The sequence below is a fragment of the Leuresthes tenuis genome, unplaced genomic scaffold (assembly GCF_036924035.1).
Source record: "Leuresthes tenuis unplaced genomic scaffold, fLeuTen1.0.hap1 SCAF_6, whole genome shotgun sequence".
Taxonomy (NCBI): domain Eukaryota; kingdom Metazoa; phylum Chordata; class Actinopteri; order Atheriniformes; family Atherinopsidae; genus Leuresthes; species Leuresthes tenuis.
In genome coordinates this window covers 2,760,564-2,832,652 of record NW_027325360.1, presented here as the reverse complement: position 1 = coordinate 2,832,652, position 72,089 = coordinate 2,760,564, and the positions used below count along the sequence as shown (strand labels likewise).

The 72,089-nt window shown below is 40.3% G+C and overlaps 1 protein-coding gene across 1 annotated transcript; it reads left to right on the top strand.

Annotated features, from left to right (window-relative positions):
• The first annotated feature begins 11,944 nt into the window (after positions 1-11,944).
• Positions 11,945-39,668, top strand: crb2b (crumbs cell polarity complex component 2b). The gene is made up of 13 exons (XM_072386898.1): positions 11,945-12,014; positions 18,877-19,572; positions 20,950-21,145; positions 21,994-22,133; positions 22,343-22,528; positions 22,616-22,729; positions 26,776-27,729; positions 29,004-29,542; positions 30,458-30,623; positions 32,404-33,265; positions 36,213-36,329; positions 36,432-36,558; positions 39,303-39,668. The coding sequence occupies exons 1-13, from the start codon at positions 11,945-11,947 to the stop codon at positions 39,522-39,524; spliced, it is 4,389 nt and encodes a 1,462-aa protein (XP_072242999.1). The 3' UTR covers positions 39,525-39,668.
• Positions 39,669-72,089: the final 32,421 nt, after the last annotated feature.

Genomic DNA, 72,089 nt, shown 5'->3' with positions numbered 1-72,089 from the left:
GCTTTCAAATTAAATTAGTCTTGATTTATTATTAATTTTATCTTTTTTTTAGATTGGCATCATAAGTCTGCTGCTGTTATCTGACATTATTAAAGTTGTGTGTTTAGTGACAGTAAAATATGAATGATTGAAATGAATTAAATATACTTTATTACTCCCTAAAAGGGAAATTATTTTGTTGTTGCTGTGAAAAAAAATATACACAAATGTGTTGAAGTCAATAGTAATTTAATTGTCTTAATAAGTGGACCTGGCAACTCTGAGGCCGATAACATGCATCGTATAGCAACAATGTGTGCAACAGCAGGGCTGCATGGTGGTGTGGTGTTAGCCCCCTACAGCAAGAGAGTTGCTGGTTTGATTCCCAGCCGGGAGCTTTCTGTGTGGAGTTATCCCACCACCCAAAAACATCCATGTCAGGTAAAGTAGTGACTCTAAATTGTCCCTGAGTGTGAGCATGCATGGTTATTTGTCTCAGTGTGGTCCAGCTCCAGCAGATACAGAGAATGGATGTATATGAGTACAGATACTGTGGCTCAGATTAGGACATTATTTGTGCGAAAAAAATCAACAAACTTTTTCTTTTCATTTCTTTTCCTTTTTAGCTGCATCAAGTGATTTTCTGGTATAATTGCAGGTGATACAATTCCCATTTTGATTTAATTTTGAGGCGCATTGACCACACAAAACTATTCTTTCTTTGTCTGGATCAGTCTACTTATTCACATCTTCAGCACTGGCTCAGAGTGGGAGAGTCAGAGCAGTGGAGACTCAGTCCAGAATAGATATTTCTCTGATTTGCTGAAAGATCATGTTGAGGGAGATTCTGGGGGGGGAGTCACCATCAACAGTATATTTTGTGGGCCTCGGCTCCCTGTTTTGAGCTGGAATATAACGCTGCTGTTTTACCAGCCTGCTGGGATACTTCTGAGATTGGTGAAGAATTTGTGATGTTAGAAATAAGCACCAATGACCTCTGCTCAGTGGAGCAGCTTTCTGGCTTCAAACACTCTCATTTGTATGCTGGTGCTTACCTCAAACCAGCATGAGAAATAGCTTGGCCTCATCACCAAAATCCTCCAGTTTATACACTTAAGCTGCTCTCGGTCTCTATTGTTGTATCCCTTCTTCAGACATTCAGCCCCGTCTTCAACGGTCCCCTCAGATGGAAATTATTTCATAATTCACCAAACCAATATTCTGCTTTCACTTTCATAATCGTGCTTATATCTGATCAGATGAGTGAAAATTATCTTACTTATCATCTTAATTTCTAGGAATGTGGCTAAAATAAGAAAAGGCTTCATCACATGGATAGATTTTGTAGCCACTGAGTCAAAATACATAATGAATGTGAATTTAAATTGAATTTTCAAGCATAATTGGAGATACTTGCATTATTATTATTACATCAAACTGAGTTACAGACTACTGGAACAGGATTGCACTATAAGAGTGAAAAAAAACACAGATTTAACATTAAAAAGGAAAAAGAAGAACAATTTAAGACAAAGACAGGCTGAGAAATTGGACAAAACAATACAAATTATATGCATATGTTCACCTGTCCTTACATGAGCAAACTGCTGAAAAGTAAAGTGCATCTTATAGCCATGCTAGCCTTTCACATGCAGTTCTTACTAATGCAAAAGCTTCTGATCGTTTAACTAAATCACAGAAGAAGTTCCTCAGATCTCGAGTCCATTCGGATCTAAATCCAGTGAATGTGATGAATTAGATCCACAGGAACCTTATCCGTCAGATTCTGCTCAGTTTGGATTGGGATTTAGTCCATCTGACCATTTTAAATGCCAGATTAATCCAATTCAGGCTCGTTGGGGTTCTGGGACCTATCCCAGGGTGAGAGGTGGGGTACAGCCTGGACGGGTTTCAGTCCATCACAGGGGCCCTGTAACACATAGGGCCAGTTTAGAGTGACAAATGAACCTAACATGCATGTTTTTTGGATAGTGGGAGGAAGCCGGAGTCGAGGTGAAAACCCACGGATGCACAGACAGAACATGCTAACATATAAAGGCCACAGCCAGGATTCGAACCAGGACACAACAATTATTCTCTCATACAGTAAAACTGCTGCACCAGAGGAGATAAACATGTCTGTCTAGTCTGAGTGGACCCCCCCCCCCCCCCTGCTGTGAATTCCTGGAAGTAACATAAGAGCTAAGCTGACAGACAGACACAATCTTAAAAGATAAACGGAATGTCATATTTTACTATTATATTTGTCCTCCAAATATTACTGGAGGATGGTTTCTTTGATCTTTCCGAGCTTTCTTCAAATCCCTTTCATTACTCGAGCATTTGAGCAGACATTCTTCAGCCCAGGTTTGTCGAAGGGTTAACGGATAATATTTAGAATGGTTGTGGGCTCCTTCTGGGGGGGTGACAGGGGGCTGCTGCTGAAGACCCTGTCTTTCATGCTTATTAGCCTTTTCATTAAGATTACGGCAGACAAGAGGCCGGGGGACAGGGCAGCAGACAGAGGCCTGACAATCGCCTTAGACCAAAGAGAGAAAATATCATTAAAGCAGGGGTCAGCTGTTTTTTTTACCTCAGAGAAAACAAGGACTTTCATAAACACAGGTAACAAGAAAAGCCTCGGCTGGCCTGTAAATCACTTTACTGCACAAATCAGGTACTGGAGGCAGTCGCAGCAATTAGTGAAGACACAACAGAGACCCACTGTCAGGCAACAACATTCCTCCCTGAGTGAGAAACCTCAGAGATTTAGTCACGTATCTAAGGCCTTTGCCCTTTAAGATTCATTAACAGACCAGAATCCTCTTATAGGATCACCCACTATGCAAACTAATTCCCCGAGGAGGATGCAGGCCATTGCACCGTAGCCACCGCTAAGCTGTTAGCCAGAAATGTCTGATTTCATTGAACTTGTGTTCAACCTGTAACATGTTGCAGCTACATTCATGCATCTGGACTTCCTCGGTAACAATCAAAGTGTCTGATGTGAAAATCTAAACTCTCTGGCAGCTGCCTTCACATTTCTACTGAATATTGCACACATCCTCTTAAAGGCAACTTCCACAGAAGAGGAAACTATTTTAACTGTGACTTTATGCTCCTCTAACGATGTTACCTAATGTTTCTGAAAATATAAGGGTATTTTTCCTGATTACTGTTTGTTGGAATGTATTCATTTCTAATACTTTGATATTAAGAAGGGTGCTACTACAGCAGGGGTCAGAAAGAGCTAATTATGAGGTGGTTTTCTAACTGAAATCGTACTAAATCAAGTTTCTCAAACTCAGATTAACTAAATTGATTAATTAAGTCAGTATTTCAACTCTTTCTAAAAAAAAATTAAGTCAAATCAGGAAAGAAAATTTACTACCATTAACACTTTAGTGCTTTAACTTTTAAATTTTTTGGGCTTTGGTGTCCAAATGTGGCAATTGCTTAAGTTTAATTAGAAAACAACATATTTAAATCAAGTTTCTCAAAGTCAGATTAACTAAGTTGATTTATTAAGTCAGTATTTCAACACTTAAAAAAAAAAATTAAGTCAAATCAGGAAAGAAAATTTACTACCATTAACACTTTGGTGCTTTAAATTTTCAACTTTTTGGCCTTTGGTGTCTAAGTGGGGCAATTGCTTAAGTTTCATTTAAAAAAACATATTTTGCTTAATACAAAGCTGTAGGCATGTAAACATAGATGGGAGTAATGGTGGATGGTTGTTAAATGGAGTCTGAATGCCTCTATTTGAGCTTCAGTCACATTGTTTGTTGGCAGAGCTTAAAAATGAAGAAGCGAGGGGTGAAGTTAAGGGTCACAAGGCAATTTGAGGTCTTTTGAGATGCCATTGTTGTGGAGGGTCAGACTGGAAGGGATGTTGAGATGCAAAAGGGAGGGAAATGTGAGTGTGGGCATGCTGGAGAGAGAGCGAGACCCCCACATACAAACAGTCATACGAAGAGCAAAAGGGAGTGAGGATGAGATGGAAGACCAAAGCAAATCTCCTGTCTGGAGCTTTAAGTAGACTCATGAATTATATGTCCGGCTCTTGCTCTCTCAACAGAAGGTGGAAAATGTTGCCGGGAATTCCCACAAAAACAGAAAACAGGAGGCTAAAAACACTTTTAATTACTCTCTAACAAAAACAAAAACACAAACTCATTATCTGGCTGCTTTAATCTGACTTTGAGGACCTTGATTTCGTATGATTTCAGTCAGAATATCATCTTAAGGCATGTTAAAAGTGTGGATGTACTGCCTGAAATATCACATTTATGCTCCTTTTGTCACTTCAATAGGTTTCCTAGAGTTAAATTTCAGCTTTTTCTTTTGCGTGATAACTGTTTTGAGCAATTATGCCTCGTAACTCCTCAGTTTGCAAAGATGAGCTGTTATAAATCTCTATTACCATTCAATAGCAGAATTAGCATAAGATGGCCATTAGAAGACAGCTGCTCGACCCTTTGCTTGTAAAATGCCACCCACTGTGTCTCCTCCTCAGATGCTCTGCATATCAACAGAAACCCAAAGAGGCAGAGGTACAGATTCTGTGCAGAACGTAATTATTATTCTAAATTTTAAACGCATACGTCTCAATCTTCACTTGAACTTAAACATGATTAATCAGGATGTACGCATCGCACCCTATGGGAGGTTTGCTGAGGGTTTTACGCTGGCCTTAAGAGACGAGGCCAAAGCCATTTGAATAAAAATCTCTGTTTCATTGTGCTCTCTGATCTTTTGAAGGTGTAATTCTTAAAAAACAAGCATTCTGTATCATCATCACTGCACATTTGCTGGGAGCTATTGCAGAAGCATCATTTCATTCATTTATTGTTCTCCCAGCACTTAAAAACATAAACTGATTATAGACATTGGTATTGTTATATAGGGGCAGGGTAACAGGGAATATCCAGTCTTATCCTTTTCAATCCAGTAGAATCTGACTCCACTTGAGACTTGGGGTACAGCTGAATGATCAGGAACATTACCTTGACCTCAAAAACGTACTTAAACTGGAAGGAAAGTGTGGTAAAAAGATAAGTTAATCTGTTTAAAAAGGACTGATTCAGGAATATATGTTATTTCACTCAATGTGTTCTTTGGATCGAGTTATCTCGGGGTCTTAATTCAATCACAAGTAACCCGATCCGATTCGATTTCTTGTCAGATTAAGGTGTCTACATGAACTGAATAACTCAATCTTATTGTAATTTAACCATTAATCCGATCCGAAGGCCAACATGTAACCGCTCTGACTGTGGAGCTAGAAACTGTGGTATAAAAGATCATGTACCTCCCCGAAAGGGTGTTTCAAAGTGTCCTATACTAAAGAATATGATAAAGGAAGCATTAAAACACATCTCCTTAAAGGGTCCATGGCACACTTTTCCATGTTTTATGGTTTTTACGGTTTCATGGAGTGTTACAATAATGTATTATCACTTTAAATGTCATTCAAAGCTAAAAAATAAGGTATTTGCTTGTAGTATTTTAAAAATCGCCAAGAACAAGTTGACTCTTTCAGCTTTCTCAAAGAGCAGTAATCTTGGATCAGTGGATGGGGTTTGACTGCTCCGTCACTAAAAGGGCACGAGTCTGAACTGCAAAAGGTGAGTGAAACAGCTTCATATTTGAGTGTTGTGTTGGCTTTGGATAAATTAAAGGATTTTAGTTCCAACATCACGGTTACACTGTGTAGAAGGCATCTAAGAGGCGTAATGGTGCTTCGTTCTCATACATTTCTACATAAAAATATCCACTTTTTGCTTCTACGACTGCTCAGAAACACTCACAAACCAATGCCCAGTTGCTGGGAGATATTCTGCTCACTTTGATATGTGGTATCCAGTTCTAGTCCAGGCAAAGTAACTCATTTTGGAGCCAAAAATAGAACTAATTGTAAAATAATTTTTTATGGCTTCATGGAGTGTTACAATAATGTATTATCACCTTAAATGTCATTCAAAGCTAAAAAAATAAGATATTTGCTTGTTTTAGTATTTTCATGCAGAAGGAACTTGTTTGATCCAGTAATCGCCAAGAACAAGTTGACTCTTTCAGCTTTCTGAAAGAGCAGTACTCTTAGATAAGTGGATGGGGTTTGACTGCTCCGTCACTAAAAGGGCACAAGTCTGAACTGCAAAAGGTGAGTGAAACAGTTGGTGCTTTGTGCTCATACAGTTCTACATAAAAATATCCACTTATTGCTTCTACGACTGCTCAGAAACACTCACAAACCAGTGCCCAGTTGCTGGGAGATATTCTGCTCACTTTGATATATGGTATCCAGTTCTAGTCCAGGCAAAGTAACTCATTTTGGAGCCAAAAATAGAACTAATTGTAAAATTATTTTTTTCAGCTTAGATAATTTCTGTGAAGTGTCCAGAACAATAAAGTCTTAAGAAATCCTAGTTGAGGAAAAAAAAGTTACTTTTCATGTATACTTTTACCATGTAAAGTTTTATTGTGGAATAAAGGAAAAAATTAAGCCTATTTGGGTGTATTTTGGGCATTTTAGATTAGTGTATAGCTCATTCACGTATTCAAATTCATTTTCAAAGAAACTTGCAATACAAAAAATGTTACTTTTCATGGGTACTTTCATTGTATAAAGTTTCATTTTGATAGGAGTAAAGGAAAAAAATGGCCCCATTGAGGTGTATTGTTGTTTGGCCTTATTGGCTCACATCTCGGATTAATGAGAATTTAACATATTTCCTCAACTAGGATTTCTTAGGACTTTTAGTATGTTGTTCTGGACACCTCATAGAAATGATCTAAGCTGCAAAAAAATAATTTACAATTACTTTGCCTGGACTATTCTGGCTGAACATGAACAGCTGGATCTCATGTGCTGTCATGCTTAGAAATATAACGTTTTTCTTGTTTATGTGTTGTCATGGTTTCTTGGCAGGAAACTGGAATAATGTGAAGTCACCAACAGGAATTTGACCTGTCAGAAAACACTTGAGCCAGATTAGGATGCTTTCCACAAAATAGAAAGCTTTCCCTTGTTCTGGACTTAATAAAAACTATTTGGAATCATGAAGTGTACAAAGATAATCGAGAGGCACCCAGAATGAATTGTTAAATGACTGGAAACGATCACTTCATGTTCGCTTTAGCATTCAAGGAATCTAACAGCTCATATTGTGGTCGTTACCTGGAAACTTCTGTGTCATTTCACTCATCTTATAGAAATAAGAACTCTTTAACTATGATACTTTAAGGCCAAAACCAAAGCAAAAACAAATAGATTAAATGTTCTGACTCCTGTCAGTGTCTTAGTGATGTTTAGTGCCCCTAGTGGCAGGTCTGGGCTTTGCGCCTGAAAAGATCTGACGCTAACACATGCAGAGTGGTTGTTGTTTGATCCATCATTAAATATGGCTGCTGTTAGCTCATTTAAGTTGTTAAAAGTGCAATACAGTTAAAAACCTTTTCTTTTAGTTGGTGAAATAGTGCTTACAGTGCTAATGCTAACAGGTTTGTAGCTAGTAGCATAGGCGGATTCAATTCAGGCCTCATTCGTGTTGCATGTTATGTTAATGAGTGAAACATCATCGCCATTTACTGTGTTTATGCTGTTATTTACCTGGTTTATAACCTGAAAGGAAAGAAGAAAGTGACCAGAGTTGTTGCATATATTTAATTTCAATGGTAACTTTGTGTTGCAGTTTTACCAAATTGTCTCAGAGGATTTCAGTAAATCGCTCTCAACCTGGAATCACACCTGCTACTCTTTCTTGTCAGCGATCTGTCTACAAATACAGCTGCCGTATTATCCAGGGCAGAACATAAAACACCAACATTTGATCCTGCCATTGAAAGCAAAGCCTGTCCCAGTGTAAAATGAAAGTGAGTGAGGTTTGTCTTGCTAACATTTATCAAAAGCTCCTCTGCTAAAATGACACTCTGTGTCATGAATGATATTATCCTGAATATCTTATAAACTTTTGTGGAAAAGAAAATTGGACTTATTCCGCATCTAAAATCTTTAAATCTAGGCTAAAAACATATTTATTTCAGATGGCTTTTAATACCCAGTAGTACGGTGACTCTTTTATATCATCTTATTCAATTTTGCTGTATTTTATTTTATTGCGTTTACTGTTATTTTATTGTTTTGTACTTATTCTTTTCTTTATTTATTATCTGATGTAAAGCACTTTGGTACCGAAATGGATTGTTGTAAAGGGCTGTATAAATAAATTACATTTACATTTACATCTATTTAGCCAAATGACCAAGTAAAGGTGATTTATTTCAGAAGGTGCACCACATGACATATGATTATAAAACATCCATCTTCTGCATTATTCCCTTTAACCTTCTCTGTTAGAATATAAGCAAACTCTCTTCTGAATTTGTTGTCCTGCAGAAATGTGCACAAACAGTGTAAATGAAAGTATGTGTGACAGCAGAAGGTCTGATCTGAGGAAATGACTCCACTTAGTGATTCACCAAACAGCAATCTGCCACGAGAGCAGCTTTACAGCTCTTTCACCGTCGGGATGCAACAGTGCATGTTCCCGGTGTTCACCGTGATGTCATGAATGTGTGAATGCCTGCTGTGAGGTCCTCTGTGTTATCATACAGTGACGGTGTAAAGGAGGAGGGCGCGTTGGAAGCTGTATTGTGCATTGTGAGCTCACAGAGCACTCACTGGCACTTCCAGCAGATGCACTGCACCACACCGTGCTGTACGGACGATAAGCTCCTGAAAGATTGAGTCGTCATCAGTTAATCAGAACGTTTTTTGTTGATATGCACGAGTTTGTCTGTGCCCTTGATGAGTGTGTATTTGTCTGTCCAGCTGCTCTTAAAGGATACAACAAGGACAGAACGCTTGTCTCATTCATACTCACGCTTATCTTATCCCAACTGAACTGAGTCATTCTGGAAATGAACATTTTAATAACAGTCCACAGTTTCTCGACTGTGTTTCTTCATGTAAATCTTCGGTTTTTCTTACAATATAATGTTATAAAGTAACTTATTTCGTATATGTTTAACCTGTTATGCCTGCATCGGCGTTACATGAACAAAACAAGATAAACTCACAGTAGAATTGATGCTTTAGTATCTTATTCTAAGTAACTACATATAATTCTGAATCCTATTTCCTTGCATAATCCTATCTTGATATGCTTGTCTCATACATATATTATCTAACACTGTTGGATCAATGATTGCATGCTGCCTCACTAAGACAGTATTAACAGTTCTGTCACAGTCTGTTTGCTGATAATGCTTCTATTCATCGATTGATACGGCAGATACTTCAACATGTTGCCAGAACAGTTGTTACTAAAGATAAGCAGGGAGCCTTCTGAACTATCCTCATGATGCTGCAAACAAAACATTTTGGTTTCCTCACACTTGCAAACATTATTTTATTATGTCTGATAAGCAGAAGATTGTAAGACTTTCTCATAATGAGTCACAACGTCACGACGATGACATTCAGAAAGTTAATCCTAATAAAAAGAACATTTTTAAAACAGTGAAATTTTATTTCTGTGAGCCACAAAGTCACAATGGTTTCATAATAATAATAGTGAGGGATCATCCAATATTTCAAAGCATGACATATTTTGGCACACTTTGTCTCTATTTGACCCTCTCTCACCCGTTTCCTTCAGCGACTGTTTAGAATATTCTTTGTTAATTGTTTTGGTATTTTTTTACATTTTTTATTTGTCAGAAAGTTGAAAAATCAGTAGGAAATTCTGAGCTAATAATTACATTTAATTTAGAACTATGACAATTATCCATGATTTAATCTCATCATCTCAATTAAATTTAGATTTAAATTCTAACAGCAATTCACTTTTATATATATATAGCTACTTTTAAATATATAGCTATTTCATTAATGTAAGAAAACCCACTTTCAACTAAATTCAATGACACTTAATAATATTAATAATGAATAAAGTAGTGTAAATTGTTATTTATTTATAAATTGTTGAGGAAATATGAAAAAAAGAAAAACAATAATATATATATATACAGTAACGATAAAATAAGTTAAGTTGGGAGTGTTTTCGACTGAGATCTTCACAGATAATCACTTCAGACGCCTGTGGAAACAGCAGAGCAGGTTTCCAGCAGCTCCTATAGAGGTTGTTGTGCTCGCCAGGTGAGAATGGTCAGAAGGTCTGAATGACTCACCATGAAATCAGCATCACTTAAACACATGTATTTATAAAAAACGTCCATTACGACAGATTTTTCTCAGCTTTAACACATAAGTTGAATTATTTGTGGGTTTTATCTCCATTAAAGTGAATTTGTGGATGCATTTGAACACCGGATGACATCACGGGATTGTGAGACTCTCTGCTGGCTGCACTTGTCAGTAATGTGACATCCACCTTCTCTGAGTGTGACTCCTTATGTAAGCCCTTCTTACGGTGAACATTTGTCATATCTTTGCACAGTCATGGAAGAAGGATGGAAAACAGAGTGTCGTGGACGCTTTGTTTCTGGTTCTGTGTTGTGAAGCAGATAAAAAGACAAACGGATCTGCAGTGAATCACTACTTTGTGCTTTTACATTTTGCATGTCGAAGGCACTGGAGTGAGGGGGCCTATCGTCTTTACACCACCCCCCCTTTGCCAAGTGTTTAATTAAAACTTTTGAAGTTGTTGTAAACGCAGCAGGTTGGAGTTAAGCCTGGCGCTGTGCTTGGGGACTGGGGTTGGAGGAGGGGGATGGGGGTGGGTGGTGTATGTGGGAGTGCAGGGGGGTGAGTAAGGCATTCGTCAAGCTGCCAAAGAGGCCTCCGCCAACTAGATAGGTGCTGGATAAGCTCCCTCCCTCAGAGGTGGGGGTGGGCACTGGGGGCAATAGTGAGGGATCATCCATTGATCCCTCGCATAGTCATAATAATCCTGGACTGGACTCCAAGCTTGGCCCACAGCAGAGTTGTCATGATCTAAATTAACAGCATAAATCCTTATTATTAACTTTATTATTGTTCCTTTTATCCAGAAATGTAACGCAAACCATTGTTTAAACTGAAAAACATTACAAGTTCTGAACCTTTTTACATCCAGTGTCATTTTAGCAGGAGGAGCAGCTAGTTTGATGCAGTAGCTGCTATTTATTCTAGCAGTATTATAGTTTCCATCCTATCAACTAGTACAATCACAATGAGATTAAAACGTTGGATTGTAAAGATTGTAAAGGCAAAGGCAGCCTGCAGGCTTCTGTAAAAAGAACTATTTATAAAATACAACATAAAGCGGTGCTTTGTTTTTATTTCCATTCAGTCCGTTTTGTTCTGATCCAATATTTCAAAGCATGACATATTTTGGCACACTTTCTCTCTTTTTGACCCTCTCTCACCCGTTTCCTTCAGCGACTGTTTAGAATATTCTCTGTTAATTGTTTTTTTTACATTTTTTATTTGTCAGAAAGCTGAAAAACAAAGTTGAAAGTTGAAAGCTGAAAAATCCATAGGAAATTCTAAGCTATTTTTAAAAAAATAGAACTTTTAAGATGATTTTAAGACTTGGAGTCAGTGTGGATAAAAGTGCATCCTTGTGGGTTTTGGAGTTTCTAAATAACTCTCCGAGCTGTAACTCAAAGATGTAAATAGTTGTCTGTGAATAAATCTGTTGATGAATGAGTCCGTTCCTCGACTCCATTTCATGTTTTTCATCCTTCACTCTCTGCTGGGGTGATTACTCTGCTTTACTCCGTCCCAGCTTGGTCTCTTCAGAGACTCACACACACACACCCCTACCCACAACCTCCAGAACACACTCTCCCACAGACTCATACCCATGATCTCAGTGGTCCAGCATGGAGGTGCTGGTGCATGCTCTCACCAGCTAACCTGGAGCAGTGGCTAAAACTCTGCAACATGTTGGATGGAGACCCTGTAGACTGACAGCATCACTTCACACTGACTGGAGACATCAGCAGCCTGTTAAACATGGAGTTTGGAAGAGTTTGGTCAAGATATCAGAGGACGGTGCTTATCTCTATGATGATGTTCAAACTGGGTAAGTTCTCACCAGCAGCAGCTCAACCGCTCCATGTATCGTTGTGTCTGAGTGGAGAGCAGGAATGTTGAAACATTCCTGCTGTGAATGTTTATATAGTTTTAATCCACACTTTTAATGACAAACTTTGCCTGTAAGTTTAGTGCTTTTGTGCAGTAATGCTTGGTGATGTGTGTGTGCTCATGCATGACATTGTTTTGATGTGTGCTTGGAGTCACTATCGCAGGAGCGTAAGAGTCAAAAACAGTTGGAACTCAATTTAAAAAGTTAAAAAACATATTATCACTGCATTTACCACCAAATTAGATCCAACATCCTAACGTTTTCACTTCTATGTAGCCCCTTGGTGGGTGTTTAATCTACAGCATGTGCACCCCCTGTCCCAGGGTGTGCCTGGGTGTGCATGGGTGGGGGTGGTCAGTCAACCCCATCAACCCTATGAAGCCCCGCTGACCCATTTTTCCCGCAACCTTCGTTTGTGTGAGGCGTCTGAAGCTCATTTAAGTGGTGGCACACCAGCCATAGCATAATGGCTGTGGATGCCATTGTTAAAGATCACCATGGTAACGAGCCGAGCGTCCGGCTGCACAGTTTTTTTGTCTCCTTTGAATGGAGAGGTCGATGGGTATTAAGCAGCATGGAAAGAGACCTGGCACTCTGCTCTAAAGTTTTAAAGCTACGAATAAGATGAGAACGACTGGCGCTGCAGAAGAAAAGTTTGGTTTCTACATTTCCTGCGTCTGTGAAAAGCAGAGAATGTTTTTTTTAAAAAAAACATCTTGAGGGCTGTAGATGAAGTCCAGCCGAAACAACAACGGCAGCTTTAAAATAGAGGACAGAATCAATAATTGGGCTTCCTGTGGTGCTGTCATCTGCAGATGATGCACACAGGGGAGTCAAGTGCATGTGTCAGAGCCTGTGAGTGAATACAGCCGAATCTGGTCTGCTGGGAGACGGAAACCTGGAGTGAATGCACTGAAAAAGTAAATTATTCTGCTTTTTAAAGTACACGCAAACATTATTTATCATGTTTGATATTCTGAAAACTAACCGGACTTTCATATTGAACATGGCACACATTCTGCCTCCAAACCAGACACAAACCTACGCCTGTGACGGCACACAGAAGACAAAAGGATGTGCGTCACAGACTCTGTAGCTGGGACTGAGTCAGGGGGCATTTGTGCATTTTTTTTGCATTAAGCAAAGCAGCCACCTGCTGTGGAGTCTCTGGAGCACAAAGCTGAACCCTGGCAGAGGTGCTGGTCTCTTGTAGTGATTCAGTAAAATTCCTCTGAGCTCAACTTGTGGGTTCGTAAGGGGCTTCCCTTTCTCTGTGAATTCCAGTGCAGCTCCTCTGCCCTGCAGTGGGACTCTATGTTGACTCTCTGTGTTTCTGTGCTTCCTTCTGCCTTTTACACCTGCTTGACTCCTACATGGATCCCACACTATCTTTACATATTTAATGCATTCCTACATAGCACTAACTTCATTTATATTGTGTAGGTTTTGGACAATGTGTCCTTCCAGAAGTTGAGTTCATATTTGAAATGTTCATATCAATTAATCCAGTGACAGGCCAACAAGATGTATCATTCTTTATCTCAATAGTGTCTTTCTTTCATGCCTCGCCTGTGGGTGTCAGCTTCAAACTAAGTAATTCCATCTGTAATTAGTCAGATGACAGCAAAGTTCTGTGGTTTGAAGAAAATATGTTAAAAAACGGTAAAAAATGTGCTTTTATTGGGGGATATTTAGCTGCTGATTCATACACATTTGGCTCTTTTTTCTATCTTTGGGTCAACATGATTTTTTATTTCTGATGGAACATGTTTATTTAACATTTAGGCTTCATGATATAGGTAAATATATATATATATATTTATATCTAATTTGGACCGTGTGAAGCTTAAAAATCTGGATTAATTTTCAGTGTTTTGCAAAATTATTTTTCCTCAAAAATGTATTTCAGAAGGATCTCTGTGTATGAAAATAATGTGACACATATGTATCATACAAAAATAAATTATGATAAAAGGAGGACTTGAACAGAGCAAACGTGCATCTTTTTTTTAAATCAGAAAGTGTAGATCCATATCCTGTAAATGCTTTTAAAATAAACTTACCATATATAAGCTTCTCTTGTTAAATCATATTGTTAAATAGTGTTTTTAGAATAAATGCTTTAATTGAAAGCCAAACTTTTAAAGCAAAACCATTACATGCGAATCAAATCCCTGGCTTCCATATCAGGAGGTGTGATAATCAAACTCCACTCTTCAGAGATATGCTGAGGTCTCTGGAGAGCCTCAGCAGTTTGTCCTGAGGTCCCTCTACCTGCTAACAGTCGGCGGCTCTGCTCATTGTCAGCGCTGGTACCAGCCAGTGCCAGGGATCAACCCTGTCTGGCCATAACCATGATCTATGAAGTGCTTTGTGACGGGGTAGGTGGGTGTGTGTGGGAGGAGCTGTTATCAGCTCCCTGGAATGTGTGAGGGGTTGATTGGGTTTGGATGAAGGGGTGAAGAGTGAGGAAACCCTTGCTGTCTGTAAGGCCACTTAAACAGGATTCATGAGATTAGAGCTGGAGCAGGAAAAGATGCATGGTTTTAACTGAATTCAGCCTCACGGGGCTCCTGGAAAGGATCCTCTGGGCTTTCTTTGACACGTGGGGAGAAGAGAACAATGACAAAAACAAATAAAGTAAAACTGACCTCAGGATAGGCAATGAGAGATACTGGATAAAAAGATAAAGCAAGACGAAAGGACTGACTGGAAAAGGCATTAGGCTGAGATCAGCAAGTGGGAAGAATGGAAGAACTGTACAAAAACCTTTAAAACGTAAAGTAACTGTCACAATCTATCGGTGTGACTCTGATGCATGCTTACCTTCTTCAAAGGGAAACATTTCCAGCCATCATAATATTACTGCTTTTATTACTACCTTCTTGGACTCTGATGTAGCACAAACAGCAGAGTGCATCTCAGACTTTATCAGCTTTGGAAAAGAAGGAGGAGGAGGAGGAAGGTTTGGTGTTAGATGGAAGTGACAGCAGATGCCCAAGAAAGGAAGCGGAGGTGTTGAGATAGTCACAGAGGGAAATGAGGAATATGGGTGTTATATGGAGGATACTAACACATTGTTACTGGGATGTTGTTGTTAGAAGATGTGACCATTCTCTGCCATGTGATTGGAAGGGTTTTATTCCTCCTGCTGTGACTCCATACATTGCATTTCTGCTTGTGGTAAATGTCAAACACCTCGTTAGGAGACAGGAGAGGAAGGTGTCAGAATTTGCCTGCTTGACATAGACATCTTTTATCTTTCTTAAGGTTCATAAAGAGCACTTTTAAAGCCAGGAAAACATAAAGTAAAATGGTCTTACTCCGTGTATTCAACGGTGGAGAGTTTAAGGCATAAAATATGCTCTTGTTCTACCCTGTAGGCTCAGGTTTAGCTTCTATGGCCATGCTTGGTCTGACCATTAAGCTGTATTGGTTAAAATGTCACACCTTTCTAGGTTAAATAAATGTCCGGCTCATTGGTTTGGTCCAGGTTTTCATCAGTGTGGTCCTCTTTCACCATAAAATCTGGGATTTTTTCATCCTTGACCTCTGCTGGAGCCTGTTTTCTACCTTTTTTCAGCTGTTTTTGAACAGTCCTCAATAACTCTTTTCCCCCTCCTTGAAGGTTTCCTTTTTGATGTTTGGTGCAGCTTTTTCAGGTCACTGGTGATCTGGGCTTTGTTACTGGGGAAGTACCTCACCGTCATTGTGGGAATAACACTGTCCATGAAGAACTTAATGTAATCTGCCACACTTGATATGATATCCACGTGGCTCACAGACAGCATTCAAGCATGTGGACTCAAAGCATCGCCTTCTTCAGCCCTATGAGACCATTTTTTCCAAAGTCTGTACTGGGGCACGTTCTGGCCTAACAATGTGAGGAGAGCTGGAGGTGAGGAGAGCTAGATTGTAGTCTGATTTTGGACATCTTTTACATAAATCAAGCATTTTATTTTTTCTGGCAGAGCAGTTGAAAGGTTAGAATTGTAGCTCCTCCACCAGAAGAACTCAGATGAACTTTCTTGGTAGATAATGGATGTAAACTCCCAGCTGACAGTTCAATGTCCTGCATGCAGAGCCTCTCCTTAACAGTGTCCAGGATTGCACCATCTGTTGCTAACAAGCACTGCGATACCTTCTGTCTCTGCTGGCTCATGTCATCTTAAAGTCAGGTAAAGAGGCGTTGGAGTTGGGTAAATGCTTCTGCTGCCATGTCTCAGTTTCTTGACATTCTTTCTGTGTCCCCCTGAGTGCTCCAAGCTCATCCATTATGTTTTCCAGCACATTCATCATCAGTATCAAGGGGAAACCTGGCCTCTAAGTCTTTGCCTTGCTCCTGAATGACAGCCGCAGCGTTTCATTTTCAAACGGTCCAGGATTTGAAGGCTTTTTCCATAAAGGCTTTAGTTGGCACCGACGCCTCACAGCAGAGGGCTCCAGCTTCGATCCCCACCCCGAGCCTTTCTGTGTGGAGTCTGCATATTCTCCCCGTGTATGCGTGGTTCTCCAGGTTCTCCAGCTTCCTCCCATTGTCCAAAAACATGCCTGTTAGGTTAATTGGTGTCTCTAAAAGTGTCCTTAGGAGTGAGTGTGAGCGTGTGTGGTTGTTTATCTCTGTGAGGCCTGTGATGGACTGGCGACCTGTCCAGGGTGACCGCTGGGATAGGCTCCAGCCCCATCGCGACCCGATGGATTAAGCGGGTATAAAAAATGGATGGATGGCTTTTGTTGACATTTGGAAAGCTCAATTAGTTGCTACTGTTTGTAAAGAACTCTTGCGTTGGAGTTTTACTCATCATAACAGATTTAGTAAAAGTGTCAAAAATACAAGGAGAATCCAATCAAGAAGCACAGCTTGTAGCATACCCAGCTGAATGATGGTCATAGGCCTTGACTGATGGTTCATAGTGTTTTATTTTAGTGAATTCCTTCACTCATGAACTCACCTAAGAACTAGAAAAGGTTTTCAACTTACATTCTGATTTTCAACACACATACCATGAAAGACAACAGAAGGCACATAATTACATTGTTTTTACATTAATGAACACACTTGTAAATTAACTATAGAACGACCAGGAGCTCGGCTAACTTTTCTGTGTGAAAGATGTGTTCTTTAAGGGTTAGGGTTCTTTAAGTCCTACTTTTCTGTGTGGAAGATGTGTTCTTTAAGGGTTAGGGTTCTTTAAGTCCTACTTTTCTGTGTGAAAGACATGTTCTTTAAGGGTTAGGGTTCTTTAAGTCCTACTTTTCTGTGTGAAAGACGTGTTCTTTAAGGGTTAGGGCTCTTTAAGTCCTACTTTTCTGTGTGAAAGACGTGTTCTTTAAGGGTTAGGGTTCTTTAAGTCCTACTTTTCTGTGTGGAAGATGTGTTCTTTAAGGGTTAGGGTTCTCTAAGTCCTACTTTTCTGTGTGAAAGATGTGTTCTTTAAGGGTTAGGGTTCTTTAAGTCCTACTTTTCTGTGTGAAAGATGTGTTCTTTAAGGGTTAGGGTTCTTTAAGTCCTACTTTTCTGTGTGAAAGACGTGTTTTTTAAGGGTTAGGGTTCTTTAAGTCCTACTTTTCTGTGTGAAAGACGTGTTCTTTAAGGGTTAGGGTTCTTTAAGTCCTACTTTTCTGTGTGAAAGACGTGTTTTTTAAGGGTTAGGGTTCTTTAAGTCCTACTTTTCTGTGTGAAATACGTGTTCTTTAAGGGTTCTTTAAGTCCTACTTTTCTGTGCGAAAGACGTGTTCTTTAAGGGTTAGGGTTCTTTAAGTCCTACTTTTCTGTGTGAAAGACGATGGTAGTTATATATAGCATGTGATTGTACTGGAACCCAAACCAAAATCCTGAGCACATTGTTCTTCTAATATTTATTGCAAGTTTGTAATCCAAGCTTAGCTCTTTTAGTGACATTCCTAATATACTTATGCCTCACTAACTATAGTGGGTAAAATCTCCATTAACTAAACTGATCGCTGCTAGCACTGGCAGGTAATAAGTTTACATTTTACAACCTGTGCTTCAACATTAAATCTAAAGAAAAGAGGTGCTTCAGATAGGTTTCTAAGCACTTACAAAGGTCATATGTATAGATGGCCAGCTATAAACCATAGTGCAGCCAAAGCTAAAGGGGGAAGGTTAGTTAGCTATGTGGCTTTGGTAAAATTTCCAATCATGTTTAAATTACCAGGCGATGGAGTGACAGACACTGGTATAATTAACACTGATTCATATTTGCTAATGTGCATATATCTTAGAATTTTGATTATCTTACATTTTTAGGGCATGACAAGCTGTCTCTTTTTAACCATGCATGTCTTATCAGCTGTTTAACAGTCCTAATCAAAAAGGACAAATTTTTTCCTCCATACTTTTGCTTTAAACAGAAGTGTAAAGTGGAGCAGTGGTCCTGGTGATTTATTGATGGGATTGAAATAAAGTTAATAATTGTTTATGCGTTTGGCAGAAGCTTCTATCCAAAGTGACTTATAAATGAGGATAAAAAACTGGAACTTCACATTCTTTTTATCCATTAACTGACTTGATTTCTCTTTTGATCATTCAGTTATATGAGAATCTGTACATATTGCTTGTGGTGATGCATTTGATCTATATCGATGATTTGTAGGGTTGCTGAAGTGTTTCAAAGAATAAGTTACGATAAACACATCTTTGAAATGATAAACCTTTCTTCACAGTATGCTTCTGAGCTTTTTTACAGACACACTGGACATTGAGATTTATATTTCTAATATGGGCGTGTTATTTCCCATATATTGTCTTAACAATTGTTATTTTGTTCCTCTCCAGGCTTCCTATGCACAGCAGCAGCAGACAAGTGTTTATCATCCCCCTGCAGCAATGGTGCAACCTGTGTTGACCACCATGATGACTATGTGTGCCTGTGCCCCACAGCACCCATATCATACACAGGCAAACACTGTGATGAGCTTTTTGATGCCTGTTTGAAGGAATCTTGCGCTAATTGTACCAGCAAACTTGGGACTAATGAATTCACCTGCAGCTGCCCAGAGGGCTTCACAGGACTGCGATGTGACGAGGATGTTGATGAATGTCAGAGCAACCCCTGCAAAGGAGTTAAGTCCTACTGTGTCAATCGAGTCAACGGCTATTCATGCCACTGTCCCACTGGACTGGGAGGGGATTACTGCCAGGTTAATGTGACTACTTGTTCAATGGAAACTTGCCAGAATGGTGGCACCTGTAGGGACATCCTTGATGCTGGGCACCAATGCCAGTGTGCTGCTGGGTACCAGGGGTTGAACTGTGAGGAGAATATTGATGAGTGCCAGTCTGACCCCTGCCAGAATGGAGCCATCTGTAAGGACGGGCACAGCGGCTACCAGTGTTTTTGTGTGCCTGGATTTCAGGGTTACCACTGTGACTTGGACATCAATGAGTGTGCCTCCCGACCCTGTCAAAACAATGGCACATGTCTGGATGAGGTGGATCATTACACGTGTGACTGCGCTCCAGGTTATAAAGGTAATGTACTCTCTGAAGTCAGCCAGTTTCACGACAGGCTGGACTTTTAAAAGGGGAGATTGATGCTGCTGCTACCTAAAAATCTAAAAGACTGTTTTAATTTTCAAGCAACCAAGTTCTCAGACCACAGATGTATCTCTTGGGAAGTAGAACTAGATTTAAAAGCCCTTCCTGTTATCGTAGTTATCGTGCATTCAGAATACGCCTTTAAATTAAATTTAATAAAAACATACATTGTAGGGTAATATATATATAAATTTCATGTTTCAATTTATTAAATATTTTTACCCATAATCTTTATTCTGTTTAAACCACCATACCAAACCCATGCTTATTGATTATTTGCCATAATAATGTTTCCAATCAAATGGGACAGAAGGTCACTACATATGTCAACAAAGACAGGAGCACACTGGTGCTTTGGAGACAACAGTAAGGCCCAAAAAACTTACAAACACCAACATCTGGCTTCTCAAAGCCACTGTAAATGTTTAACCACCATTCAATCTTCCATCAAATGGTTATTATGTGGTAGTTTGGGGAATTTACTGCTCTGGCTCTGATCAACACAGGATCTGTGGGAACCAGAACCTTGCTTGGTAATATACAAGTTGGCCAAAGGCCTCCAAGAAGGCTGGATATCCTTAACTGCTGTTCCGTGCATGAGCATAGGGAGCAGTCAGAACCTTCCCTCCCCTGCTATGTCTAGTTGCCACTGCTGCACACACCAGCTCAGGCTTCTTCCTCACTGGTGGGGTGATGTTCCATGTCCCAAGAGCCAGTTGGTGACATCCTGTGGCTTTTTTGGGGCCAGGCTGAGCTCCAGGGCCACCGGGCACTCGCTGGCAAGCATAAACTATCATTTTAAACTGTTTGAATTTAGTCAGTAAACACAGGAAATATGGACTGTTCATGCCTAATTATACTCCCTGGCTAAAAATCAAAGGTGAGCCCACATCTAATCAATGACTCCAGGGTAATTACTTATTGTTCACATTAGAGAGACCTGAGTTCCAAAAGTTTGAGTCTGTCTGAAGCGTCTGAAACTGAAATATCCTGCTTCAAAGTAATATTTCAGCCCAAAACTGACTTGGTATTCCTTTAGGTCTATAATGAGTTATGACCATAACATTATTCTTATTTAATGATGGCATTAAAGTCCTTAAAATGTGGGAGTAGAAGTATAGTAAACATGGAAAATATACTGGCTCATTTCACACTTGTGTACCAACTAAAGATTAAGATTTCACAGCAGCTTTAGTCTGGCGGCTCCTGTGTTATTGTGTTATTTTGGTACTGTACCTGTGCTAAGATAATTAAGTGTGTTGCAAATCTCACGCTTTGGCCCTCTGCCGTTCTTGCTCTGGCACCTTTCAGGGATTAACTGTGAGGTGGAGATTGATGAATGTGAGGTCCACCCCTGTCAGAACGGCGCAACCTGCCAAGACCACGTTGCCATGTACTTATGTGAGTGTATGGCCGGTTTCCAGGGTCAACACTGCGAGGTCAACATTGATGAATGTATCAGCACGCCCTGTCTGAATGAGGGCAAATGCATAGATGGGGTCAACAGGTAGGATCATACACACCTCCCTTAGTTCATCATTGGAAAATGTGCCTTACATTGATTTCCTAGACTGTCTAATTTACTCTTAACTTTAAGTGTAGCTTTTACCTGAAACTACGTATGAAACTGTATACATTCTGATGAGCTTTTGAATGACAATAAAGGAGGAAGATGAAATAATCATGAAGCATGATCCCAATTACAAACTGACTGGAGTAGTGTGCACTAAAGGTCAATCAAATGTATGATGTCAAACTGAGCTTAATTCAGTTATTAGATACCAAAGAAACAGTTTGAGGGTGAAAACCTTTACAAAAAACTGAAGCTCAGGCAGCATCCTCATACAGATCCAGCTTTGTTGACTGGTTATAGCAGAAAACCTGCTTTAATTATATTAAGGCTTAGATAATACAACGTTTAAGGTAATAACTGCAAAAAAGTCACATTTTGTTTTTATTTTCGTACTTTTAGATGAATTCTACTGCATGCTGAGTCCAGCATAAGGCCTATGTGTCATCCAGCATTGTACTATGTCTGCTTGTGGCTGCATGGCAGACAGTAAAGTTGAACAGGGATAAGAATTAATCCTCAAAGTGATGAGTCATTACATGGCTTGAGGTGCTCGGAATACCTGGTGCAGCAGTAAAACCAATTGGAATAGCTGGAGATACGGATGCCAAGAAAAGCTCACTGTGTAACAGTGTAACTTCACGGTGTATTAACAACTATATTTATATTTACCATATAAATATATAAAAAAACATATATAATATATCTATATCTCTAGTGTATTGTTACTTAATTTGCATGGATAATTGTGAAAATTGGAATTGTGATATGTCTCATTTCTATAGCTACGAGTGTGATTGTGACGGGACGGGCTATGAAGGCGATCTGTGTGAAAAGGATATTCCTGAATGCGCGTCCAACCCTTGCCAGCACGGAGCCGCTTGCTTAGAGGGAACCAACCAGTACGAGTGCCTCTGCTGGGAAGGTACATGTAGTTCAGCACAAAATATTTGTGGATCAAATGCCCTATTTTATCACTAAACTGAAATCAGAGAATCACTTACATGTTCAAATTGACAGAACAAACACACATTAATTCCTAATATTTAATCCTAAATATCATATTAGGATGACAGAATGAAATGTTTTGCGTTTTTAGTGTTTGTGCTCATGTGTTCATGCATATGTATCCAGGTTATGAGGGAAATAACTGCCAGGTGGATATAAATGAGTGTGAGCAGCATCCATGTGACAATAGTGGCAAGTGTTTCCAGCGCTCAGATGTCCTGAACTACGGGGTACTTCCTGAACTCAGCATGGTTAATTTCAGCTATGAAGCGGCAGCTGGCTTCATTTGCCACTGCCTTCCAGGATTTACTGGTAAGCTTTCCATTCAAATGACAAATACCAAAGTTTCTTCATGCACTGTCCCTGTATACGACCAATCCGAGCATGTCCCACTTTTAGGAGAAAACTGCTCCGTTAACGTAGACGACTGCGAGTCTGCTCCTTGTCAGCATGAAGGAAGATGCCAGGACCTGGTCAACTCTTATCAATGTGTTTGTCAAGATGGCTTTACAGGTACGAAAACCCCCTTATCTGCCCTTTTTTCTTCTAATCTCCTAAGAAAAACATTTTTTCTACATTGCTCTTCATCCCCAGACATCAAGAACAGGTGCTATCTTCAGTTTACACGTAAAATTATAGCATGGGCCTGTGCCCCATGAGTCTGTTGGCTGAAGCAGTCATGCAGAAGTATGATTTATGAAATATGACTGCAACAAAACGCATGGATGTCCGGTTTAAAGAAAACATTGCATGCATCTGCCCAGATATAAAGTGTAAAGTGTACTCTGGTGATATTGAGCTAACCTGAACGAGACAATATCTTAGAAAGAGCAATAGCTGTTTGGCTTGACAATGATTCTGATTCATTTGCTCTGCAATCACAAAACAGTGATTATTTCAACACTAAACAGGAACAGTACAGTTTTAAAGAAAGGGTGTTTGAATTTAGAAAGTAAACGCTGTAAAACTCCATGCGATAATTTAATGAAATCAACGTATTTTTTCGTGTTGACAACAGTAAATGTGCCTGCATGTGTAGTTTCATGTTTTCATTTTGAAGCTTGAGACTCATGCATGTCAAAACAGACGGTCCTGTTATTTTATGAACCTGTGATTATTCTTGCCGCATTGATAATTGCGCAAGTGACCACAGCGCCATTACAGTTTTGGTGCTTCGGGCAAAATGGACTCACAACAGTTTTCTGCGTAAACAGCAGTTCCTGCTGAGACTAAAGCGCCCCGACACCATAGGAATAGCTTCAGTACAATACGCTTTAAGAGCATTTAAAAACACAGCAACACACACTAGTTATGCTTCTTTACACCCTCCTTGTAGCGCACAAGGTTACAAAAATCGAGTGGTGCCATAACACAAAGTGATGAATTTGCCGGCTACTGTGACTTTTGGTGCACGAAGTCGTGTAAAAGGGTGAGAACAAGCATTTGATATAAAATGTTGGAATACTATAGTAAGTTTAGGCTCCGAGTAGGTTGTTCTACTGCTTTCATGACATAATATCGCTGATGAATGTATAGATTCAACCTATTAATCATAATCTGGAAACTACGAACATAACCGCAGACAATATTCTGTGTGGTGGAAACACTTCTTATTGGTGCCAGTGGCAACGCTTGACATGTGTCATATGACCGCCCTGACAATACCCCACCAGTGAGTTTTTGGCTTGATTCTCAAATGGCATGAAAGACTGAATTCTTCATGTGGACCAACAGGCCTTTCTGAGCTTCATCACTTGTCCATTCCGCCATATTTTAAGTTTTAAGGTTAAAAACCATGACTTTTACATTTTACTTATGTTTACACGTTTTTTGTTTAATTTCTTTATATCTATTTATCGATCTATTGTAATGGCGGGAACCTTTGAGGAGCTCAAATGTAAAATCAATCAGAATACACTCCTATTCAATGTTGACTCTTATTATAAAACTCTTATTGTGAAGGAGGAGAAGAAGAACATCCTTTAAAAAGAGCTCTATGAAGAATAGGATAAAGTTGAACTATTGAAACATTCCAGCAGCTCAAAAGCACTCATCCTTCCTATGTGGGACTCTAAAGGTCTGAACTGAAATAAGCATCCTCAGTGGAAACTGGTGGAAGCAGATAACCTTGAAGCCAGGTCTCAAAACCGTTGTTGGCCAGGCAATAAAGGGTTAATCCTCCTTATTCTTCATGGCTAGCCAAGGCATTAATTCCTCATTAGAGGAGATTTGTCAGTGCATCACTCAAAACAGGAAGAACTGTACCAAACATTGACCTTAAAACACAAAAATGTGAGGCATTTAGTCAAAAGTTCTCCTCAACAGGATGCAAAGTTCATTTTCCAACACTATTATAGGCATTGGCTGTTGAAGCCACGGCAGAGCAGAGGATAGGAGAGGATGAGTGGGCATATGTTTTGGAGGAGCATAGCAGAAAACAACAAAGCCAATAAAAGGTGCCATATGTCAGGCATCCATCTTGGGCATTAAACAGGGGGTCTCCTAAGAAATTTATCATGGGGAAGCAAGATTAAAGCAAAGCTGCTTAGGAGCCTAACTAAAGTCTCACGAAGAGAAGACAATACAAAACAGGGGTCTCTTTAATTTCTTTGCTAGGTTACAATATAAACATGTCAGACTTGTGCAACAGCAGATGACATAAAGCATTTAACATGAAAATATGGTTTTATTAGCTTTGCAGCTTGTGTGTGTGACATGGTTATGGCTGTTTAAGTGGCTGCGTCTTAATCCAGAAGCACTAACACTATCCTGTTCATTTCACTTTGGTAATGCTGCTAGTGTTGGTTTGACTGAGTTTTTAAGGCTGATGGGCGTCATGTAGAGTTGGAAAAATCAGAAGTAATCAACACGTCTACATGTCTACAGTCAATTTCTGTTAACTGGATAATAACAGTGTAAATTGTAATGTGTTGGTGTCTGATCTGATCTAATTTAAGACCAATAAGGCCCAGATGATCGGCTGATCGGCTCTTTTACATGTCAATATTCACAGATCATGCACACAATAATAATGCATGATGTGCCGTGATTTATATTAAAACTAAAGGACATGTTCCATCATCCATTAAAGCTTGCTTTAGCATGATGAAGTGTGCTTATGTGCTGTATGTCCAGATCTTCTTGCTTGTAATTGTCCTAAATGTGAGGTGTTTACCCTCAAAGTGTTGAGCTATTTTTGTTATACTCACTTTAAGCGTCCTTCCCTTTAACACATCAGATGTTCCCCTCACACCCAGGCTTTGTGGTAGTTGGCAAGTAGACTGCTCTGGGATCTTTGGGTTAAAGGTTGTTGAATCTTGATAACAAATGAAAGAATTGAGGGATATTTTTTGAACATATTACTCAAGCATAACAACCCACACACCCTATTTTCATCACAAATCAAAGAACAGAACACAGAATACTGAGAAAAGTTTATAAAAACATTGGCAGGTTTGTCATACAGAATTTCACTAAAATCAAGATGGACTTGAAGAAAATGCTCCAAGACCAGAGAGAGCCTTAGAATCTACACATATATATATATATATATATATATATATATATATTTATTATGTGGTAATCAAACATAAACCCTGGACAGGTCACCAGTCTACCACAGGGCCACATGGTGCCAAAAGCCCACCTTCAGCCTTGAACCTGTAGCACCTCCTGCTGGTTCTTTCCAACAGTTCCTGCTGCAAGTGGGCATCGACAAACCAGCTCATGGCGGCAGCTGGGGGTGGGGTTGTGGGTGGGTGCATTCCTCTTGTCAACTGACGGGAGCCAGATGGAGGCTTACTGCTCTGCTCGGGCAGCGCTGCAGAGAGTGTGAGGGAGGGAGGGAGGGAGGAACAGTTTCAGGGAGTGACGAAGGAGGGAGGAAAAGAAAAGGTGGGCAGGGCAACCATGTAATCACTTCTGCCTGTGTGCCTGGTACAGAGTGGAGGAAGTCCTGCATAATAAAGTAGAGCGAGGCAGAGAGAGAGGGAGGACCAGGTCTCCTCTGTCATCATCAGTGTGAGGAGTGTGTTGGCAGGTTTTTTTAGTGGATCATGAGGGGAAGGAGGTTGATGCTGCTGCTGTGCTACTGCTGTGGGCCACTGTGCCTGACAGGTAAGGTATGCTTCAGCCATTTTTAGCGTGACAGTTTCATAGGAGAAAGTTGTTTGCCCTTGCTTATAAGGTGAAGTCTTGGCACAGACAGGATGAGCAGCTTTACTGTTCCTTGGGTGTGGAGTACGTTACAGGACTATGTTAATGGAGGTTGACTGCTGTCAAGGATTAATGTTGAATGCCGTTTGATGAGGCAGCTCTGACCACCAATCGGTGAGGATGAGGCTGTATTTAGTGCACATTATGTAGAAGCTTTGCAATACAACAACGTCCAGCTGAAACTTTCACCATGACAGACTTAAATGTTTTTAGGAAGATACAAAGTCTTATGACTTTGCAGACTCCCACTGTAGTTTTCTGCTTGATTAAACCAGCTTTGCTTGTTTTTTGCAGTTGTAAATTGTAGCAATAAACGTCATTAATCATCATTATTTTCTATTAAGGTGTACATTGTGAGGTGGACATCGACGAGTGTGACAGCAATCCCTGCCAGAATGGTGCCACCTGCGAAGACTATGTCAACTCTTACAAGTGTCACTGCCCCAAGCCGGAGCAAGGCTGGGAACCCTGGGGTGGTCAGAACTGCGATGTCACCTTAGTTGGCTGTCGACAGCACCAGTGTCAGCATGATGCAAGCTGTCTCCCTGTCCTGACGAGCAGTAGCGAACACAAATACATCTGCCTGTGTCAGCCTGGCTGGACTGGACAACACTGCAACACCTCTACCACCTTCTCCTTCAACTCAGAGGGTTACGTCCATATTCAGCTCCCAGTTGTTGAGAACAGGACTAAGCGACAGGCCAATGACAAAAGCAAAGGATTCCACATAAAGCTTCGTTTCAGGACCACTCTGCCAGATATGGTGATGTTCTACCGGGGAACCATGAAGCACTTTGTCTCACTTCAGGTTGTAGAGGGCTTCCTGCAGGCCAAGGTGAAGTCAGGGAATGTACTTCAGGTGATTTACCCCGGCCGGGTCAATGATGGAGAATGGCACCAGGTGACTGTTACCATGGATGAGAGGCTGGTTCTGACTGTTAAAGGACCTGGCTGTGAAGAAGGATGTCAAGTAAAGGATGGAGGTTACAACCATCTGATTTTGCTCCATCCCAGCTTCCTCCAAGAGCTTTACCTAGGAGGTGTACCCCAGGAATATTTGGCCCACTTATCCAGTGCAAAGGGATTTCTTGGCTGCATGGAGGACCTTGAAGTTGACCATAAGCTGTTGCTTCCTCAGGACCTCATCAGAGAGGAAAATAAAGGCTTGGAACTTGGATGCTCCAAAAAAGACTGGTGTCAGGACGACCCGTGCATGCAGCATGGACAGTGTGTGGACATGTGGGTTCGTGCCCGCTGCCAGTGTTATCGGCCTTACTACGGAGAGCACTGTGAAAAAGGTACATTTATCCATCCATCCATTTTCCATTTTTACAGTAAAGATACTCTTTATAGACTTCTGAAGACTGCTCAGAGTTTCTGAAACAAGTTAACTCCAGTTGTGGCCTAAAATTAGCCTAAAAAAAGTACAGTAATGCAAAGACAGTGTTTGAGAATATCAGTTTCACTGCTAGCTTGGTTTTTTTAAATCTGCTTGATGAATATTACTTTGGTATAAAGCAACACTGGTTAAATCTTGATAATCAGAAATAGAAGCACTCATAATAGGAAAGATGACCTTGGGGAAGTTTCACTGTCCTAACGTCTTTATATTAAAAAAGTATAAAAGTTAAGATTGCAAGAAGCTACTTTATGGACCTTTGTGTACTTTGCTGAAAGATTCCCAAAATGCACTTTTTTGTCTCTGTTGCAGTGAAATTTTATCCTAATGAAAATAGATTGAACAGTATTGTAGGATTAAGCTAACTTGTTTAGCTTTCATCTTAAATAAACACCTCTGCCTCAGACATCAGTGGGAATTTTTGCTGCACCTTCAGCAGTTTCACAGCTTTGTACTCGTGTTAATTAATCATCTTTTTAATCAAACTTTTATACCACACAAGTCAACTGAGAACTAATTATCATTTACAATGACGACTTGGCAGGAGGCAGCACAAAGACAAGCAAACAACAAAAGACTTACCAACAGTACATTATCATGCCAATTTAAAACGGGTTGTAATATGACAGGCTAATAAAAGTAGCTATAGCTAAAAGCAAATACAACAATCACGGCCTGCTTCCATTACCAGATCTTTAAAAGATGAGGATGATGTAAAAGAACCGAGCTTCAGATGATCTAAAGCAGAAGGTAGTGGGGGTGAGCAGGTTTATGAAGCTACTCGAGCGAGGAGTACGGCTAATGTTATGGAAATTTAGTATTGAGTGAAGATGAATGGTGTTTCAGAAATATTAACACATTATATGTATGTATATTACCCTGAGGTTGGTTTAACTATGTTCAATTCTCCAAATTCGTGTTATATTTTGTGCAAGAAATGTTTGTTTTTATGGTATAAAAATGTGGTGTGATGTGTGGTTTCCATCCTAAGTTAAGCTTCAGTACATATAAAGCTATGTTAAAAGGTTGCTTACATGCCACCACTGCTTTAAAGCTAATAAAATCGGTGTTTCTGTGCCCTGTGAGCCGGTCTTTTCGGTAATATAAGTGTAGCATTTCTCACGGTGTTGGAAAAATATCCTGACAACTTTGTTCTTTCCAACCCCAACTCAGAATACCCATCGTGGACATTTGGCCATGAGACCACCACAAGCTACTCTGCCTTCAACATCTCAGACAACCACGGAGACAACTTCACAATTTCCTTTTTAATGCGCTCCCTCAAACACAATGGCTTGCTTTTCCAGTTCCATAGAGAAGGAAAACCCTACCTTACCATCTATCTGAGGGAAAACACTGTTGCCATCTACAGTCCTCACACCACCCTGCTGTCAGAAGCCAAATCAGTCACTGATGGGAACACTCATTTGGTGACCATAAAGGTTCAAAATGGCCATGTGGTCTTTCCTAAAGCCGGGCACAATCGTGCCTTAGGAAACGTTAGCATAGAGGCAGGAGATGTGGCATTTGTTGGAGGGCTCCCTGCAGGCAAGAACATGAATGCCTGGGGTGGGAACTTTAAAGGTTGCCTGCAGGACATTCGAATGGACCACAAGCAACTAATACCTGGAGATCATTCGGAAGGGTTGGAGGTGTACCAGGCAACCAGTGACAACGTGCTGCAAGGGTGCCACAGTGACAACACTTGCCAGGTAAAGAAGAAGTAATGTGTTTAATCTGTCATAGGAGCTCAACTTCAGCCACATTAACATAAATCCCTCTGGTCTGATACCAGTTTACAACGAAGCTGACACTTCCAATTGAAGATATTTCTCATATTCAAAAGCCTTGCTGTTATCTTAGTTGTTCATATGTTGCTTTTTTTTAGTCTGTATGGTCTGTGAGGCACATGCTTTAAGACTGTAAGTAGTGCTACGACAGTTACGGTCATCACAAAATCTATTATTCTCAATGATAATCACCAGTCCTCCTGCCTCAGCTGCACACTTAAGGGATCACCTTAACTTGCAGTTGTGTGACAAAGCTTTGTTAGCATCACTGTAAGGCTAATATAATGTATAATATACATTGTTTATGTACCTAGCAGACTCTTTTATCCAAAGCAACTTACAGGTAGGCAGATAGGGTAAGGGGGTCTTGCCTAAGGACCCCTACTGGAGGCAGTACCTTTCATGCAGGGGATTTGAACCCAGGTCTCCCACATGGAAGGTGGCAATCACACCATTACACTATCCAGCTCCCATTGTAATATAATCTACTGTGATTTGAACTAAATGTATTGAGTTTTTGAGAAATTTTAGTGTAATACAAAGAATTGGACACCTTAAGCAGTAACACTGCCATCACTCGATGGGCTTTCAGGAATGCTTTTGAATGTACTGCTTTTTATCACATATTCAGTTCAATGAAAAGCCCCAAATAAGCAGTTTTGCATTTTGCCATTTCTTGACCTGTCTTATTGCCACTCTGTACTGTATTGACGCCACTCTGATCTCATCATGTATGCCTTTGATCTGTGAGATACCACCCAGTCCCAGTCCTCTCTCATCAGGTAGGAGATCCTCCCACTCATCTTTTAATACTTGTGTGTGCTTGTGTATACGCAGAATAAGCCATGTTTCCACGATGGAGAGTGTCAGGTCACTTGGAATGACTTCAGGTGTAACTGCTCCATGAAATACTCAGGCCGGCTGTGTGAGACACGCCTGTGGTGCATCGATGCGCCATGTTCTGACGGCGCTCGCTGTGTGGATCTACCTGATGGTTTTGAATGTGAGTTAGTCCTTCGCAGTAATTATGACTGCTTTTTATTAAGGTAGGGCAAGTAAAGTCAGGGCAAGCCCAGTTTATTTGTTTAGCCCTTTAATTCCTAATCAGGCTTAGGCCCTTTTCAGACACGGGATAGAGAACATTGCTAGCTTTGTCAGTATATGCAATCAGAATCATTCAAGTTTTGTTTTGTGTATCATTTAGACAGAAGTCAATCTTTGATTCATTACAGTAATGAAGAGGGCCAAAGTATGCATGATAATGATATCAAAGAAGACATTAGGTGTTACAAGAAGTAGAGGAGATGCCAGGAGAATAAAGATTATTATTTAAACTGCTGAAACTTAGGCATTATGTTTTAATTAAGGGGAAATGGGAAGCTGCAGAATGTATGTACAGCAATGCCAACATAAGCTATGAGACAGTGATATAACTGTATGATGTTCTGATTTGATTGATTTGAATGCTCTTTTATGACTATATGTAAAATATTGGTTGCTGTTTGTAAACGCAACAGAAGTGGTTTGTTAAAGCTGACCCTACACCAGCCTCAAGACCGAGATGACCCTTATTGACTTGTTGTTCACCAGCACAGCTGCTTCTTTCTATAGGAGCTGGATTGAATATGTATGGCTGAAATCATTTACCAAAAATTCCACGGACACAAACTTCTCTACTTTTTACTCATCGAACCAGTTATTTACAGTTAGTATAGTTTCCCTGTTTTTCTCACTCACAACACTAAGCTGCAGCTTACACACTCAACATCTACCCGTGTTATCCCCACATAATGACCTTTATCGGCCATGTGCTGCTGCGACATCCTGCTACATTGTACAAATGTGCACCCAAAAGGAGGGGAAAGGGTGATGCGTAGCTTTATTTCACTGACACTGCTTGAAACAGATCATAGACTCATGTACCATCCAACAAAACAGTGCTTTAAATGATCTTCTTCAGTTGCGATACCCTTTACTTTGCTGTGACGGTTAAAAGTAAAAATAAGCAGCAGTATAAAGAGTTAGGTCTAGATATTACAAAGTAAAGATAATTATACTTTCTTAGCACTTACAGATTTGTCACATGGAGGCTCCACCACACAAAACAACAATCTGTACTTATGTTGCTATCTCACATGTTTTAACTCCGATTGTCACACTTCTTTGTTTGGGATGTGCACAAATTTACCTTTTATATGATTCCATTGAAAGACTGTCCTCTGTCCAAAAAAAGACCCCAAATCTGGCTTAAATGTTTGTATAAATTTACAAGCAGTGATTGGCAGAATTTTTTGTCATCTTCTGGTATTTTACAAAACTGTTAATGATATTGATCGTCGTTTTCAGAAACATGTTTTTCTTGTTTTTCACCCAATGATCAACAAAATTTGACTTCTTTGTCATTTGTCTTCAAATCACAAACTATTTTTACTTTCTACTGCACTGAACCTGGAACTAGTGTAGTCTTACAAAGATGTTGCTGATAAAGTAGTATGTGTTATTCTTTCAAAGCCACATGAGAAAAATGAAGAGTGGAAGTAAATCGAACTCTCTCAGATAGGCTATTCATCAAGGCATTTTACAGTTTGTACTGTACAGCAGAGACCTCTGAAGAAAGTGATGTCACATATTTAAAGTTGCACTGAGGAAGCTACTAAAGGGAGTCAATCAACATTAATTAAACCCGTCTGAAGTTTACACCAGGATATACGTTTTAATGTAATTCAACACATGCAGTGCACCGGTAGTTCCAGTAACTTTGCTTACATGATCCCCTCCAACAGGTTTAACTGAGGCTACTTTCCAGGACAACTCTCTCCAGTATGCTGCTAACAGCTCCCTGCAGAGCCCAGTAACCAACATCACCTTAGACATACGAACACGGGACGAGAACGGCATCTTGTTACGGGCTGCTGGTAGAACTGAGGTCTTCTGCCTGGGCCTACACAACTCCAGCCTCTTGGTCAAACTGGACAGCGGGGCTGGAGCGGAGTTGCTGGCCTTCACAAGCGACAGGACCATTGCAGACGGCGCATGGCACCGAATCCATATTGGCATGGTTGATCCAACACAGTCAATGTCTCGCTGGCGCCTCACAATAGATGGGCATAGAGCTGGTGGCAGCTTCAGGGATGGCGGCAACCTTAACTTCCTTAATGGTTCCCTAATCAGGCTGGCAGAGAAATACACTGGATGCTTACGGGAGGTGAGAGTGGGCGGCACATACCTGCCACTCGTAAATGTCCCAGACACCCCTCAGCAGAGCCGGTTCTCCAAACTCAGCGGGAATGAGCCGAGTATTGGATGCCACTGTGCACCAGTTTGCGATTCCCAGCCCTGTTTGAACCAGGGAGTGTGTCAAGACCAGTTTAATGACTTTAACTGCAGCTGTACCCCTGGATGGGAGGGGAAGTTGTGTGAGATGGAAATAAATGAGTGCTCATCGGCTCCCTGTGCCCACGGTACATGTAAAGACCTCCTGGCAGACTACCAATGTGACTGTGAGCCTGGATACAAAGGGAAAAACTGTCAGGACGAGGTGGACAACTGCCTTGAGTTCAGCTGTGTAAATGGGGGAGTCTGTGTGAAGATGGTGGACACTCACTCATGTTTATGTCCTCCTGGCTACATTGGCAAGCGCTGTCAGTGAGTATAACGTTTTTTATTTAAGATGTTAAGCTTTTGGCCCCTGTCACACTTCACTTGATCACTATATTGTAGCGTTATAATTGCTGTAAAGTAGGAAAAAGAAACGGTCAAAGGCACACATCAAGTCAAACATTGAAAAGCCTTCATTAAAATAACTTTCATGAAGAAAATCTAAAGACGGGGTTCATGCAGAGCTGGATCACTGTCCAACTAATAAAGGTTGTTTTCAATTCAAGATTCAAGACAGTGCAGAGATAGGACGATACACAACAAAACAGGACAATACACGACAGCACAGGATGATACACGACAGCACAGGACGATACACAACAAAACAGGACGATACACGACAGCACAGGATGATACACGACAGTACAGGACGATACACGACAGTACGGGACGATACACGACAGTACAGGACGATACACGACAGCACAGGACGATACACGACAGTACGGGACGATACACGACAGTACAGGACGATACACGACAAGACAGGACGATACACGACAGTACGGGACGATACACGACAGTACGGGACGATACACGACAGTACGGGACGATACACGACAGTACAGGACGATACACGACAAGACAGGACGATACACGACAGTACGGGACGATACACGACAAGACAGGACGATACACGACAAGACAGGACGATACACGACAGTACGGGACGATACACGACAAGACGGGACGATACACGACAGTACGGGACGATACACGACAAGACAGGACGATACACGACAGTACGGGACGATACACGACAGTACAGGACGATACACGACAGCACAGGGCAATACACGACAGCACAGGACGATACACGACAGTACGGGACGATACACGACAGTACAGGACGATACACGACAGTACAGGACGATACACGACAGTACAGGACGATACACGACAGTACGGGACGATACACGACAGTACAGGACGATACACGACAAGACAGGACGATACACGACAGCACAGGACGATACACGACAGTACGGGACGATACACGACAGTACAGGACGATACACGACAAGACAGGACGATACACGACAGTACGGGACGATACACGACAAGACAGGACAATACACGACAAGACAGGACGATACACGACAGTACGGGACGATACACGACAAGACAGGACGATACACGACAGTACGGGACGATACACGACAAGACAGGACGATACACGACAGTACGGGACGATACACGACAGCACAGGGCAATACACGACAGCACAGGACGATACACGACAGTACGGGACGATACACGACAGTACAGGACGATACACGACAAGACAGGACGATACACGACAGTACAGGACGATACACGACAGTACAGGACGATACACGACAGTACAGGACGATACACGACAAGACAGGACGATACACGACAGTACGGGACGATACACGACAGTACGGGACGATACACGACAAGACAGGACGATACACAACAGTACAGGACGATACACGACAAGACGATACACGACAAGACAGGACGATACACGACAGTACGGGACGATACACGACAAGACAGGACGATACACGACAAGACAGGACGATACACGACAGTACGGGACGATACACGACAAGAAAGGACGATACACGACAAGACAGGACGATACACAACAGTACGGGACGATACACGACAGTACAGGACGATACACGACAGTACGGGACGATACACGACAGTACAGGACGATACACGACAGTACGGGACGATACACGACAGTACAGGACGATACACGACAAGACAGGACGATACACAACAGTACAGGACTATACACGACAAGACAGGACGATACACGACAGTACAGGACGATACACGACAAGACAGGACGATACACAACAGTACGGGACGATACACGACAAGACAGGACGATACACGACAAGACGGGACAATACACGACAAGACAGGATGATACACGACAAGACGGGACTATACACGACAAGACAGGACGATACACGACAAGACGGGACGATACACGACAGTACAGGACGATACACGACAGGACGATACACAACAGCACAGGACGATACACGACAAGACGGGACGATACACGACAGTACAGGACGATACACGACAGTACAGGACGATACACGACAGTACAGGACGATACACGACAGTACAGGACGATACAAGACAGGACAGGACAATACACAACAAGACGGGACGATACACGACAGTACAGGACGATACACGACAGTACAGGGTAATACACGACAAGACGGGACGATACACGACAGCACAGGATGATACACGACAGTACGGGACGATACACGACATGTCAGATACAAGATAATGCGGTGGACATAACACTGAATACAGAATAGTCACGAGACAAAATTGATAAGCAGCACAAATCTCATCATGTTATGCTAAACTGCTGCTTTGTGTGGATGTGTGTGAAGAAGTGCATCTGGTGTTCATTCATATTGTTTTACCTTTTACCCAAGATCCCTTTTGTTACCAACGCTTTACTTTCGGAGCAGAAAAGATTATTTCTCTTTCTTTCTCTCTGATAAATTAAAGTGGATTCAATAATAATGGCAACGTCTCAGGAAGCACGAGGAATCCCTTTGTGCTTAATGTGAAGTACCAAGTGCTTTGTGTAAATGTTCAGACTCTTTCTTTGTTATCACTCCTTAAATTTTAAATATCTTAAATATTTTTGTAATAGTATAAAATAGTACTGGGAAAAGATCCTGTTTGATGGTCCCAGTTTCTCGTGCTTAAGGACCAGTTTCATCTTACAATCTAGACACAAATGTATCTATGAGTATTAAATCTATTTAAGGAAATCCCCCTTAAGGCTCATAAAGAAATTGTTTTATAGACCAGACAACTGTCAGATAAGTAAAAAAAAATAAAATATTACTAGCTACAGCTGGGCTGCAGAGTAATAAATGTTAAATTGTATTAATAAGCATTGTTATGTGTCCTATAGGTGGAGTTTCCCTCCAGTGGCGTGTGATGTAAACAGAGAGTGTTTTAATGGAGGAGTTTGTATAGGAGGTGACTCTGGAGGTAACTGCACCTGCAAGCCTGGATACATAGGTGCCAGGTAAGAGCATCACACAGGAAAATGTGTGTTTGAGGCCAGGAGTGTGCGCTTGCTGCTGCTCTGTCACTCAGTGTTGTGATAAAACCCTCTGATGTGTTTCAGGTGCGAGACAGAAATAGACGAGTGTGAGTCCACTCCTTGTCTAAATGGTGCCACCTGCCTGGACCGACTAAACCATTTCCAGTGTGTGTGTGTTCCAGGCTTTAGTGGCAAATTGTGTGAGAGCAATGTAAGTAACACCCACAGAGGCTGCGAGTCATTTTCACAGCACATGCGCTGTTATGCTTGATGAGTTTCAGGTTTCAAACTTTGTCTCGCTGTCACGAACAAACTGTGCAACACCTTTAAAACTTTACTTTAAAACAATACCTGTTTTATAACAGTATTTCATAGCGATACAATACCTTTAAACCTTTAAAACTTTACTTTAAAACGATACCTGTTTTATAACAGTATTTCATAGCAATACTCATTTTAATACAATACCTTTAAACCTTTAAAACTTTACTTTAAAACAATACCTGTTTTATAACAGTATTTCATAGCAATACTCATTTTAATACAATACCTTTAAAACTTTACTTTAAAACAATACCTGTTTTATAACAGTATTTCATAGCAATACTCATTTTAATACAATACCTTTAAAACTTTACTTTAAAACAATACCTGTTTTATAACAGTATTTCATAGCAATACTCATTTTAATACAATACCTTTAAACTTTTACTTTAAAACAATACCTGTTTTATAACAGTATTTCATAGCAATACTCATTTTAATACAATACCTTTAAAACTTTACTTTAAAACAATACCTGTTTTATAACAGTATTTCATAGCAATACTCATTTTAGTACAATACCTTTTAAACCTTTTAAAACTTTACTTTAAAACAATACCTGTTTTATAACAGTAGTTCATAGTAATACTCATTTTAATACAATACCTTTAAAACTTTACTTTAAAACAATACCTGTTTTATAACAGTATTTCATAGCAATACTCATTTTAATACAATACCTTTAAAACTTTACTTTAAAACAATACCTGTTTTATAACAGTATTTCATAGCAATACTCATTTTAATACAATACCTTTAAACTTTTACTTTAAAACAATACCTGTTTTATAACAGTATTTCATAGCAATACTCATTTTAATACAATACCTTTAAAACTTTACTTTAAAACAATACCTGTTTTATAACAGTATTTCATAGCAATACTCATTTTAGTACAATACCTTTTAAACCTTTTAAAACTTTACTTTAAAACAATACCTGTTTTATAACAGTAGTTCATAGTAATACTCATTTTAATACAATACCTTTAAACCTTTAAAACTTTACTTTAAAACAATACCTGTTTTATAACAGTATTTCATAGTAATACTCATTTTAATACAATACCTTTTAAAACTTTACTTTAAAACAATACCTGTTTTATAACAGTATTTCATAGTAATACTCATTTTAATACAATACCTTTTAAACCTTTTAAAACTTTACTTTAAAACAATACCTGTTTTATAACAGTAGTTCATAGTAATACTCATTTTAATACAATACCTTTTAAAACTTTACTTTAAAACAATACCTGTTTTATGACAGTATTTCATAGCAATACTCATTTTAATACAATACCTTTAAAACTTTACTTTAAAACAATACCTGTTTTATAACAGTATTTCATAGCAATACTCATTTTAATACAATACCTTTAAAACTTTACTTTAAAACAATACCTGTTTTATGACAGTATTTCATAGCAATACTCATTTTAATACAATACCTTTTAAAACTTTACTTTAAAACAATACCTGTTTTATAACAGTATTTCATAGCAATACTTATTTTAATACAATACCTTTAAACTTTTACTTTAAAACAATACCTGTTTTATAACAGTATTTCATAGCAATACTCATTTTAATACAATACCTTTAAACCTTTAAAACTTTAAAACAATACCTGTTTTATAACAGTATTTCAGAGTAATACTCATTTTATTACAATACCTTTTAAACCTCTAAAACGTTTCCTGTTTTAAGGTTACATACATATATAAAGTTAACCTTTTTTTCATAAAATTTCACTTAATTAGCCTGTCAAAGCTGTGAATTGATCATTTATTGTTCTCTGAAATCAGTACTTTGTTAAATAAAATTTGGGGGCACTAAGTTTATCCTATTCTTCCAACATGATCGCCTCAGTCAGACTGAATGAAAAGCATCTGTAAAGTGGGATTTTGTCTGTCCACACAGGTCCTGTCAGAGGCTGGTCATACTCAAAGGTTTTGGAGCATTGGCTCATTTTCCATCCAAAACTTTTAACAAAATGTTCAGAAAATCCGCATACTGAAATAAAAATAAAAGCATGCTTCAATCCACTACTGGATGGGAATTAATAAGCATTTTATCATCAGCATCAACAGCAGTTGGCACCAATTCTCTAGCCAAAACTGCAGATAGGCTAACATGAGAAGCACGGCAGACAAAACGCGGTTAGATACTCCAAACTGCTGACTTAATGACTGGCTGTTGGGTTGGTCGCCTCTTTAGCTTGTGTTTCCTTACCTGAAGCACCAGACGGAACCATAGAAGGTATTCGGAAAAGTGCAGCAACTTTAAAAAACATACTTGGTGGGTGTGTCTGTCAAAATCACTTCAACCAATCAGGTGAACCAAATGGAGCCAGTAAATTGCAGCAGCCATTGTTGATTGTCACATCGAAAGCCCAGTCAAAGCCTGCAATTATTCTAATAATATTATATAATATTCAATTATCGCTCCAAACTTTTTTGTTTTAGCCTTGGACAGAAAGCTTCACGGCTTCTGTGATGATTTCAGACTTCATCTGTGTGCAGTTATGGAAACAATTGTAGAAATGACTATTGATCTAAGCTTTCCTCGACTTTTCAAGTAGATTTTCCACCAGCTAATGTATACATTGCCCCCTGTGTTGTTTCGGCAGAAACAGGAGCATAGGGAGCGAGTCCCCTGGCTGGCAGTGACCATCCCGCTGACCACCCTGTGTGTGCTATTGGCCATCCTGGTGTCATTTTTCCTCGTTATGACGGCACGAAAGAAGCGTCAATCAGAGGGCACATATAGCCCCAGCTCACAGGAGGTGGCTGGTGCCAGGCTGGAAATGGGCAGTGTCCTCAAAGTGCCTCCAGAAGAGAGGCTGATCTGAGGCCCGAGGCCTCGCCTTACAGTCTCACATCCAAAGGATGCATATTAAGGGCAGAGGGAACACGTGTTCTCCAGAGTCAGACTGCTTTTACATGACTTGGAGGACAAATCACTGGCATATCCTCTGCCTGGAATAACTACTGCTGTTAGCCCCTCACAGGAGGATGGGTAAAGATCAGGAGTCTGTCTCCTGATCATGTAGATGAGAGAGCATCCAAGGATTGTTCTGAAAAGTTTACTTTTGTGGGCAGTCTCAGTTGAGTTGTTTGACAGCCTCTAGGGGAAGTGATTTATCATTTATGGCAAAGCAAAGCCTTCATCTGATACTGGCTGTGTTTGGCATGTTCAAACAAAGATGAATGTATATCAGCAACACATGTCACACACTTTGTCAACACAAAACATAGCAGTTTCAAAATAAAGGCTAAAGAAATCTAAACTTATATCTGCTACGTTCAAGGCTTAAAAAACATGTTTTTCTGCGCTTGCATTCTGCATTTTTACTTCTCCTTAGTAAAAAATACTCTTTAACGATTAAAAAAACTCTGCTTCAATGTAGAAAATGAAATCATCCTTAAGTTTGACACTACTGTGTTTTGGACATTTGGACAAAGTTTACATGTGTTTTTGAAAAACTGGGTTCATATTAATCATTTCTTTGTGTTTTCTTGGGAAATGTCTTCTCTTATGGAGAGGCAGACTTTTTTTTTTTTTGATCCTTCAGCAACTCAACTGAATGTTTTAATTCTTTTAAAATGCTGCCTCAAGCTTTGAGGACGAAATTCATGATATTATTGTTCTACTGAGAAAGTTGAGAGCATATCTGAATGATTTTTCCATAACAAAAGACTCCTAAAAGGGGCCTTTTGTGTGAACGAATGGATTCCTGTGTTGGAAACATGACTCCAGATCTAAATGTTTGGATGGACAGTATTTCAGCCTTTCAAAGAGTCAAAAACAAACTGCTGTATTACGCTGTTGGTGTGCACTGTTTGACTCAACAGGCTAATCACACTGTCCGTAACGTGTTACTGTCTGATTGTGCTTGTGTATATTTTTACGTGTTGTTCATGAATGTGTGTCACAGAAGTTCAAGTCACTGTATTTTCTTTTTTTTTTTTTAAAAACACTTTCAGGGAGAGGGATATTTTATTGTAGATATCATCTTGCTGTCACATCAGTTTCTGTGAAAATCAATAACTTCCAGAGTCTGATTAAAGAAGATTTTAATCTAGCTGTAGTTGTAGCTAATATGAAGGAATAATGCCACATCTTTTCAAAATATAGTTGCACACAAAAGGAGAATGTGAGACTGAAACCTGTGGATGAGAATGGGCAGAATGAGAGAAAAGGAAAAACTTTCAAAGAAAAGAATTACCTTAAGAACCATTTTTCATGCAGGTACAAAGCGGCTGAGCTCTGAGATTAATAATCTGAAACTTCATAAAACACGGTTCCAGATCAACACTTCTTGTCTTTTTTGTTAGACACATAAGAAAACTTTCAAAATGTCCTTCAGCTCAAGTGCTCATTTAAGTTGTTTGTTCATACCCATCAAAACCGCTCCTAACCTGTAAAGTATCAAAGCTGATTTCACTCTTAAGTCAGGGTTTAAGACGCCACAAAGTCCTTATGAAGAGAAAGGAGAGGGGCTGCTTTTAACCATGGGCCTGTGTGTGAAATGAGATGAGACCAACCTACGCTGATCAATAACAGACAGCTTTTTACTGTGCAACGATGGCCAAGAACACGTTATTTTTCAATGTCATGGATGCCATTTTATTCATGTCCTCGGTTACATGAAAACACAACATTTTTAGGGTTTTAGGCAGTAACATAACAAATCAAAACCACTTGGGTAGGCTCATAAAATGATGACAGCAAAGTTAAAATGTCCAGTAGCTCTTGAGGATGCTCATTCTTTTCCTTTAATTGTTGGTCGAATCTGTCCTCCTCACCAAAATGTGCACATTTTGGTGAGGAGGACAGTCTTTTTCTTACTTTTTCTACCTTCGGACCATGCCAGGATGTCTTGTCTCCTCTACTCCCAGTCTTTATATTAAAGTACCTCTCAGCCACAGTTATGTACACACACATATATTATTCTTTGAGATTTCTCAGCACCACTTTTTGGGCCCACTCAGACACACCCTGGTTCTGACTAGCGGATGATTCTCGTCTGGCGGCCTTTGATGATGAGAGCCCTTAAAGTCTGATGCCACTGTACTCATCCTCACAGCATTAGGTGCAACCCTTCACATGCCTTTCACCCTGTCTTCAACTCACCAGTGCTACCTTTTTACAAAACCACTTAAACAGGGTGCTTTCACAGTTAACGAAAGGTGCTTATTTTATATGAATTCACTCTTTTCATGCTAATAGATAGAAGTTTGTTAAAGTTACACTAAAGTCACTGCTCAATATAGATAAAAAATCCACTGATCAGTATTGTTGAATGTAGCATTAGATGTCATTTTAAAGGGGAAAAAGTAAGAGTTTGATCACACTGTGTCTAACCGTGGACATATTGGCACATTATTTGACCAAAAGTATGTACCCTTAATTTAATTCTTTACACACTCTTGTACAGATACTTGTCTTTACTTTTTTTCCTGTGGGGTTTTATGAGTTTTTGTTTCCATCACATGATGTTTCTATAAGTAAAAAGAACCATACAATAAAAGAACTGACAACTGAATAATCTGGGCAACTCTGGTACAGTTTTAGTTTGTAGTTTGTGGGCGACAATAGTCATCTTGCGGCAACCCGAGAGATTTTACAACACCCTAGCTATCTGAGGGTATCTCAGATAAATTTAGAAATGTGCAATATTCTGGTGACTGAATGAAACAAGTATTTGCCACTGACTTTTAAAAAAATGTGTTGGAAAATGTGAAAACAGATATGTTTCGAATAAGGATGTGATGTCCTGCATAACCTAATGTTCAGGATTTCCATACCGCTGACTATGAAGCACATGTTTTATATTATTAAATTATATAGAGTATTAGTTTACTCCAGAAATCATGCCCCCAAAATAACGTGTACTTATAGCAGAAGGCATTGGGATTATGTATAAAAGAACCCACATAGCAAAATTGGTCTGACACAGTTCTGGCCCTTTACTGGCCCAGATCCGGTTTGCCAGAGCTGGTCCAGCTGTGGACATTAGAGTCACTATTGCCAGATCTGGGACACATCTGGTTCACTTGCCATGCCAGCAGTAGGCCAGAAGTGCCGGCTTGGTGCCAGATCTGGCCCAGACCCGTCTGCTTTGTGGGAAGGTTCACTGTAATCTGATATTAATTCCAAATTGTTGATTAGTTAACAAGGAGAACAAACAGAGAAAGGCAGCAGTATGTGGAAATGAGTGGGTATTGTCTACTTTTCCACCACATTTAGTATTTGCTGTCCTACTGGCCATTAATAATGTTTCCACGGCTCAGAAATCCCTAACTGTCCCTTTTAAAATGACTACTGGAAATATTCAGATATGATGAGACACTGGAATGTGCCTTCATGTTCACCTGCATCTATGAAACATACGTGTCCTGTGATGTTGTTTTGTTCCTGTACAGATTTATTATAGCCGCTGTGCTCACTGCATAGGACAGAGGTCAGAGGTCAGACCCTGTTAGAAGTATAGCATCATAGCAGCATACAGTGTAACACAGTATTGTGATCTAACAACTCATCATCCACATGACAAACCAAGAACTCTTTGTAGACTGCTACTTTCTACTAGATTTTCCTTGTATTAAAACCGTACTATGTGCAGGACTCTCTATCTAAATATGTGACAAGTTCTACTCCAAAGCATAAAATTGATTTAATTACATATACACTTCAGGAAATAAAACTTCTCTAGAGTTAAAGATCACATTCAATTAGAGGATACTACTAACAGAGCAGAAGGGAACTTTAACTGTAAGTGACTTAGGAACATCATTTATGTAACTTTTATATTAATTTGCTTTGATTTGTTGTCGCTACCACTGGTTTTAAAAGTAATTCTGTACAACTCTTCATTCTACTGAGAACATTTGTCTATGTGAAGATGACATTTGTTTGTGAAGTAAAACGTAAACCAAGCTGATAGTTAACACTGTACATTTTTTTGTAAATAGGGAAATATTGTGTTCAAAAAGTGTGAATCAGTGTTGAAGTGAAATAAAGAAGGAAATGGGCAACGAGGATGAATGCCTTTATTTCATAAAGTAGGGCTCTATTGTAAACTTTTCACAGGAAAATATGAGGACTGTACTGTATCTACCTACCTACCTACCTACCTACCTGCCTAAACTGTCCCTCCAGTTTTTCGTGATTCCGCAATGTAGAAATCTAAATGGACTGTACTGTATCTGCACTAATAACTGTACTAATGAGTAACACATCAGTAGTAGATAAAACGGGCAATTTATTTTTAAACAGAATGATTTTTGTTTGAAGTTCAGTTTGATTAGATTTAATGCAGCGTGATTCCTATCATACGCTTTATTTTATTTAGATATTAATTTTAGTGAGCTGCCTCAGTTTGCTGAGTTATCGACTGCCCAGTTGTCTGTTGGCTGGTAGCATCTGCATTGTTCTAACATACTGTTATGTCCCTATCTAACTGCTGAACTTTATAAACTAGCTAATATAGCTGTTTTGCTAATTCAAATTCAAATGCTAAGTTTCTTATTTGCATTCAAAGAAAGTGCATGTTACAATAGGTTAAAGGTTGTTACAGAAGGTATAATTGCTGGTTCGTATACTGAGATGATTTTGAACTCTACATGAGTAATATATACAGTTCACAAGGAGAGACTAATCTTGGACCAACCCATTAACATCATGGGTGAGGAGTTAAAACAAGTACCTAGGTGTGCACCTGAACAACAGACTGGACCCTACCTACCTACCTACCTACCTACCTACCTACCTACCTACCTACCTACCTACCTACCTACCTACCTACCTGCTTACCTACCTACCTACCTACCTACCTGCTAACCTACCTGCTAACCTACCTGCTAACCTACCTACCAACCTACCTACCAACCTACCTACCTACCTACCTACCTACCTACCTACCTACCTACCTACCTACCTACCTACCTGCTTACCTACCTACCTACCTACCTGCTAACCTACCTACTAACCTACCTACCAACCTACCTACCAACCTACCTACCAACCTACCTACCAACCTACCTACCTACCTACCTACTAACCTACCTACTAACCTACCTACCTACCTACCTTCATACCTACTAACCTACCTACTTACCTACCTACCTACCTACCTACCTTCGTATTTACCTACCTACTAACCTACCTACCTACCTAAACTGTCCCTCCAGTTTTTCGCGATTCCGCAATCACAGAAATTTACGCAAATTCAACAGATCCCAGCATTGTTTCGCACTAATGCATAATTGTGAGTTTATTGCAAATTTTCTGCAAAAATGGTAAAAAATAATTGGGTTTAAGTGACCGCTAACTCCCAGCAGGTGGCAGTATTTCTTACTTGTAGTACACAGCTGCTTCAGCCTCACTTGATGTCAAGTTATAGTCCGGGATCGATATGGTGAGTAACAAAAAGTCCCATTTACTGTCATAAATAAGCGCAAAGGACCGAGCAAAGCAGTATCCCTCTGTTCTCCATGAGAGGGGAAAATTATTTTACACACCTTGCAAAAAGGTATTTGACCACCGAAGGAAGTCTCCAATGGACAACCATTAACAGGGAATCAAACATCAACACGCAGAACAACATTTTAAGAAGAAAGGACGACCACGGCAGGAGCTGCTTAGAAACACATGCTGACGAAGTTTGTTTTCAGTCAGTTTCATTTACTCATTCCTGAGACTTTTTATGTTTTGTTGTGATAATTTTCTCACCAGAATAAGAAGACGTCTTAATTTGAATAGTTGATAGAAGTTAATATATTTACCATAAGCTTCTCAATTATATTTTTCAGAATATCCTGTGTTAATTTGAAAAATTCAAAGCTGTTCAGGACTTGGTTATGTCAGTGTCTGCTGATATCAAGCTGTTTAAGTTCTTTAAAGAATAAAAATGTTTGTGTTTCCAATCTATCTGCTTGGTTTTTGTTTTTTTTCTCATCTTTTTTCTTCTACATGTAGATTTTGGAAGCATTTTAATGACGGAAAAATATTACAAAATTCCTTGCAAATATTTCTAAAGTAGCAGCACAAAATCAGGGATTTTGATTGCAAGATCACAAAAATAATCATTAAATCCTGGAGGGACTGATCTCCCCTTATCAAACAGCATGGCATACATTTCCATTGCTCTGCTGGTGATACTCAGTGATACTAACCCTAACCCCCCAGTAAGCAGGTTATCTCTGGGATAAAAACGTTTCTTGTATGTTCTAAAACTGCCCTAAACTTTGATGGGTTACAGCACAAAGGACTGATCGTCTTTTAAAGAAAACACATACATCAATTCACTGTTGATGTCATTTTTTTAGAACAATCTTTTCATTCAAATGCAGTTTTTAAGGCAATATGTTTATCACAAAATAATAAATGTTACGTTTTGCACGAGGAGATCAGGAAGGAGGCTGGAAGCTTTGACACAACCAGTTTCTCTCTCTGATATCCCTCACTGTGAATGAATTTGTGGTAAAACGAAACAATCCCACCAAACTTTGGTGCATCAAATTTCAAATGCAGCTGTCTGTTTCTGACGGTTTTGCTTTGGAGTATCACCATGACCACAAGTCATCTTAGTTTCATGTCAGCATTCCTGGCTCATTCCCCCCCACACTGCGAGATCAGGGAGGATGAGTGGTTCTGCTTGTCCTGTTTCATTTGCAGTCATTAGTAGAAAAAGCACTGACCAAGTAGGAGCCACCCTGGGTGGGAGTCACTCAGGGACGAAGGAATGCATCATTACAGCTTCAAAGAAAGGCAGAGGGAGGAAGAAGGAGGCAGCGGTGTTTAGGGTGAACTGTGCAAAGTGGGGAAGGAGGTACGGTCTTTTAAAAAGGGAGGAGAGACGTGGAACGGGTCCAATAATTCATTTAATCTATATTTATTCTCATTTGAAAGCATACCTTCAATTTAATATAATGTTTGTAAAGTTACTATCATTGGAAAATTGGACATAATGTTTTTTTTCATTATCCCAATACTTCAGATATTTGATTTTATACAATTATTAACTGGGTTAAAACAGTACCTATAGAAATTAAATATATTTATGTATGAATGAAACATTTTGCATGTTTTTTGGGGTTTTACTGTTCGTCTTTATTGCTTTTAGTGATGCTTTTAAATTGCATAAATGAGGAAAACAAATTAATTTCATTATATATATGATACACAATAACAATAAAGTAAAAGTATTCATTCTGTCATATGAATTAACGACTTGTCACAGTTCAAGAGTGAACAATTAAGATTGTTAGGAGAGAAGTTTACAGTTTACTGTCATCACACTGACATTGTGCTTTACAAATAAAAATGATTACATTCATTACAGTTTCTCTGGCTTTGAGGGAGAATGCACCTTCCCAACCCCCACATCTCATCCTCCGTCTGTCTGCTCCTCGTTCTCCTTTACTGGAAGGTTGGCTGGCAAGTGACAAGGCTGACAGACGAGGCCTGTTCCTGGGTTAGTATCATTTCGGTGGGAAGCGAAGTCTCCCGGCGGTGTCAGCCATCATGGTGCCAGCTCCAGGTCTAATGAGGGAGACTGCCACCTCGGCATTCCCTCCCCAGTGTCAGGAATCGGCCGACAAATCAGCCGCCGTGCATCACGGGCCCACCACAAATGATATGTTGACAAATGCAGATATTTCACTTTTAATTGACACTAAGAGATGGAGATGATCCGGCTGCCAGAGCTTCTTAGGAGACAAGGACAAGACAAGATGGGAGAGCAGGATAGAGAGGTAGAGCAGAGAGGGGATGGGGACAATGTTACAGAAAGGAGGCCTTGGAAGATGTTTAATATTTACGCAGGGTGTCAGTCTTTTTCCGTGTGTTATGGTTGAAGAGGAGAAGAAAGCAGGGGAGGGGAGGGGGTTGAGATTAGAGGTGTGTTTCTGAGACTTGTCAGAGCTGACAGTGGCTGTATTATACAGCCGCCTGACTCCTCTAAACCCTGACAACATTGCCTGTTCATTTAGCCAGGTGGACTTTCTTTAAAAAGTGCCTGGTTCAGCCTGAATTAGATATTGATGTTCCTTTTTTCTTTGTGTTCTGCTTTAATTGTCTTCTTTGGAAATCATTTGTCTATCTTCCATAAGAGCTGCCACAACACTTCAAAGTGCAACAGGCCTCTTTTTACTGTTTATTTAGTAAGAAATCATCTGAAATTACAGAAACGTTATAGAGCCTTTTTTCAGTTAATCTTATCGCTCACAGTGACAAAACAATCTCTTTTATTTTCAAAGCACTTAATGCATTCTACAGCTGCATTAAACAACCCTGACACCATCTGTAATTATAGATTTGCTTTAATGACTCAGAGCCACATCACCTGAAATTTTAGTTTTTTGACAGCAAAAAAAAGACACAAATGGTTGTCTGGTTTTCCTCATTTAATTTTTTTTAAATGATTTTATACACTGTTATTGTATATTTGCATGTGCATTTTTTAAAAATGTAATTTAGTCTAAGACTGAAAGCTGCATAAACATTTAGGGGATGTATTTTTCTGCCATAATAAGAAAAAATAAGAACATAAAACTATGTTTTCGGTGGTGTTTGGAAAATTTTGAAATCATTTTAGTGCCATTTTTGTGCTCAATAGGTACCAAAACACTCTTTATTTTCTAAAAAATATTTATTTTTCATGGCAATTCATTATTGAAATTAAACATTTTTACATTGTTCTTATTTTAAATACTTTTAATGTATATGTTCATATAAAGTCTAAGAATTTAGATCCAGCCAATGAGTGCACGCCGCCATAAGCCTGGCATACGAAACAAAGGAGACTTATGAGGACATCAAAAGGAAATGTTAATGCTCATTGGCAAGAAATAGGCTTTTTAAAGCTTACATTTGCTGGCAAAACACTGAGAGGAACTGAGAAAATCCTGATTTCAGACAGGAATGTTTCTCAGTAGCCACAGCTGGCCAGAGCTCACACCGTTATATAAACTGAGAAGGAAGGTGGTAGTTTCAGAATAAGAGGAGCAGCAACACTGTGCATTTGAGGAGGAAACTCGTGTTGATGTGGATAGTCAGAGTTTTTTAAAGCACGTTTGTCTGCTTTATAAATAGATAAGAAATCCCCCTAAATAGGAGTTAAATTGCATTTTTTTTTTTTATTTGAGACTAAAAACAACATTAGATTGTTTCTCCTTGCACAACATCATCTGAAGATCAGAAATGTAGGACCGGCTGGTTAGAACACAGACATGAATGAACATTCACATGCACTATCCAGTAGGTTGGTCACCTCATTATGCTTATTAGAGGAAGTAGATAATTCAGTGGATGTGACACACAAGTTGAATAAAAACCAAACCAAACCAAACCAAAAACACTGAGATGAACAACGTCCGGACAGCCTTAATTCTACCTGTTGAAGATGGAAAATGGTGCAGTGATGTAATACATTATCGGGCCATAATAGACCAATCACAGTTCAGCCACCCTGCTGACAACGCTGTAGACCTAACACAAAGCAAACACCAGCATATATGGAGTGATCTTTGCTGCCTTCACTTCACAAACAGATAAAAAGACACTTTTTGGAGCTCACTGGATGCACCGCTTCACTCCTCTACGAATAAAAATGATAAAAGCAGCTATCAAGAGCAGAATAATCCCTAAACTGCTGCAGACAGAGGGCAGTCCACACCGCTAATGGCAAGCCGCTTCCCGAGGTTTGTGTTCAGAGATGTGCATTTCTGTTTAAGCATTTGAGTTATTACCCATTAAATGAAGAAGATTTAGATATGAGTGACTGCTTTAATACAGTTTTATCCTTTGCTTTAAATCTTCTGGAAATACAGTGAAACACAGTGAAAACTGAGAGATAAACTCAACTGTTTCAAGCTGAAACAACAAAGAAATAAACTTTTCCATCTCAATGAACAGGATAAGTTAATGTCTGCATGTCACAAGGTACTTGGACTTCAAATTATCAAGTATATTATGAGGGAAAATGACAGGACAAGTGCAAAAGAAAGAAACCAGTGTCGTTATGACCTGTATGCACAGAGCTAATCAGCACCAGACACAGCGATGTCATCAGCTTGTGTGCAGGGCTTTTTGAATAATGCTGTGCTAATATTAATGAAAGGAGATAAACTCAACAAGCTGAGTAAAGGATTTCGCCTTGGTTGCTAGCTTACATGACCCACAAATACTACTTTACTGTAACTTTACTGTAAGAAGAGAAAGAAGCAGAGGCTGGTCTATTGTTGCCACTCCGAGTGCTGATTGAATTTGATTTATTGCACGCTTTTTTCCCCTCAAATAAACCAAAGAATGAAGAATTTCACATCTTATAATTCCATGTTATGGGTTGAGAATACATGAATGACTCAATCTCATTAAATTAAATTAATTTCTGAATTTTTAAGTCTCATAAAACTGATCGATACACTTTTTAAATAAGCTTATTATGAAAGGTAACTGAGTTCAGTCCTTCTGAAGGCTCTTTATGAGAAGAATAGACTACTCTGAGAATAATCATATAGTATAATCCAGCATCATCAGAATTATGGACTTATCAGTAATGATTGTATCATTTCCGATCGCCCTTACTTGACATTGAAATCTGTGGAGATAAAACAATAAATATATTAAGAGAAAACAGCAAAACCTGTTTGAGAAAAAGTGAAATGCTTCATTGAGCTTCAGGTAAGACCCTGCTTAAACTAGTTGTTGCAGTTCGCCGTCTTGCCCAGCAGAGGGCATCATTGAGCTGCAGCTCCGACTCAACCCTGACGCGCAGAAAGAGAACATCATGCTTTTAACATGTTTATTTCATATTCTCGGGCTTTTCTCATTACGTCAGTTTAAGCAACAAACCCCCCTGGCTTTCACAGCTCTCTCATGAATAAAGCTGCGCCCCTTAGTGATGCATGTCTCTTGGTAACGCTGGATTGCTCACTAACACCGACGCAAACATGAAAACCCACAAATGCGTACACGCAGATTGGCTGATAGTTGTGAGACACAACAGAAAAATCATTAGTTATCCAGCTGTCAAGACAGTTTTTTGGATTCTAAATTTGAATTTGAGTGGTTGAGCGTGATCCTGCATGGCCTGATAATGACTCCACTGCAGATCTGCTAAATAAGAAAGAATTTCCCACCTTTAAGTTTCTCCTGGAAGATTTAAAGAACCCGAGGAACCGATGCTCGTCTGGCCTGAATCGCTTGACTCGAGGGATCTGGGCTGTTTTCTGGCAGCAGTAAGGGTTTAAGAGAGTACAAGTTTCACAGGGCAGGATAGAGTATTTACTCTTCTGATGAATTTGTGGTTAATTGTGAGTGTTGGTGTGTATGACTATGTGGGGGGAATGTTAATGTGTACCCTTGGGTAGGGTTGATAGAGAGGGAGACATCCCTCATTAAAGTAATTAGACCTGAAGGAGAGGATCCCCCAGCCCACAAATAGATATGCACACCATATCCACACACACACACACACACACACACACACACACAGAACTCTTTCACACACTTATGTACACCGGTGCATGCAGGGACTCTTGAAAATACACTTTTCTTTCTGATTTAAATCACGTAGCTGATACAGAAGAAGAAGAAACATTTGATAACTTGACTGGGTGCCATGTTTAATGGAGAAGGATCATTTGGGTTACATGTGAGTCTTTTTGTCTAATTCAATTCAATTTTAATTTATTTATATAGTACCAAATTACAACAAATGTCACCTCAAGGCATTTAAATAATACAGTCCAATTCAAACCAATTGAAATTCAATTAATTGTAATCATAATCAAGTAAAATCCAATTAATTAAGTTCCAAATTAGTCCAATTCATGCACACAAAGCCAATTCAAAAACAATATCCGAGCTAAGGAGACCAACAGATTGCACTAAAACGTCTCTTCAGTCCGATCTTCCGTCCTGAGCCTGAGGGACTGTGGAGAGAAAAAACTCACTTTTAACAGGAAGAAACATCCATCAGAACCAGAACCTCGACCTGCTGGGAGTTGAAGGGACAAAAAACACCGTAACACCATTAAAAGGATACCTGCTGAGACAGAGAAACACAAGTTAATGACCACAATAATGACAAATGTACATGATATCATTTGAGATATTAACCGGTGGGAAAAAGAGAGCAAAGTGAAGAAAGGTGTGATATAAGAGCTCCCCCAGCCGGCTGGGCCTATAGCAGCAGAACTATGGGATGTTTCAGGCTCACCTGAGCCATCCCTGACTATAAGCTTTATCAGAAAGGAAAGTTTCAGCCTGATCTTAAAGGTAGAGTCTGCTTCCCGGACATTTACTGGCAGCTGAGCTATTGTGATAAGTGTTTAATCATGTGCATGACGTCTTGCATAATGCATCATGTCATCCTTCTCTATCTTCCTCCTCAGTGGTTATTTGACACAGCCTCTGGGTTCGATGCCTCCTCACCCTTGGAATCATTACACACTGAAACTCAGCTGCTATTAAGTCTCAGCCTCCCCCTTAATGTGTCTGGCTCAAGTATCCATTACCTTATTGTACAGATTTGATGCTGTTTGTCATGTTTTTGGCTTAGAAAATATCCCAAGTTGTCTATTTGTAAAGACTCTGTGCGACTGGAGCGTTAAATTCAAGGTAAATACAAACACCAACCACTTGTAAAAGAATTTTTCAGTTGTCCAAAGCTCTGCCGTGTGGTTGCTATCGGTTATGTTGTACCGTTCAAATGTGTTTCTACACAATGATTTTTAGAGCATTACATTCTTTAAATGTTTTGCAGATGTGTTTTACAGCCTCTGTCTTATTTAAATAATTTAATAAACATATAAAAAGTGTTACAAGAACAAAAGGAATCTCTGCTTAAGTTCTTCAACACCTTTAATAATGGGAACTGGAGAAAGGAATCAGTGCAGCAGCCGAATGATTGAAGGTCAACCGCGATCCCCTGAGCTGCAGCCAGTCCTTTAATGAACAAATATCCCGTAATTTTACAGAAAATTATTCAAATGTTAAGCTCCGTGTACAGAAGGTATGCAGCGATGTCTCTGTTCCATCTCGACACATTGAGAGTGCTTGGATTGACGACCTCTGAGTTCACAGCCTTCAGCATAGCTGACATTTTGGGTGCATATGGGCAGATTTGTACAAGCAACTCAAACTGAAACATATCCGGAGCATAGTTTAAATATTTAGTCACTTTCTGAACAAATCTGACAAGCAGATGTGCTTCTGTTCCTCTTGGTTTTAGCTAACATCTAACGGCGATTCAAAATGCAGGGAAAAAGGAGCGTTTTATCATCTTTATGTGTGTTTTTTCCATGAAATGCAAAAACATTTCTATAAATGACAGATTTTAAACAGCTTATCATGCCAATGGTTTGCCATAATATTCCGTAACACAATTTTCATGCTGAAAATCCATGTTTCGTTTGGAAAAAAGAGAAAAAGCTTGTTTCTGAATGCTGGTACGATGGTTTGCTCACCGACTCTTCACCATTTTAGCAGCCTGTTTCCCAGCAGGTCGAACAGGCTGCTGCCAGCTGTGTTTTTCTCATTCATTTTTCACTTGTCTGATGACTTTACATGTATTCCCTCTATGTGAGGTCTGATTATGATGAAATGAATGCATGTTGAGGAACATGCAGTCACATGTGTTTTATTCAGGAAATACATGTAAATATATTGAAAACAACACATTTATTTAGTTGAATATCCATCTAAATTGTTACTTTTTGGCATTCCTTTTAACTTATCGAGACTGTTGCTTGTTTTAATTAATTTTAATTGATTTTACTTGTTTTATTTCTTTCTATTTATATCCTTTTACATATTTTTTAATGCTTTTTCCGCTCCCCGCTGCAGTGCTTTTATATGTAAAGCACTTTGAATTGTTTTGTACATGAAATGCGCCAAATAAATTTGACTTTGACATATAGATATCTGCTTTATCTCAAAGGCAATGAAGCCAAACACCCAAAATATTTTAGAAAAACTCAGCAGTGAAGTCTCTGATCGGAAATCAAGGAAATGCACAAAGTTTTTCAGTTATGTTGGAACTATTTTCCACCATCACTGAACAGATCGAAGTGCGAATGGGAGGATTAATAAAAGAAAATTAAAAGCACTTGTTTATAGAAACAATACCTGGAAACATTATTCCCCAAATGAAACATTGTGGAACACATATTGGCCGGCCCAGCTCACCATTCAGCAGCCTTTCACAGGTGTCAGAAGTGCAGCCTGATCCACACCTGCTGTGGCAGATAAAGCTGTGGGCTTGCTGCATATGAAAAGATTCATACATATTGAAACCACAGCAGGTCCGATCCCGCCCTCATTCATAATCCATATTCTTAAAGAGCTCCATGAACAAAATACCTCTTAGCGCTCAGCTTTGGCATTAATTACAACACATTCTCCTCCTGTTGCCTTGTTCAAAGCTGTGACCGTAGAGTTTGGTTCAGGGGATAAAGCTGCGTGGCTCAAATATAACGTCATTATGCATGCATGGCATCGTACATTTGGTACCATGGAGGCTTTTTCTATTGAGCAGATAGATAAGGTCAGCTGACAAAAGGCTTGATAAATTGAAAATATAGAGAAGAAAGTTATTATATCCGTTACTATCCTCCCAACCCCAACCAACAAAAAGCAAGACTTTGTTTTACTGGACAAAAATGTTGCTCTGAGCTGAGAAAATCACTATGATTTAAATTTAGAATTCCTTTTTGCACATTATACCCACTAAAATGTGTGAGAATAACAGCAGAACGCTACAATAAGGCTGCTATAATGGGATCGGACTCTGTCAGTTTATTATATCATCTAAATGTACCCGTTTCTATTTCCTCCAGCAACCTCTCCTTCTTCTTGTTACTGTCAGGATGAGAAGTGAAACCCTTCCCCGACAGCTCCCTGTGCAGTTAGAACAGCATGTTCGTGCATATTGTCTACACCAGACTTGTCTGGGTGTGTGCATTTCAGCATGTGACTGATGGAGGGCTGATTAACAGAACTGTGAGTGGCCAGAGGAATGTAAAAAAGCTTTTCATGGAAAACACACTGATGCAAATGTGTTTGTCACTCTGACAGTATGTCTCAATTAAGGCCTGAAAACCTGAGCAGCACCAGCCTGAGCTGCCAGCTTCACTGACCCCACCCCTTCAACCCCAACGCACGCAGACAAACATTAAGTTGAGTCACTTCCTGAAATCAGAGCGTAGAACTGAAACGAAGAAAGAAGAGAGGGAAAAGAAGAGGGCCTCCGCAAAGTGACAGCGGGGGAAAATCCTGAGGCGACTGCGCGGTAAATTGACAACCGAGGTGCCACGGCGAGGCAGGACTGTAATGATAAGACTGGCTGGAGCACACACACCACTGATGCTGGAACTATCCATAATGACAGCAATAATGGCAAACAATAAACTCTCAGATCCCTGTCATTTTCACCCAACTCTGCACACACTTCCCAGAGAAACTATTTCTAATAAATAGATGCATTAATGTGCACATATGAAGATAAATTACACCAAAAATCACGCAACAATGGGCACAGCTTGAACATGACGCAGTATACAGAGTGTAGCACGCATAAAACACTCATAAACAGATCCATTTTATTAGTGTGTGTGGCTGCACATGCATATCTCTCCAGCCCCACTGTGGCAGGAAGCTGATGTCGCAGAGAGCTTGATGAAGGCTGGTGTGGCAGTGGCTGGCTGGGTAGCCGTTTAATTAATCTCCAGACAGACAGTGGCATCAGAGACAGAAAGAGAGTGTCAGAGAAAAGCAGAGGAGAGCGAGTGCTTTAGGAAAATAGAGACAGAGGCAGGAACAACGACAGCCAGGCAGAAGCTGTGTCTGTCTTTCTACGAGCCCTCAGGACACATCAGAAGATGCACTGCAGGAGGCTCCAAAAATGTGCGAAGCGCTAAATCTCAAAGACCTTTTTCTGGCATCGCAGAGGACGCCAAAGTCTCAGTTTATAGATTACCGAGGGACGGTTTGGTTGGGCTGAAGTTTGAAGGGTGGCTGTGAATTCTGATGGGAGATGCAGGTGAACAAATATCACCTGTGAACATTAACGATTACAATGCATTTTATTAAATATACCTTCGATTTCTCATCAAACTTAATATGTAAAAAGTTACCAATCATATTCTCCATGTAACACAACCATTCATCATTTATCAGCATGATGTCCGTATCCAGAAGCCAGTCGTACATTTAGGCAAGGCGAGTTTATTTGTATCGCACAATTCAACGAGAAGGTGACTCAAAGTGCTTTACAGAGACATTAAAACAGAAGAAATACAAAATAAAAAGCATGATTTAGAATTAAGCAAAAGAAAGAAATAAGAACAATAGATAAAATCAGAAAAAAATTATATATATGAAAGATAAAATCAGGAATTAAAATATGATTCCGTTTTGAAACTCAAGCTTATTCAAAAGCAGCTGAAAATAGATGTTTCTTCAGCCTGGACTTAAATACTGAGAGTTTCAGCTGATCTGAGGCTTTCTGGGAGTTTGTTGCAGACATGTGGAGCATAGAAGCTGAATGCAGCTTCTCCAGGTCTGGTTCTGACTCTGGGAACTGATAAAGAACCGGATCCAGATGACCTGAGGGGTCTGGGAGGTTCATAGTGGGTCAGGAGGTCACTGATGTATTTTGGACCATTCAGAGCTTTATGGACCAGCATCAGAACTTTAAAGTCTATCATCTGATGGACCGGCAGCCGGTGGAAAGACCTCACAGCTGGACTGATGTGCTCCACTTTTTTGGTCTTAGTGAGGACTCGAGCAGCTGAGTTCTGGATGAGCTGCAGGAGTCTGACTGACTTTTTAAAGATGCTTTTACAATAATCAAACCTACTGAAGATGACTGAGACATCAGATCTTCTAACCCTGATATATTCTTAAGGTGATAGTCGGCTGACTTTGTTATTGCCTTAATGTGTTTGTCCAAATTTAGGTCTGAGTTTAGTTACATTTGCACTTTGTTTAGATCTAAATATAAAATGCACCTGATTACAAAGATGAAATATTTCTGAGACCAGTGACAGACTGGGAACCTGCTCAGATAGTATAACCAGAACAGGCTCCAACCCTCCACAACCCTAGAAAAATCAAAGAGAGGGAATGAATGTATTGGCATTTATATTATCTTGATAGCACGGTTAGCGCCGTTGCCTCAAAGCAAGAAGGTTTGAATCCCAGCGAGGCCTTATTCTGTGGAGTTTGCATGTTTTCCCTCTGTTTCCATGGGTTTTTCTCTGGGTACTCCGGCTTCCTCCCACCACCCAAAAACATGCATGTCAGGCTAATTAATAATTGACCCTCACTGAGAATCCACTTGAGACATTGTGCACAATGATTGCTTGTAGGTAGTATATAATGGAGCTAGTTCCACACCTTAGTGGTTTAATGACATCCTCTCAGGTAAAGTAATATAGACATACTGTCCACATGTGACTGTTTCAAACATAAATGTCCATAAAGGACATATATATATAGGTTATATATTGGTTCTCAGGGAGCACAGCAGAGGTTTGAGTTAATGTAATTGAATTAAGCTGCACATACAATGCAGTGGGCACTTTGCTCCATTTCCAAAACTCATTGATTTCTATGTGTTGCAGAACATAAAACCAGATCTGACCTTCGCCAGTTTGAGCACAGACTCATACTGGGTTACACAGCCATTCATGTGTGCTCCATCCATCCATCTATCCCTTCCTCCACCTACCTGAGGTGACTGCAGGGGGAAAAACTTGACATCTTTCTTCCCAGCAGAACTTTCCAGATTCTCCTGGGGATCCCCAGGCCAGGAGAACAAATCCATCCATCCCATCTGCAGTGTTTTCCCAGGCTTCCATGCAACATTAAAGAGGTGAGTTCGCTATGCCAACCCCATTATTTGGAGTTTTCAGCATCTCAGGAGCATCTTGTCCACCCCTGGTGCCATACTGCCAGGAAGCTTTTTAAATAATATGGTGGCCTCTTATAAGGCCAAGATGTATCTTAGCTCCAGTCCTCGGGTTCTGCCTTTTAGTTGAGGACATGGTCGCTGGATTCCTCAAAATAGTCTTTGGACCAGTCCCTCCTGTGCTGCTGACCACCTTCTCAGACAGTCCACTCTCACAAACTGTGGTCTGTTTGTCAGGAAGTCAGTAATCCAGGCGGTTGTGGAGCTTCCTATGTTTCCTGCAGCTTCTTATATAGCATTTCAGGTTGAGTTGTATTAAAGGCACTGGAAAAAATCAAAGAACAGGATCCTCACTGGGCTGTTTTGTCTCGCTGAAGCAGGTAGATGAAGGCAGTTTTCACTTGATCCTGGATCCTCTTTCACTTTAAAGCCTGTGATCTTTTTTTATCCAAAGCCTTTCCAGCCATTTTCTGCACACCTGGTCTGTATGTCTTCTTCTGCCCATTTTTCCATCTGGTTCTTGAACGACATCCATGGCGTTTCCTATTCAAATTGCCGGGGATTTTGTGTATTGTTTCGGCTTTTGTTCACATTTGGGAAGCTCAATTAGCTGCTCCCATTGGTACTGACTCATGCATTGGCATGGCAACTCATCATAATAGGTGCTAATGTGTCAAAAATGTATTGAGAATCCACTTAAGTATCTTAAGACCAGTGCAGAAAACACAATACGGCAACTTTCAGCCGGCTTGGCTTCTCGGACTGTATGATGAATGAACCATAAACTGCTGTTAAAGCAATACAAGAGAAGTTTGTGAATCTTGAAACTATTTGCTTCGGATTTATTTCGAAGTGCACGTTTCTTTTTCATGCACATTCCCATGTCTCAAACTGCGCCAGATCACCCGGGGGCTGCGATAACGTTTAATATCTTTGGTTTCCAGCCACAAAAGAAATTAATTTGCTGTGTTTGCAAAAGGTCCAGCCAGAGTTTTTCTTTCTGTCACCTCACAGATGTTTAGCATTTACTTTATTACACTTTATTACACTTTATTACACTTTATTACACATAGTTTTATCGCAGAAGCTTCTATTCAAGCAATTGCTACAAGAAATATTTTAAGTCCTCACTAAGACCAAAGAAGTGGAGCACATCAGTCCAACTATGAGGTCTTTAAACCAGCTGCCGGTCCATCAGAGGATAGACTTTAAAGTTCTGATGCTGGTCTATAAAGCTCTGAATGGTCCAAAATGCATCAGTGACCTCCTGACCCACTATGAACCTCCCAGACCCCTCAGGTCATCTGGATCCGGTTCTTTATCAGTTCCCAGAGTCAGAACCAGACCTGGAGAAGCTGCATTCAGCTTCTATGCTCCACATGTCTGGAACAAACTCCCAGAAAGCCTCAGATCAGCTGAAACTCTCAGTATTTAAGTCCAGGTTGAAGAAACATCTATTTTCAGCTGCATTTGAATAAGCTTGAGTTTCAAAACGGAATCATATTCTAACTATTGATTTTATCTTTCATATATATAATTTTTTCTGATTTTATCTATTGTTCTTATTTCTTTATTTTGTTTAAATTTTAAATCATGCTTTTTATTTTTTATTTCTTCTGTTTTAATGTCTCTGTAAAGCACTTTGAATCACCTTCTCGTTGCATTGTACTGTACTTTATGTTATGTTGTTAGGTGTTTTGTTAACATAACTTTTTGTTTCTTTTTCTCAAAGAGAAGAGTTTTTCAGATCAGCACAAAAGTTACCATAAATATGTGGAAAAAAAGCTTTTTTGACGAACACATGAACACGTTTTATTTTGTTAACTTGGACTGAGGATTTGACCTAATTTAGTTGCAGTATTAGTAAGGAGCCATAGGCCTTAGCTGGCTCACACCCTTCAGTTATAATGGCTGGACACGAGCAGTCAGTCACGCATCAGTCCTCAGGTTGGAAGTGCCAGGGCCTTGGGAACGCTACTGAAGTGCTCTTAAGCAACATACTAAACACCAATTTGTTCATCATTGCAGCCAATCACCAAACCGCTACTGGGGATTAAATAAATACATAAAAAACATAGCAAAGGTGAGAAAATATTCTATATTTACCATTTACAGTGTAACTGAAATAATGCTTCTGATTAAGTGGTTTTTATCTCCTTCCAAGGTTGTCTGTGGCTGAGATAAAGTGAGACAAATGCACTTTTTGGCTCATGGATGTTGCTGCATGTGGACGTGACACGAAAGATTTATCATTTCAGGTGTCAATTAAAAGCAAACTATATTTTTAAATGACAATATCAAGAGGGTTTACATGGAAATCAGACAAAGATAAGGCACAACTGCCAGCTCATTGGCAAAGATTAAGCTTAAATCTGTGAAAATATGTAATACAGAAACGTTTTAGGCTAAAACTGTTGCTGAACTGGAGAGACTAAGATATTTACTGGGAGATTAAGGGAATATACTCTAAGCTTTCCAGTGATGTGATGCATTTCCAGCCACTTTCACACAACATTTTGTAGGCAGAGTAAAAAAAACAACTGATGGGGTTAAGTACAATTCTTATTCAAACTAAGATAAATAATGTTGTGACTTCAAAGATTGATCTAAAAACATCTTTGCATCACATCAGAGAACAAAAACAGATATATAGATAGATAGATATATAAACAGACCCATAGCATCGATCAGCCGTGTAGCATGTTATTAATCCCGCTGTATCCCACTGTCATATCAATTCAATTCAATTCAATTTCAATTCAGTTTTATTTATATAGCGCCAGATTACAACAATTGTCATCTCAAGGCACTTAAGTAATAAAGTCCAATTCAAGCCAATTACAATTCAATTCATTGTAATTATAATCCAATTAATTCATATAGAGCCAATTCAAAATTAATATCCTAGCTAAGGAAACCAACAGATTGGACCGAAACTTGTCTTCAGTCCAATCTCCCGTCCTGAGCCTGAGGGACTGTGGAAAGGAACGACTCCCTTTAACAGGAAGAAACCTCTGGCAGAACCAGAACCAGGAAGAAACCTCTGGCAGAACCAGAACCAGGAAGAAACCTCTGGCAGAACCAGGAAGAAACCTCTGGCAGAACCGGGAAGAAACCTCTGGCAGAACCAGGAAGAAACCTCTGGCAGAACCAGACTCAGGAAGAAACCTCTGGCAGAACCAGGAAGAAACCTCTGGCAGAACCAGAACCAGGAAGAAACCTCTGGCAGAACCAGACTCAGGAAGAAACCTCTGACAGAACCAGAACCAGGAAGAAACCTCTGGCAGAACCAGAACCAGGAAGAAACCTCTGACAGAACCAGGAAGAAACCTCTGGCAGAACCCGAACCAGGAAGAAACCTCTGGCAGAACTAGAACCAGGAAGAAACCTCTGGCAGAACCAGAACCAGGAAGAAACCTCTGGCAGAACCCGAACCAGGAAGAAACCTCTGGCAGAACTAGAACCAGGAAGAAACCTCTGGCAGAACCAGAACCAGGAAGAAACCTCTGGCAGAACCAGAACCAGGAAGAAACCTCTGGCAGAACTAGAACCAGGAAGAAACCTCTGGCAGAACCAGAACCAGGAAGAAACCTCTGGCAGAACCAGAACCAGGAAGGGTGTCCATCTGCCTCGACCAGCTGGGGTTTGAGAAGACAGAAAAGAGGGAAAAGAGGGGGGAAAAACACCATAACACCATTCAAAGGATACCTGCTGGAACAGGGAAACACAAGTTAATAAGTTAATAATAACCACAATAATGTCACATGGACATAAAATCATTTGGGAAATTAAACAGGGGGAAAAAGATTGGATTGCATATCACAGCATAACAACCCTGAATGGATCAGATTCAATATATTTACTGCTGTAGTTTCTAAAATTTACTGTGATCTGTTTGTGATTGAAATGTGCAGCGTGTGTGTGTGTGTGTGTGTGTGTGTGTGTGTGTGTGTGTGTGTGTGTGTGTGTGTGTGTGTGTGTGTGTGTGTGTGTGTGTGTGTGTGTGTGTGTGTGTGTGTGTGTGTGTGTAGTATCATGCTACATGTATGGGCCTGCATGAGTGAGGCTGTGCTTACCTATACGTAGTGGATGTGTTTGAGGTCCCCTGGTGAGGAGGACTAAGTAACAGGGCTAATTGGGTGTAAAGGGACATGAGTGTGTGTGTCTGGTGAAGTAGGGTAAGTGTGTGTGTGTGTGTGTGTGTGTGTGTGCTTCGACTCCAGCATCAGCTGCACCTGATCAGGCTGCCTGATTAAGCTGTGTAATCTCCTGCCTGAAACAACAGCTGACCAGCTCCCTGGGGTGCTGGCCACACACTAACACACGCACACACACATGCACACCTGTGCTGGTGGCCATGACAGCAGGCACCTTGTGCTCCCTGAGGAAAGCACTCTCCATCCCACACCTGGTATCTGCAGCTCCCTGTCTCAGAGGTGAAGCCTCACAACAGAAAAACAGGTGAACCTTCCAGCGGCGTGTGTGTTCTCTGCCAGTGAAGGTTCTGGATTCACAGCTGGGACTGTGGGAAAGTGAAAACTGCAGAGACATAAATGCATGCCACAGAGCCAAGAATGCATTAGGAATGATGCCATTAATATGTCTCGTTTTGCACAGATCTTTGTGGAGAATGCAGGAAATAAAATCAAAATATCTTCGATAAATTGCCACAGTTCTTCTGTGGGTCTAATCTTTCTCATGCTCTAATCCCAGACTGTCTCCATGATGTAGAGATTGAGCTCCACAGGGGCCGGACCATCTGTTGTAGGACTCCTGGCTCTCCTTGGGTTTAAAGGTAGGTCTTCAGGCCTCTGGCTGGATGTTGACCTCGACGTCCCTGGATGTTTGGGGGGAATTCAGAGGGTTCTCTGCTTAAGTATTACCAGAGAATCTTCCATCCATCCATCAGTTTTTGTGACTCTTAATCCGATCCAGGGCTGTAGTCTATCTCGGCCGCCATTGGGCAAGAGGCAGAGGACACCCTGGATGGGTCACAAAGACTCATTCTTATGGTCAGTTTAGAGTCACCAGTTAACCTAACATTCATGTTTTTGGGAGGAAGCCACAGTACAGGTTGTGGTTGTGGTCATTAGCATAATTATTTTTAGTCAGAGGTAATATTTTTATCTGTATTCTTCTTCCAGCAGCTAAATAAATGCAGTTACTGCCTTTCGGAAGCCATTTTGGTTCCTGCTTATTGTTGAAATGTTGTTTTGAGCCATTGATTTCTGCAGCATTTTGTTTTGTGTGAATAAATATTTTCCAGATTTGGTTCATGCATTCATGCAATTTAGATTTTTGGATTCTTTTTCATGTTATATGTTGAAAATAGGTGTTTCAGTTTCTTACCTTTAAGTCTCTGTATTAGAACAAGAAACATCAGGAAACACGTTTGCTGTTTGCAGATATCAATAGATTTAGTGATAATACTAAATTAAATCCCAGAAACAAAAGAAAATATCGACCTGCAGAAATGATGTAGCTTTATCATCAACTGATGCTCGGGGCATTATTATTACACCTTATTTACACTTTATTTTGATATTCATGAAATTATATTCAAACACCAGTTGATGAAATTATGAATCATAATGAAGTAATAATAAATATGTTATAATAAAGTAATAGCAGTTGAGGAAACATGTCTTTACTCTGATCCATGTTCTAGAAAAAGAAAATGATCACAGCCCTGTAGTTTGTAACGTTATAATAACTGAACACGTTTAACACTGTTTCCCAAATTAAAAGCAAGCTGAATCTGTAGAAATACACATTTTGAGTCAAAACCTTATGCTAAACAGATCAAACCCACCACAATAGTCCACTGTGGAGATTCTCTATGCATGAATTATTTTCCTGTTTGAAGCTGGGGAAGATTTCTGCAGATTATTCACAAATTATTCATACATTACTGCATGCACAGCCCCACTGGAGGTATCTGATGCAGACACACACACACCTACACACACACGACTCCAATAACTTCCCTCCCTCAGCGGTGTGCTGTGGGAGCTGGTCAGCAGCGTCAGTCAATTGATTGAGCGCAGAGGAGGAAGAGAAGGAGGAAGGAGCCGCAGGCCATGAGCGGTGGAGGAGGTGAAGACCTATCGGAAATCAGTGCACCAGGAGCATTTCTGCCCCATATGGGCAAAACACGCGCTCAGACAGCTGCCACAGCCCTCTGCATCCGGCCCCATCACACACTGAGAGATAGAACGTTAACCTTGCAGTGCCCACGCTGTCAGCCGCCTGATTCTGACTCTCTTTTTACGAGGTGGGCCATTTAAAGGAGAGTATCTGAGAAAATACAAGGATAACATTTGTAAAGAAATATGCTGCTCCACAGGATGCTTGAGTTTGGACATATTTTATTCCATAAATGCTAAAAGGATTTTATGCAGTGGCCTGGTCAGACTCCCCCACTTAGTTTGTTGCTGTGTTGCTTAATTTACCTCAAAGATGGCTGAGGGTCGAGGGTCTCTGCAAAAAAAAGAAAATAAAAGTATGAAATCAACATTTTTACACTACAATTTAAAAATTGATGGACATTTTTTCAGTTTTTTCTGTTAACACTAAATAAACACATAAAGTCAATAAATCAGTAGATTTTTTAAAAGTTGTTTTCATGAAACTTGTGCTTAAAGTCGGACTTTCAGATCCATCTGCACTTTCAGCTTCATTTTACCCATTTTACCCAGTGCCGACAGCTATGGTGAAGATAATCTGGCTTTATCATCATTTATATCCACTTTTTAAATAGATTTTTTTCACTGTATTTGAGGAATTGTTTTGTCATTTATTTATTTTTCAGTTGTTTTGACATTTTGGAATTTGGAGCCAAATAAAAACATCTTAATTATAGAAACTGCCAATCAGAAATGTGTCACTTTATCAGTATTAGCCTGATAACGTGCACTGAAACAACACGGTTTGATGCACCAAACATTGTGTAATAAGTTCATATTTAGTGCATCTTGTAAGCACAGTTCCTCATGATTTTTCACAGAAATCCTTATCTGTTCTTTCAGAGAGTTAATAAATGAATAATTAAACAGTAAAAGAATAATTTGAAGGTTGAACCTTGACCTGGAGTCATTAAATATCTAAGAAGTTCAGCCAAAGTGTGAATATAACAGCTTTTGAAAAAAGAAAACTAGCTCAATACAAACTTTAAAGCAAACCAAATTAGTCCTCTTTCTTCTTTATCAATATCACATGACAAATATATTTCTGAGTCGAATCAGCTGATTGCTTTTATTCTGTTTTTACTGAAATTAATTTTCATAAATAACCCTTTAATTATGGCGATCCCAGTGTAGGAACTCACCTGAAAAAACCACCAATGACTCGTAAAACTGTTCGATATTATCAACATTTAAACACCGAAACTGGCCATTTCACCTCAGCTTTTATAAACGTATAAAGTGTTAGAACATAATGTTTAATGAGGAGCTTCGTGTTTCAAAGAAACCTTCATTATAACAAATGTCCAAAAACACAGTTTTCACACATTTAGCATCCTGCATGTCATTTCCACTCTCATTTTTTTTGTTGCAAAGACTCAAAGATACCTTTCGCCCTCCTCCTGTTCCGGGGAGCAGTGACTTCTATAGACACAAGACAACAAACACTCCCTAAACTTCTCCACAGATGCACGCTGTGGTTAATTAGACTTTATTTATAGCCTGAGCGGCGGTGACGCTGCGAGGCTGCAGCGTCGCGCGTGGCCTGTAGATGCCAGTGTGGCGTCAGTAACGGTGCGCTTTGAGAGGAGTGGGCAGACAGAGGGAGTGGGTGATGAAAGCAGTGGACGAGCTGGTTGAAGGTGAGGAGGGGCCAGTTTTCACAGGCGAAAAAGCGACTGGAATCTCTTCTTTTTTCTTCTTCTTCTTCTTCTCTCTGTTGCCGTATCTCCCAGTTCCCTCCAAATCCTGCACTGAATCGTGCCTTTCCGTCCTCTCTGCCTGTTATGCAGCACGTGACGCAGACCATGGTGTGGCAGACTTGTAGGCAGCCTAATTAATGCTCTGGAGCCTCGGAGGTGTGTGCGTGCGAGTGCACGTACTCGCACTTCCAGTAGCATGTTCTCTATGTGACTGCGCGCACGACAGCATCTGAGGGGTGTGTATGTTTATGTGTGTTACCCCCCACCTTCGCACCCCCACCCCTGGGGTGTGAAGCAGACTGCAGGGGCTGATGCAGGAACAGAGCTGGGATCATGGAGGCAGCACTGCAGGCATCTGCCCCCAGGAAGCAGCACCAGCCCCGCGCAGCTGGCACCGAGGCCTTCGTGAGACAGGAAATGGCACACCTCCCCGACTACACACTCCCTTCCCGCCAACACACACTCACGCACACACTCTCTCTCTACAAACTGTTCGTCAAACAAGCAAATCTCACATCCTTTTGAAAAAATACTGTGGAAGGAAACAAATTCTGTGAGGTAAGGTTTGATTTTCTTTTTTTTTTTTTAGAGAATATTCTTGGAGACAGTTTACATGATTAAGAAAAAAACGGGTGAATATTTTAGTCTTGTGGCATTAATTCTTCCCCATTTATCACACGTCATCCACAGCAGACATAGGACCTTGCTCATCATATTTACATACCATGTTCTTTGGGGAATTCAAAGATGGACTATTTGACAATTACATCCTCCTCCCGCCCACTCCTTCTCTCACTGAATGCTTTGGATTCCCAAAAGAACACCATGCCTGACATAAATGCACTTTTGTATCCATCTCCCTCTCCCTGGCTTTCGTGTAAATACAGTTTGATTTATTGTTTGCATGTGTTGTGAGTGGTTGAGCAGCCATTTTTCTCGGCAGCAGCTCTCACAAACACATCCGTGCGTTATGCAGAGCGGTGTGTCCATCATCAGCCGGTAGACAACCAGCTGACAGAGCGACAGGCCTTCACCTTGAATTGTTCACATGCTGAGGAGGCTGCTCTGGGCCTGACCGCCAGGACAAGCAGGACGCTAACAGGCCCAGGCCTCAGCCATCCTCTCTGCACCCACACACAGGCAGGACTGCGGGGTACAATTAGGCGGACAGGACGCCATACCACTGCTCACCTGTCAGCTAGACCGGCGACGTGCGTGGGGTGCAAATTGACACGAGTGCCACAACCAGGCCGACAGGAGATCCACGGCAGGGACAAATCTCCCTAACAAACCCCGGTGTCCTGTCAGTCAGTGCCGGGGCCACCTCTCACTGACCCCTAAGACCAAGCATTTGGCTCTACCTCCTCCTCGGCACTCCCCTTGCAGACGCCGGCCACCGCAGGCCCTGTCACTGAGCTGAGATGACATGGTCACATGCAGGCACCGCCAGCACCACCATCAGCCTTTCAGTCATTACCTTCCATCAGCCGACCAGAAAATAGACTGGTAGAATCTGTAGGGGAAAATGACCTAAAGGCCTGACCTGAAAATGGCACAAAAAGCTGAGAGATGGTTCTACTTGCTCCTAAAATAATAGTGTGTGTCAGCGCACCTGGCCACTAGCCACTGGCGATGTCAGTCCCTCCCAAACGAGACAGAAGAGCACAAACTAAAAAGGGATTCTCTATATTTCTCTATAAAATTGCCTGTGCTCTTGGTACTGTGCCTCAAAAGAGAACTTAAGATTCAAAGTTTTCCTCCTTCTCGCAAAGTTGATCATTACAGATGGAAGTAAAAGTTCTTTGTGTGGTTGGCGGAGAAAGAAAAAAAAACACGATTCCTGACAAGAGATTATGGCAAGTAGGGAGCAGGAACTCGGCTAATCCAGTACTCTGTCTGCAAACTGCCATTTGGAATGTTGCAAGGGTAATGCACCGCTAAATTTACTGACGTTTGCACTAATCCATTTAATTCTCTTTTAAGGGGGAAAGTGTTCACTTGAGTGAGCGGCATGTTTTAATGTTGATGATTTAAAGATGGACGGAGTTATGGAAGCGGACAGATCCACGCACACAGCCAGCCGGCCTGGTTGAGGATATTGTGGGTTGCAGGGTAGCAGAGATGAAGGGTGGGGAGAGGGTGGAGGCAGGCATGGGGGGCAGATTGGGGCTTCTTGGATGACTATTTGCCCTTTGTCTCTATCACTCTTTTTGTTTCAGTCTCAAAATAGAGTTGAGTTTAGCTGAGGAGGAAGGTAGCACTCAATTAGGCTTTCCATCTACTTTAACACGAGTAATGGTTCTCCATACTGGGGACTAGATGAGAGCCAAATACTAGGGCTCTATGCAGGCCAGTCCCCCTGGCAAAGCAGGCTCATCCCAGACCATTGTTCTCTATCAGTGGACAAGGCTGATTCCTGTAATTAGCTGTCAGCGCAGAGCCCTCAGCAGCTTAGTGCTGTCCGCTCAAATCAAACTAATGAAATGCAATCCGCTCAAATGTCCTGGATGCATATCTGTAACAGGCCTGCGCACACGAGAGGGGAGGCAGGGGGAGCCTCCGCCACGGCAGGGAAACATCCCCCTTCACCAAAGTAAGGATTCAAATCCACGCTCATTAATCCATTAATTCAGCACATTTTTGACAGCCAATTAATGAGGATGAGGAGTATGTGATCTGGGCAGGACAGGGGGTGCCTGGGCAGGGTAGGAGGACCAGGCGTAAAGGGGGTGCAGGGCGACTGGACCCCAGCGAAACCAACAAGCCTCAGTGTGCTGATGATTCCCTGAACAACGGGCTGAGCACTTATATTTACTCTCTTAATCTATGTATGAATGGGAGAAAATTCAGATAACAAACACTCAGGTGAAGCCACACCTTCCACACTAAGTTTTATTTTATTTAGTCTGAAACTTCTTATTTTATATTCATCCGGACACAAGATCAGCAGATTTCTTCTCTCTTTATCTCATGAAATGAGGCAAAGAACTGTAAAAAAAAAAGAAGAGGATATATAGCAGCATATATCCAAAAATATATGATGTTGTAATGATAAAATGTTCTTATTTTGTTCAGACAAAATGTATTTTGTGACAATATTGCAAAATGTAAACCGTTAAGAAACAAGATCCTGTTTGAATAACAATAAGGAAACCTGAGCATTTGACTCCCAAATAACACAGAATATTTCTCAATATTTCTCAAGAAAAATACATCAATAGCCACATTTAAATAAAAAGGCAAATTTGAAGTTTTCTTCACTTTAAATACAGAACGTAATGTATTTTTTTGTATCTATATAATGAAATGTGTTGTGTTTCAGTGGCTCTTTCACTGCTGTCATTTCTCTAAAGAGAGCCTGATTTCATCTCATTTTGTCAAGCTGCCTTGGACTGTGCTTGTTCTGCACTTTTCCCAAAGCACTTCAGCACTCACACAGCTCGTCTCAGTCCATAACTATGTGCTTCCTACTCATTCACACACATCCTTACACTGATGGATGCATCGGCAGGCAACGTGGGGTTCAGTGTCTTGCCCAAGGACGCTTCCACATGTGGGCCAGAGAAGCTGGAGATGAACCACCGACCTTCCTATTGGGCGACTGCTCTTCCTCCTGAGCTTCAGCCGCTCCTAGCAGATCGTCTTATTGCCTTAATGTTCTCACAGCAGTGTAGTTAATTTGGATATTTAAGAAAGGACCGAGACTAAGGTAAGACCTGTGCCCTTATCTTTAAGGCTGTGTTGCCTGAAGATATCTCTGATAGAAATGAGCAGACACACAAACTCCTGAATAAAAAGCAAAAGAAGATTTTAATATGTGCATTTTTGCACATGGAACAATGTGTAATATTTAGCATTTTAGCACCAGTGATTATGGTAAAAAAAAAAGAAAAAAATCAGTTTTATTTAAATAAATTAAACATCACACTTGAAATGTTGCAAGAAAAAAAGGAAATCTGGAGGCTGGTGGCTGTTTGGCTGCTCAGGATGGAGAGAGAGGAAAAAAGAGCAAAAAAAGCCACAGAAAAGGCAGCAAGAAACAATGATCCTGAGATTTGAGGAAAAAGACAAAGATGTTGGTAACAATTCTCCGGTCATCTTCTTCTCTTAGTCCTCGTCCTATTCCACTTAATGTTATGATTACTGTTATTATAGATGATAATGATAATAATTATTGTTAATCATAAGCATTTCATCTTGAAATTATAGAGGAATTTATCAGGATCTCTCATCATTCGGTTTGAGAGCTGCAACATGCAGTTTCAGTGTAATATGATGATAACAGGCTTCAGTTTTTCATGTTTTACTGAATTAACTATTGAAATTTAAAGGTTTAAAGGCCTCACACCTGTCCATCCACACTTTCCTCTCACTGATTTGTGCTGACTCATGCTTATTAATGCCAGTGAAATGGATAAATGTTGCTATTGTTCTGCAGCTTTCGCTGACTGGAGCAAAATTCAACCCAGCATATTTGTGTTTACAGGTCTCACTGACACAGTTTAAATCCCATTTGTTGTGCATATTAACATGTTTGCAGTATCAAATGATGCTGTCACTCACTTTATTCATCTCCTCTCTTTACCTCCCCTCGTCTTCCTCTGCTTTCCGGTGCAGAGCGAGCGTTTGTGTGTGCAGAATGATGTGGATACGACGCAAGCCTGGGGGCATTAAAAGCAGTCAGGGTTTTGCCGTGGTGTTGGTGGGCTCGTGGTCTCCAGTGAGCTGTGATCAGATGGGTCTGGGCTACATGGGGGCTGGGCCTCAGGCTCTTGACAACACCGCCAGCCCTGCCATGTGTGAACACTTGTTCTCTTCAATTAAAACAGTCATCTGAATATTCAAATTGCATTGCTTAATGACAGCTTTCCACCACGCATGCATGAAATCCAAGAAGGGGTCAATCAGCCCCGACGAAGAGCCTGGATGGGTGGACGGGCTGACCCAGACAGAGAGCCAGCTTGCAGGACTGCTCGCAGATATCTAATTAGCTTTCAAAGAGGACCAAAAAGTACTGGAATCAACTGGTAGAATAGTGATTCTTTTCTGTCAGTGAAAAGACGCTGAGTCCATGCAGAAATATATAGAATTTTGTCTAAATTTAGGAATGATTGATGAAGATTTCATCTTTTGTTTCAAGGACTTCTAGCCATTGCCCCCCCCCCCCCCCCCCTCGCTGTCAGAGCTGTCAGATTGTGACCATTTGACTGTAAAAAAATGTATCAGATCTGAAATATGACACTTTTCAGAATTATTTCAATCATATATTAAGAAACAGAAAGATCATTTTGGCCATAGAAATCAGTCCTAATTTCCCTGCATGTCAGCTTCTGTTCTGCTTCTCATTTCCCTGTTTCCCCCGAGCCCTCCTCTTGTCTCTTGTGTATTATTTTGATAGATTATTGTCTCTCTTTCATAGATAGATTAATGTTTACAGCAGACATGGAGATAAATCGCTCTAATGCATCAGTTAGTTTGCTGCATCACACTCCAACATGCAACTTTTCACAGCTTACATGGACTTGCTTGGTGCTTTTCTAATATCTTTGTCCTACATTCATACACTGATGGATGCAGGCAACGTGGGGCTCAGCGTCTCGCCCAAAGGACACTTCAACATGTGGCCTGGAGAAGCCAGGAGTCAAGCCACTGACCTTCCACTTTGTAGGCGACTGCTCTTCCTCCTGAGCTGCAGCCGCCCCAACTTGGTCTTTGTGTGTGTGTAAGTGTGTGTGAATATAATGCAATGCGGCAGGCTTTGTGCTTTCAGACCCGCATGGTCACACAAACTGATGGAAGTGTGGTCAGCCGTCACCGGCCACCACTCTCTGCAGGATAATTGTGTGTGTGTCTGTCTTTCTGATTGAGTTTATTCACCCTTGAGTTTTGCAAGAATCACACACTGGGCATCATGATTGCACGAGTTTGTGGACTCTCTCCAGTGGTTCAATTCAATTAAATTCAATTCAATTCAGTTTTATTTATAAAGCGCCAGATTACAACAATTGTCATCTCAAGGCACTTAAGTAATAAAGTCCAATTCAAGCCAATTGGAATTCAATTCATTGTAATCATAATTCAATTAATTCATATTGAGCCAATTCAAAAATTAATATCCGAGCTAAGGAAACCAACAGATTGGACCGAAACTTGTCTTCAGTCCAATCTCCCGTCCTGAGCCTGAGGGACTGTGGAAAGGAACGACTCCCTTTAACAGGAAGAAACCTCTGGCAGAACCAGAACCAAGAAGAAACCTCTGGCAGAACCAGAACCAGGAAGAAACCTCTGGCAGAACCAGGAAGAAACCTCTGACAGAACCAGACTCAGGAAGAAACCTCTGGCAGAACCAGGAAGAAACCTCTGACAGAACCAGAACCAGGAAGAAACCTCTGGCAGAACCAGAACCAGGAAGAAACCTCTGGCAGAACCAGAACCAGGAAGGGTGTCCATCCGCCTCGACCAGCTGGGGTTTGAGAAGACAGAAAAGAGGGAAAAGAGGGGGGAAAAACACCATAACACCATTCAAAGGATACCTGCTGGAACAGGGAAACACAAGTTAATAACCACAATAATGTCACATGGACATAAAATCAATTTTGAAATTAAAC

Coding starts and splice junctions, on each gene's coding strand:
- crb2b (XM_072386898.1), top strand. CDS start 11,945: ATGGAGTTTGGAAGAGTTTGGTCAAGATATCAGAGGACGGTGCTTATC. Junction 22,730..26,775: donor TTGTCAAGATGGCTTTACAG/GTACGAAAACCC, acceptor TTTTCTATTAAG/GTGTACATTGTGAGGTGGAC. Junction 27,730..29,003: donor CGGAGAGCACTGTGAAAAAG/GTACATTTATCC, acceptor ACCCCAACTCAG/AATACCCATCGTGGACATTT.